Source organism: Rattus norvegicus, chromosome 1, assembly GCF_021556685.1.
Source record: "Rattus norvegicus strain SHRSP/BbbUtx chromosome 1, alternate assembly SHRSP_T2T, whole genome shotgun sequence".
NCBI classification, from domain to species: domain Eukaryota; kingdom Metazoa; phylum Chordata; class Mammalia; order Rodentia; family Muridae; genus Rattus; species Rattus norvegicus.
The window spans coordinates 56,554,169-56,626,257 of NC_141534.1; the positions used below are offsets into that span (position 1 = coordinate 56,554,169).

Here is a 72,089-nt window from a genome sequence, read left to right on the forward strand (position 1 = left end):
TCAAAAGTAATAAACAAATTTCTTTGATGAAAATTTGAAGAGAGCCCAGTATGGCCTCTGTCATACTGTGCTTATACTCTTCAATGAAAAATAGCAAATGGGGCAAAAAGAAATACAAAATGTACAGTTTACAGAGAAAAAGACACTGGGAAGACTAATATTATAGCCAATGCCTATACCAGAAGAGAGCCTGAAATTGCTTGGAGATTAGCATCTTAATAAGAGGCCATGTCTCCTCAGGTGAAGACATCACTCAACTAACTTAGTAATCTGTGGTAGAAAATGACTTACTTAGAGTTTTCCTGCTATTAACAGACACCATGACCAAAGCAACTCTTATAAGAAGAACATTTATTTGGGTTTGGCTTACAAGTTCAGAAGTTTGGCTCATTATCATCAAGGTAGGGGCATGGCAGCATCTAGGCAGACATGTTGCAGGAGGAGCTGGGAGTTCTACATCTTCAACTGAAGGCTGCTACTAGAAAACTGATTTTCATGCAGCTAGGACAAGGAACATAAGGGTCACATCTACAGTGACACACTTCCTCAATCAAGGCTACACCTATCCAATGAGGGCTCATCTGCAAATAGTCCCACTCCCTGGGCTCAGCATATTCAAATCAACACATGAACATTAGGTATTTTCAGTTCCTGATATAACTTTTGATCACAAACTGCTGCTGCTATGGTTCATGGGGTCCAGGTCTTCTAGAAATCAAGCATCTTCTCATGTACTCTAATCAGTCACTGGAAGTAAGGAAGCTCAAGAAAGGACTGCTGTGTGGTCTGAGACAGCTGAGAAAGTCTGCTTGAGAAGGTGTGTCAATTTTCTTCTCTACATGGAGATAGTATGGAGGTTACCTGACCTTATCTGGCCAGTTTTCATGTTTGGAACCCCTGGACCCTATTCATTGTCAGGTAGGAAAGTGTCATTTGGCACTCAATGACAACTTGTGCCTATCGTGTACCCAATGTTGATAGATGACTTAAGAATGTAGGTTTGAAAGGTGTCCAGTTCTATCTGGGAAGGAGAACAGCAGGCCTGAGAGGAACAGGCCTCATGTGCAGAGGGAGGTACCATCTGTACGTGGGTGGGAGAAGCTCAGAGACGGTTAGTCAAACCTGTGTATCCAGGAGAGCTCAGTCAACTGTGGAAACAATAAGAGTAAAGGAAACTTTGAACTTGGAGGAAGAGAAGATTTGTTGCAACTGTTTGTGGACTGTGCTTCAGAGATGATGAGACATAGAGAAGCTCTGTCTTGGGTTCATGGCACTAAGCATGCTAGCTGAGTACTTCACATCTTAAGTTGTGTATGATTTTAGGGGTCTTACACAGAGGTTATCACCTTATCTACCAAGAGCATCTTGCTTTACTTCTAGCAGTCACATGAATTTAAATTTCCTACTTGTTTGTGTTCTTAAAAACTCACTGATTAGTTTTAGCTGAGCCTCCTGGGAGACTTTGCTCTTAAGTGCTCTAAGTTTTACATATTTGGTGATTAACATAAATAACTATACATAGGTCAATACAGGGCCCACACTGACATCACCTTGCTATCTGGAGCTGTTAGCTCCTAGGCCAAGGTTCTCAAATGTCTCTGCCTCAGAAAGAAATGTGGTAGTTTGATTTCATAATCTACTCACATTCCTTTTGTCACCCAGGATATCTGCTAAAATGAGAGGATTCTGTCCCATGCAGGACAATCTAGATACTGCTCCCCCAGCAGGAATGAAAGGACCACTTCCTGTCTCTGAGGGGCAGTCCCAGGTGTTCACTGTAATGTCACCCAACAATCCCACCTTGAATCTGCTGTTCCACTTGAGCCTGGAGCCTCCCTTTTATTCTGGGAGATAAACAGGTATCTCCAGCTAGGAACAGTGGTCCAAACATGAGATTTCGTGAGGGCAGTGAGAGTGGTGTATACACATTGAGGGTTTCAGATTGAATGATACTGAACTTAATGTACTTCCTATTAGAGTCATCTGTGAGTGACATGTGAGCTTTGTATTAAAATTTACTTTTACGTCCAAGATTTCATGGTATGTCAATGCCCTACTTGCTTTTGAAGATGTCCAAGGAACTGGATATATAAGAGAAAATACAAATCAGAAAATGTTCCTAGGTGTACAGCACTTGTTTAGATGTGCAAGTCCCAGTGCTCAACTCCAAGAGCACACATTATGCCTTAGAAATAGATGATAAGTGCTCTCTCTCTCTCTCTCTCTCTCTCTCTCTCTCTCTCTCTCTCTTTCTCTCATGAGTGTGTGTGTGTGTGTGTGTGTGTGTGTGTGTGTGTGTGTGTGCTTGTATATGTATGTGAGAACCTGAAGGTGAGCCCAGGGTCTGCATGGTCCAGTTGGTACAAGGATCCCACATTGTTTGACTCTCATGTAGACAAGTATAATGTTGTTGGGGTGACCAGCATATAAACATTGGGACACGAGAGAACTATTTACAAAGCCAACAGTTTTGACTGATTTATGTGAATTAGGGCAGATTTGAGAGCACACTTAAGAGATTTAAACTGTGTTTGAGATATATATATATATATATATATATATATATATATATATATATATATATATACACACACACACACACACACACACATCACATCCCTGTACACCCCTTGGTTGGTGGTCTATTTACTGGAATCTCTGGGTCATCAGCCAGCATATGTTGTTCTTCCTCTATTGCAAGACCTCCTCTGTCACAGGACATCCATTGTTTAAGCACCACCACTACCTCAGGAAGTCCACTGTCTGTGTGTCAACTCCACTGTTACAGGACTTCAAGTGTCTCAGTATCTCAACTATCACAGGACTTCTACTGTGCCGGAGCTCAAGTGTCTTACAACGTCCAATGTCATAAGATCATCAATGTCACAAGAACTCCATTGTCTGAGGAACTGCACAGTCCAAACAACACTATGATTGCAGGACATCCACTGTGGAAACACCTCTACTATAGTAGGGCCTCCACTATCCATATATCAACTCGACTGTCACAGATCACCAATTGCTGCAGGACCTCCACTGTCACAGGACCTCCACTGTAGGAGCACTACAACTGTCGCAGGATCTCCAGTGTCTTATAACCTGCTCTATCCCAGGACTTCCACTGTTGTAGCACCACCATGGTCACAGCAACTACACTGTTTCAGGACATCAACTGAAGCAGGACCTCCAATGATGCTCCAACTTCTCTGTCACGTGATCTCTACAGTTACAGGAATACTCCTGTATCATCAATTCCAATAGCTGGACCTCAGTTGTCACAGGACCTCCACTGTAGCCGAACCTTCAATTTTGCAGCACCTCCACTGTAGGTAGAATGACCTCCCCTATCGCAGTGCCTCCACTTTCAAAGGACCTTCACTGTCACAGAACCTGCACAATTTCAGTGCCTCTGCTGTTGCAGGACCTACCTCTTCACAGGATCTGCACTGTTGCAGCAACTCTAATTGCACTTTTACAAAGGCATTACTGGTTATTAGATTTGAGGCTCAATGGAATGTGATGTTACTTTCGTAAACATAAGAATTTGTTCTGTGCCTCTTGTGATTAATGCCACATGTGCTAGGACCAGTAACTTATGGAAAGATTCCATGAGGTCATAGCACTCTCCACCTCACCTTGTGGAAACTGGTGTTTTCAGAGGATGATAAACTTCAGGTGAAGGGATGCAGTCAGCAAGACCACGCTCTAGAGTGGGGTACACAGCAGTCATATTGAGTCCCTGCTGGGAAGAAATCCAGAAGAGGGAGAAGGCTTGGGTTAGAGGAAGAATCGTAAAATATTTAGAGAATATAAGAAGGTAAGAATTATGGGGAACTGGAAAACAGAGCCAGAGGAAGAATGAGCACAGAGCAAACTGGGATGGACAAAGCACAAATGTACCTGGGTTGTGCCTTCTGCATGTTCTCTGGACGATCGCCTTGTGCCTCATTTCTGGGAGAACACTCTCTTCTCCCCATATAAAGTTTGTTTCTTGAAAGAAAGCAGCAACACAACTTCATCAGTGAATTCCCTATTGAAATTTGTTCGTTCCTTCAAAGCCTCTGGGAAGGCCCTAGCTGGGGAAAGTCCTCTCTGGTGAGAAACAGCAGGAAAGTAGGTTGTCCTCTGTGTTCTCATTGCTACTGCTCTTCTAAGTGTGGTTGATTGTTGATTGAAGACACAGGGCACTTCCAGCATGTATGTATGCTTTATTCAGTGTGGGTGGCATTGGCTGTATCCTGAAAAGAAGGGCAGACCCTTCTGCCTCCTCTTTGACTAGGCTTAAGATCATAGTCAGACACTTAACCATTGGAAGATGAGACCAATGTGTCTACAGTGTACTCACTTCTATTCCTCTTTAGTCCTAGAGGGAAATCAGTGCCATCAGCAAGGGTGGGGAATGGGGCCCTAACTGGACAAACTTGCTGAGCCTGGGTTATGCAGCCATGCCGGTGAATAGCTTCCCCTTACATTAAGTAATAAGATGCCATGCTCTGGTTGTACCTTCCCTGATACAGTGAATCTATAATCTCTTGGCCTCAAAACCCAATATATTACATTGCTTTCACAAGTGGAGTGTCTGGCATGAGAGGGATCATTTCCTCATAGGGATTTGGGAACCACTTACAGTCTTCATTGAGCATGGGTGTGTCATCACCTATGTGACTGTTAGCCCATATCTGTGATTCACTGTCATTAGGAGGCTAAGCTGCCTCTTCTGACACCCCACAGTGGGCCGGATACACACCACTCACAACCTGTCTCCTCAGCTCTTGTATGACAAAATGTAACCCTACTCCTAAGTCCATATGTTGGGTTTATTTTGTTTTTGGAACATCCTAACGTTTTCCTAGGAAGAGATCAGGTGCACCATTAGGATAAGCACCATGCTGCCAGTTCAGCATTTGCCCAAATTTGACTTGCCTTGAAGGCCAAAGTTGATGATTTTGACTTTTCCATTCTTCTCTAACAGAATATAATCTGGTTTCAGGTCACTGTGTACTTTTACAGTGCCCATAGCCGTAGATTAAGCCTGCTAATATTTACCCAAATATTTCCTTGACCCTGTACTCCTCTAAGGGGAAAGACTTTCAAATGTATTTGTAAAGCTGTAAAATTTCAACCAGTTTCATGATAAGTTATTAGACTTGTCTCAGACTCAATTGGAGAAGCAAGATGATGTTGGGGTGGATGAAAATCTTCATTATATTTGCCATGGTCATGTTTGGCTGGCACCATTGCTTCTTTGCATGCACTTTGATAACCCCTGTAGCAGAACTTCCACTGTCGCAACACCTGCACTATCCCAAGACCTCCACAGTCAAAGGACCAATATTGTGGTAGGGTGTCTGTGGTCAGGCAACTTCACTGTCTCAGACCCTCCAAATTGCAAGACCTTTACGGGCACTGGAAGTTACTGTCCCTAAACTTCCACTGTTGGAGTACCTCAACTGTAACAAGGACCTCTATCATTGCAGAACCCCCTTGTCATAGCACCTCTACAATTAAAAGAAGTCCACTGTCAAATGACCTCCAGTGTCTCAGCCCCTCCACTGTTGCAGGATCTCTACTGTCTCAGGATCACTACTGTTGCAGGACCTCCCCTCTCTCAGCAGCTCCAATTTGCAGGAGCTCTCCTATCAGAGGACATTTACATTTTCTGTACTTCCAGTGTCACAGCACCTCAACTGTTAAAAGAATTTCCATACTCACAGGACCGCCAATGTCTCAGTAACTCCACTGTCCTAGGACCTTTATGTTATAGGACCTCTGCTGACACAAGATGTCCACTGTTGCTAGACTTCCACTGTCATAACCACTCAACCATTACAAGGACCGCAATTTTGGCATGACCTCCACTGTCCCATCCCCTCCAGTGTCATAGGACCTCCACTCTCACAGGATAATGCACTGTCTCAGCAAGGCCAATTTGCACGACCTCTACTAGGACAGGATATCCATGGTAGCAGGACGTACACTGTTGAAGTTCCTCAACTGTTGCAGGACCCACAGCGTTGCAGGACATGGACCCTCTCAGCTTCTAGAATTTGCAGGACCTCTACTGGCACAGAAATCCCACTGTTGCTGGAGATCCACTGTCATTGAAAATGCATTGTCTCATGATATTCACTGTTGCTGGACCAGTAGTGTGGCAGCACCTCCATTTTATCCAAACCCCTCCACTGATGCAGGATCTCCACTTTTGTCGTACCTTCACTGTCCAAGCAAACCAACTATTTCAGGATCTCCAGTGTCTCAGGGCATTCACTAATGCCCGTCCTCCAACGTTGTAGGATATCCACTTTCTCAACAGCTACACTTTGGCAGGACCTCTATTGGCAGAGAAAGTCCACTGTTGCTGGACCTCCACTGTCAGTGCAAATGCACTCATTCAGGACCTCTACTTTTCTAAGGACCTCTAATATTGCAGGACCTCTAATGTCCCAGGACCTCAAGTGATGCAGCACCTCCTTTGTCCCATCACCTTTACTGTCCCAGAACCTCCACTTTCCCAAGACCTATTCTGTTGCAGGGCCTCCAAAGTTGGAAGAACTGCACTGTATCAAGACCTCAACTATTGCAGGACCTCCATCATTTTAGGAACACAAAAGTTACACTGTCCATCACCTTCATTCTCCTAGCACCTCCACTCTCACAGGACCTACACTGTTGGCAGGAACTCCAATGTCTATGCAACTGCACTGTCTCAGGACCTCAATGTTCCAGAACCTCCAATGGTGCAGGACCTCCACTGTCATGGACCTCCACTGTCTCAGGACATCCACTCTATCACCACCTAGACTTTTACAGGACCTCTACTGGCCCAGGATCTCCATTGTTGCTGGTCTTACATTGTCTAAAGACCTCTACTATCACAGAAATGCCACTGTTGTAGAACCTTCACTGTCACAGGGCCTCCACTGTCCAAGACCTCCACTGTTGCAGAACATCCACTCTTGCAGCATGTGCATTGTCTCCTGACCTCCACTACAGCAGTCAAATCTCCACTGTATCGTGACTTCCACTCGTGCAGGTCTTCCAATGTTGCATGACCTCCAATGTGAAAGTAACTCCACTATCTCAGTGCCTCCACTGTTACAGGACCTACACTGTCAGAGGATCTGCACTGCTGCACCAGCTCCACTGTCACATTTTTGAAAGCATTGCTTGTTGTTAGTGTTGAGGCTTCATGGAGTGTGATGCTACCTCTGAAAAGTTAAGAATTTCTTCTTCAGCTCTTGTGATTAATGTCCAGATGTGCTAGATCAGTAGCACCTAGAAAACTCAATGAGCCGATAGCCTTCGAAGCCTCACCTTGTGGGTTCTGTTGTCTTTTGGGAGTGCTAAAGTCCAGGTGAAGGCATGCGGTCAGAAGGATAACTCTAGTGTGGGGTACACATCAGTTGTGTTGAGTTCCTGCTGGGAAGGGTAGAAATCCAGAACTGAAAGAAGGCTTAGGGTGGAGTAAGAATCATACAATGCTAGAATAGGTGAAACAGAAACAATTTTGCAGAAATGGAAACCAGAGACACAGGAGGAACCAGCACAGAACAAACTGGGTAGGACAAAGCACAAAGGTACCTGCGCTGAGCCTGCCTGCTGCTTGTTCTTTGGATGTACTCTAGCCTTTATTTCTCAGGAGAGACACTGTGCTGTCCCAGGAGAGTTTTCTTGCTTGATTGAGCACAGGAATACTGCTTGATTTGGATATTCCTAATTTCTTGGTCCACCCTGTAAATCATCTGAGCATGCTCCTGCTTGGGACAGTCTTGCCCTCTCCTGAGCCCCAGAGGGATAATAGGATGTCTTCTGTGGTTTCATTGCTGCTTTCGTTCTCCCTGAGGCTGCTTGTGGACTGAAGGCAGAAGACACCCTGCCATGTATGTTTTGTCCAGTGTGCTGTCACCTGGAGTGGCCTGAAGAAAAGGCCAGTCCCAGTGGTTCTTCTGAATCTTCTATGACTAGAGTTATGGACATAGGCATAAACGAGGCCATGGGGAATGACAAGTTCAATGTGCCAATGGTGGGTTGGTTTCCACTCCTCTGAAGTCCTAGATGGAAAACAGCATAATCTTTAAGGGTAGGGAATGGAGCCCTAACTGGACTCAATGAGGGAGCCTGGTTGTGAAGCCAGCACCTGGATAGCCTGCCCTTTCAGTAAGCCATTGGACGCCATTATCCGTTAAAAATTTTTTTTTGATTTAAAGAATCTTTATTTCTTGGGCTTAGAACTGAATATATTACATCACTTCCACAATTCTAGGGTGTGGCCTGAGGTATCATTTCCTCATAGGGATTTGGGAAACCCTCCCATTATTTGAAGCAAGGTTGCATTATGAGGTTTGTGACTGTCAGCCTATATCTGGGGTTTACTGTGATTAAGAGATAATGATGATGGTTGACCATCATAAACGTTGACAAAGAGGAGTTCAGGGGCAACAGAAGTGTAAGCACCACAGTGGTGCTTCAGCATTTGCCCTGGTTCAACTCGGGTACTAAGGCGAAATTCGATTATTTTGTTTTTTTCCATTAATATCCAAGATAAATAATATTTGGCTTCAGGTCCCTGTGAAATATTGTGTGCCCAGGGCAGTAGTTCATCACTGCTAATATTTGCAATATATTTTACTGACTTCTCCTGCTTTAGGTAGCCATACTTTTGGATGTATTTGTAAAACTGTTGAGCTTCAACAAGCTCCAAGACAAGATATAATATTGTTTTGGTCTCAATTATTTGAAGAAGCCACGTGATGTTGGGGTTGTCACCCATCATCATCACTGCCATTGTCATTACTGGCTGGCATTATTATTTCTCCATTACAAGGACTTTGACAGCCACTGTCACAGGACCTAATCTGTGGTAGAACCTCCACTCTCAGGGCAACTCCACTTTCTCAGGACCTCCAAATTGCAGGACCTCCCCTGGCATAGAATGTACATTTTTGCAGGACTTTCACTCTTGTAGCAACTCAACTCTTAAAAGACATCCACTTTAGCAAGATTTCCAGTGTCTTAGCACCTCCCTTCTTGAAGGACCCCCACTATTGTAGGACCTCCACTGTTGCAGCACATCCATTCTCTCAGCATCTAGAATTTTGCAGAATGTCAACTGGCATAGAAAGTCCACAGTTGCTGGTTCTTCAATGTCATGATAAATCCACCGTATCAGGACCTTCACTGTTGCAGGACCTCCAGTGTTGAAGCACATACACTGTTTCAGGGCCACCACTATCACAGGACCTTCTCTGTCACAGGATCGCCACTCTCTCAGCACTTATGCAGTCACAGGACCTTCATTGCTTTGGACCTCCACTCTTGGAGAACCTCCACTGGTCAAGCACATCCACTATCTCAGAAACTCCAGTGTCTTGGGACATTCACTGTTGCAGGATCTCCCATGTCTTAGCACACTTATTTTTGCAGGACCTCCACTCTCGCAGACTCATCTCTACTGTCTCAGGACCTACACTATAACTGTTGGACCTCTAATGTCACAGGACCTCAAATGACACTGGATCTCCACTGTCCAATCACCTTAACTGTCCCAACTCCTTCACTGTCGCAGGACCTACACTGTTGCAGGACCTCCAATATCGGACCAATTTCCTGTCTCAGGGACCTCCAATGTTGCATGACCTCCACTGTTAAAAGATATCCACAGTTGCAGAATAGCTAGTAGAGTTTTGCAGGACCTGTAGTGGCCCAGGACCTCCATTGCTGATGGTCCTCCACTGTCTCAGTACCTTAACTAACACAGGACCTCCACTGTTGCAGCACCTCCACTGTCCTAGGATGTCCACTATTGCAGACAACCTCAGTCTTAAGTACCTCCATTTTTGAAGGACCTCCATGGTGCAGGACCCCCACTCTTAGAGTGCCTCCATTGTTGTAGCACCTCCACTGTCCCAGCCTCATCTCCACTGTCTCAGGACCCATATTATTGCAGGATCTCCAATGTTGCTGGACTTCTACTGTTGCAGTACCTCCACTGTTGCAGGACCTACACCGTAGCAGGATCTGCACTGTTGCACCAATTCTACTTTCACATTTTGTTGACATTGCTGGTTATTAGATTTGAGTCTTAATGGAATGGGATATTACTTTTGAAAACACAGGAATTTTTTCTGCATCACATGTGATTGATGACCACATATTCTAGGACTGATATCCCCTGGAAGATTCCATGAGCCCTTAGTCCACCAGTCTTCACCTGGTCAGAGGTGTTGTGTTTTGGGAGAAGTTGAATCCAGGTTAAGGGATGGGATCAGCAGGACACAGTTCTGTAGAGTGGGCTACATATCAGTCATAGTGAGTCCCCTCTGGGATGAGTAGAAATCCAGAACTGAGAAAATGCTATTACAGGACCTCCATTGTCTAAACACCTCCACTATTGCAGAACCTCCACTGTCCATACATCAATCAGCTCCACTGTCCCAGAGCCTGAGATGTTGAAGACTCTCCACTGTCACAGGACCTCCATTGCTGCATGACCTCCACTGTCACAGGACCTCCAATGACTCAGCAACTACACTTTTGTAGGACCAGCATTGGCACAGGATAAGCACTGTTGGCAGGCCCTCCACTAGCCTATAACCTCCACTGTCCAAGAACTTCCACTGTTGTAGCACTACCAGGGTCAAAGCAACTACAGTGTTTCAGGACATCAACTGAAGCAGGACCTCTAATGATGCTGCACCTTCACTGTCACAGGATCTCTACATTTACAGGAATACCACTGTGTCAGCATTTACAATTTTGCAGGACCTCAGTTGTCACAGGACCACCGCTGTAGCCAAATCTTCAATTGTGCAGCATCTCCACTGTAGGTAGAATGACCTCCCCTATCGCAGTGCCTCCACTTTCAAAGGACCTTCACTGTCCCAGAACCTGCACTATTTCAGTGCCTCCACTGTTACAGGACCTACCTCTTCACAGGATCTGCACTATTGCAGCAACTCTAATTACACTTTTTCAAAGGCATTACCAGTTATTAGATTTGAGGATGAATGGAATGTAATGTTACTTTTGAAAACATAAGAATTTGTCCTGTATCATTTGTGATTAATGGCCACATGTGCTAGGACCAGTAACCTATGGAAGATTCCCTGATCTGATAGCTCTGTAGCCCTCATCTTGTTGAAGCTGTTGTGCTTAGAGGGTCATACAGTTCAGGTGAAGGGATTGGATCAGCAAGACAACTCTGTGGAGTGGAGTACAATTAAGTCGTATTGAGTCCCAACTGGGAAAAGGAGAAATCCACAAGACGGAGAAAGCTTGTGGTGGAGGAAGAATCGTAAAGTACTTAGAGAGTATAAGAAGGTAAGAATTGTGGGGAAATGGAAAACAGAGCCAAAGGAAGAATGACCACAAAGCAAAGTGGGAGGGGTAAAGCACAAAGGTACCTCGGTTGTGCCTTCTGCTTGTTCTCGGGGTGCTCTCGCCATGCCTCATTTCTGAGAGAACACTGTTCTGCCTCATGTAAGGTTTCTTTCTTGATGTAAAGCAGAAACACAACTTGAGGGATTCTCTCATCTTCTTGGTCCATCCTTTAAGTCCTCTGGGAAGGCCCCAGCTGGGGAAAGGCCTGCTCTCAGCTGACAAACACCTGGAGAATAGGTTGTCCTTTATGTTCTAATTGGTGCTGCTCTTGTAAGTGTGTCTGCTTGCTGAGTAAATGCAGGGGAAACCTCTGTCATGTATATATGCTTTGTCCAGTGTGGCTGTCATCGGAAGTGTCCTGGAGAGAAGGGCAGTCCAGTGACTCTTCTGCTTCCTTTTGACTAGCCTCATTATTATAGGCAGACATTAGACCCTTGGAAGATGAGGAGACCAATGTGTCTATGGTGTTCTCACTTCTACTCCTCTTCAGTCCTAGAGGGAAATCAGTGCCATCACCAGGGGTAGGGAATGTTGCCATAACTGGACAAACTTGCTGACCTTGGGATCTGCAGCAATGCCCATAGAGAGCCTGCCCTTACAGTAAGCAATGGGATGCCACGGTCTGGTAAATTTTTCTTTGATGTATCTATAATATCTTAGGCTCAAAACCCAAAATATCCAATTGCTTCCACATTAGCAGTGTCTGGCATGAGGGGGATCAGTTCCTCCAAGGATTTGGGAACCAATTCCAGTCTTCATTGACCAGGGGTACATCACTACTTCTATGACTATCAACCCATATCTGGGGTTGACTGCCATTAAGATGCTACACAGATCTCCAGCTCTTCGGACATCCCACAGTGGGCAGGATACACACCGGCCACAACATGTCTTCTCACCTTTTTATAACAACTGAGTCAAATCCTACAACAGTGAAATATAAGCCTACTCCTTAACTCAAATATTGCTCTTTGTTCCATTACAATGTTTGCCTAGGATGTAATAACAGGCATCAAAATTGTAAACACCGTAGTGCCAGCTCATCGTTATCTCAGGTTCAACTTTGCTAGGAAAGGCCAAAGTTGATGATTTTGACTTTTCCGTTCTTGTGTAACAAAATATCACTCGATTTCAAGTCTCCGTGAACTACACCATGCCCATCACAGTATATCGAGTCTGCTAATATTTGCCTAAATATTTCCCTGACCTTGTCTTCCTCGAGGTGGCAAGACTTTCAGATGAATTTGTAAAGCTATAGAATTTCAACCAGCTCCATGAGAAGGTATAGATGTGTCTCAGACTCAATTACTTGGTGAAGCAATATGATATTGGTGTGGATGAATATCTTCATTATATTGGCCATGCTCTTGTCTGACTGGCACCCTTGCTGCTTCTTTGCATGCACTTTGATAACCACAGTAGCAGGACTTTCACTGTCCCAGACACTGCACTATCCTAAGACCTCCCTTGTCACAGGACCTCCACTGTGGTAGTACCGCAGCTGTCAGGAAACTCCACAGTCTCATTACCTCCAAACTGCAAGATCTCTACTGGCACAGGAATTGTACTGCCCCTGGACTTCCACTGTCACAGCACTTCAACTGTTACAAGGACCTCTACTGTTGTAAGACCTCCTATATCACAGCACCTCCACGGTGACAAGGACCTGCATTGTCAAAAGACCTCCAGTGTCTCAGCCCCTCCACTGACTCAGGACTTTCAAATTGCAGGAACTCTACTAGCACAGGTCATCCACAGTTGCAGTTCCTCAACTGTTATAAGGACCTCCATTTTTGCAGAACCTTCAGTGTCCCTGCACCTTCACAGTCTCAGCAACGCCAACTTGCAGGACCTCTACTAGCACAGGATGTCCACAGTAGGTATACTTACACTGTTGCATTACCTCAATTGTTGCAGGACCTCCAATGTGGTAGGACATCCACATTTTCCGCAGCTAGACTTTTGCAGGACCTCTACTGGCCCAAAAAAATTCCTCTGTTCTGGACCTCCACTGACAGTGCAAATGCACTGTCTAGGACCTCCACTGTTGCAAGACCTCCAATGTTGAAGGATGTCCATTGTTTTAGGACATTCCCTGTCAAAGAACCTCAACTGACACACAACCTCTGCTTTTGTAGGTTTTTCACTGTCCTAGAAAACCAAGTATTGCAGGAATTATAAACTTGGAGCAACTGCATTGTATTAGGACATTTACTCTTGCAGGACCTGCAGTGTGGTTGCACCTCCATTTTAGCCAGGTCTCAACTGTACCAGGCTCATCTCTGCTGAATCAGCACCTCCAACACTGCAGAACATCCAATATTTCAGGTTCTCAAACATCCCAGGACCCCAATTGATGGAGGACTTCCAATGTTGCAGGACCACAATAGTCACAGGTCCTCCACTGTCCCATCACTTTTATTTCTCCCAGCACCTCCACTCTCACATGGCCTACAATGTTGCCTAACCTCCAATACCTGAGCAACTACACTGTCTCAGGACCTCGATTGTTCCAGAACCTCCAATGGTGCAGGACCTCCACTGTCACCAGATCTCCACTGTCTCAGAGCATCCACTCTATCACCGACTAGACTTTTGTAGAACCTCTCCTGGCAAAGCATCTCCATTGTTGCCAGCCTACATTGTCTCAAACCCTCCACTATCACAGGAGTGCCACTGTTGTAGAAGCTCCACCGTAACAGACCTCCACTGTTGGAGGACCTCCCCTGTCTAAACACATCCACTATTGCAGGACCTCCACTGTCCAAGGAATTCCGCTGTTCCAGGACATCCACTCTTGCAGCACATGCATTGTCTCTGGACTTCCACTGTACCAGTCCCATCTCCAATGTCTCAGGACCTCCACTCTTACAGGACCTCCAATGTTCACAACCTCAAATACAAAACTGCACTATCCCAGTGCCTCCACAGTTGCAGGCCCCAAACTGTCACAGGATCTGCACTGTTTCATTAATTCCCCTGTCCCTTTTTTGAAAGCATTGCTGGTTATTAGTTTTGAGGCTTAATGGAATGTGATGGTATTTTTGAAAAAATAACAATTTTTCCTGCACATCTTGTGATTAATTACCAGATGTGCTAGGATCAGTTGCCCCTAGAGGGTTGCACGAGCCCACAGCCCAGTAGACCTCACCTTGTGGCAGCTGTTTTGTTTCGGGGGTGTTACAGTCCAGGTGAAGGCATGGGGTCAGCAGGACAACTCTGTAGTCCGGGGTACACATCAGTCACATTGAGTCCTTGCTGGGAAAAGGAGAAATCCAGAATAGGGAGAAGGCATGGGGAGGAGGAAGAAACAGACAGTACTTACAGAAGTTAAAACGGAAACTATTTGCAGAAATGGAAATCAGAGACACAGGAGGAATCAGCACAGAGCAAACTGGGCAGGACAAGGCACAAAGGTACCTGGGCTGTGCCTGCCTGCTGCTTGTTCTTTGGATGCTGTGTCTATCCCTCATTTCTCAGGACAGACACTGTCCTGTCCCAGGGGAGTTTTCTTGCATGATCGAACAAAAGAACACTGCTTCATTTGGATATTCCTAATTTCTTAGACCATCTCTTAAATCCTCTGGGCCAGGCCATGCTGGGGACAGACTTGCCTACTCCAGAGGCACAGAGAGATAAAAGCAAAGGGTAATCATCATAGTGTTGGTTCTGTATTTGCCCTATATCAACTTGGTTCATAAGGCCAAAGACCATGACTTTGACTTTTCCTTTCTTGTCCAAGAAAATATCATGTATTGTCTTCTGTGTTGTCATTACTGCTTCTGTTCTCCCTGAGACTGCTTGTTGACTGAAGGCAGCAGACACTCTAGCATGTATTCTTTGTCCTGCATGGGTGTCATCTGGAGTGCCTGGAGGAGAAGGCCAGTCTCAGTGGTTCTTAATCCTCTATGACTAGTGTTTTGGACATAGGCAGAAACGAGGCCAGGGGGGATGACAAGTCCAATGTGCCAATGGTGGGTTGGTTTCCACTCTAAAGTCCTAGTGGGAAAGCAGCATAATCATAAGGGTAGGGAATGGAGCCAGTCTGAGACTGGTTGTGAAGCCAGGCACTTGGATAGCCTGCCCTTCCAGTAAGCAATTGGAGGCCATGGTCTGGTTATACTATCTTTAATATAAAGATTCTTTATATCTCGGGCTTAGAACTGAATATATTTTATTACTTTCCTCCCATTCTTTGAAGCAGGATTGCGTTATTACATCTGTGATTGTCAGCTTATATCTGGGGTTTACTGTTAGTAATAGAAAATTATGATGGTTGACCATAAACATTGACAAAGAAGAGTTCAAGGGCACCAAAATTGTAAGCACCATAGTGCCGGTTTAGCATTTGCCCTGTTCAATTGGGGTACTATGGATAAAGTTGCTGATTGTGGCTTTTCCATTGAAATCCAACATTATATTATATGGCTTCAGGTAGCTGTGAAACATTGTGTGCCCATGGCAGTAGATCATCACTGCTGTTCTTTGCAAAATATTTTCCTGACCTTGTCCTGTTCTAGGTAGCCATACTTTTGGATGAATTTGGAAAGCTGTTGACCTTCAACAAGCTCCATGATGAGACATAATTTTGTTTTGCTCACAATGACTTGAAGAAGTGAGATCATGTTGAGGTGGTTACCCATTATCATTACTGCCATGGTCATTACTGGCTGGCTCATTGCTTCTACATTAGCAGGACTTTGATATCCACTATGCAGCAACTCCACTGTGATAGATACTCTGCTGTCTAGGCAACTCCACTTTCTAAGGACTACAAATTTGAGGACATCTACTAGCACAGGATGTACACATTTGCTGGACTTTCACTGTTGCAGCAACTCAACTCTTAAGGGATGCCCACAGTTGCAGGTTTTCCAGTGTATCAGGCTGCCACTCTTGAAGGACCTTCACTATTGTAGGACCTCCACTGTTGAAGCACATCGATTATCTCACCAACTAGAATTTATAGGATGTCAATTGGCACAGAAAGTCCACTGTTGCATGACCTCCATTCTCACTGTAAATCTACTGTCTCAGGACCTCTACCTTTGTAGGACCTCCAGTGTTGAAGGATTTCCACTGTTGCATGTCCACCACTGTCACAGGACCTCCTCTGTCACAGGACTTCCACTCTTCCAGGCTCATCTCCACTGTCTCAGGACGTCTACTATATCTCTAGGACCTCCAATGTCGCAGGACCTCAACTGACACTGGACCTTCACTCTCCAATCACCTTAACTATCAAAGAACCTCCACTGTCTCAGGACCTTCACTGTTTCAGGGCCTCCAATGTTGGAGCAACTGAACTGCCTCAGGGGCAGGACCTCCAATGTTCCAGGACCTCCATTGTCACAGGGCCTCCACTGTCACAGGATATCAACTCTTTTAGACTTTTGCAGGACTTCTGCTGGCACGTGACCTCCATAGTTGAGGGTTCTCCACAGTTTCATTACTTTTACATTGACAGGAATACCATTCTTGCAGAACCTCCAAAGTCCCAGGACCTCCAGTATTACGGACTTCCTCAGTCCAAGTAGCTCCATTATTGAAGGACATCTCTGGTTGCAGGACATCCACTTTTACAGTGCCTCCGTTGTTATAGGACACCCACTGTTCCAGCCTAATCTCCACTCTCTCATTATCTCCAATATTTTATGATTGCCAATAATGGTGGACTTCCATTGTTACAGTAATTCCACTATCTCTGTGCCTACATTGTTTCAGGACCTACACTGACTCATGATAGGCACAGCTGCATCAAGTTCACTTTCAATTTTTATTGACATTGCTAGTTATTATATTTCACCCTTACTGGAATGTGATGTTACGTTTGAAAGCCCAAGAATTTGTTTTTTTAGCACATGTGACTGATTTCCACATGTTCTAGGACTGTTATCCCCTGGAAGATCACAAGAGCTCATATCCCTCTATTCCTCACCTTGTGGGAGCTGTTGCCTTTCAGAGGGTAATGCAATTCAGGTGAAAGGATAGGATCAGCAAGTGATAACTTTGTAGAGTGGGGTATACATCAGTCACATTGAGTTCCTGATGGGAAGAGGAGAAATCCAGAACAGGAATAACCCTTGGCATAGAGGAAGAATCAAACAGTACTTACAGAAGGTAAGAAGGTACCAATTTTAAAGAAATGGAAATGATAGAGGAAGAACCAGCACAGAGCCAACTGAGTAAGATAAAGCACCAAGGTACCTGGGCTGTACCTGGTCCTTGTTCTCTGCATGCTATCCTTATTCGTTCTTTTTGGGGAGACTCTGTCCTGCCTCTTGTGAAGTTTCTTTCTTGATGTAAAGCCATAACAAAGGTTCATCAGGGAACTTCCCCCATTTCTTCCTCCATCTCTTAAAGCCTCTGCTCCGACACCAGCTGGTGAATATCTTGCACTCTTCTGAAGCACAGACAGAGAATATGTTGTTTTTTCTGTTCTCATTGATGCTGCTCTTCTCCCTGAAGCTGCTCATTCAGTAAATGTGGGAGACAGTGTCTTTTGTCCAGTGTTGGTGTCATCTGGAGTGGCCTGAAGAGAAGGCCAGTCCCACTGGGTCTTCTGCCTACTCTATAACAAGAATTTTGGATAAAAACAGAAGTTAGACCATTGGAAGATGACGAAACTAATGTGCTGATGGTGGGCTGGCTTCTGCTCTTCTTTATTCCTAGAGGGAAAGCAGCAGCAGCATCAATGTTAGGGAATGGTGCCATAACTGTTCTCACTAGGTGACACTGTGTTGTGCAGCCATGTCCCTTGATAGCCTGCCCTTGCAGTAAGCAATAGGATGCCATGGTCTTGATATACTTTTTTGGTACCTGTAGTATCTAGGGCTTGGAACCAAGTATATTGTATTGCTTCCACAATTGCAAGTTCTGTCCTGAGTGTGATCAGTTGCTCATAGGGATTTGGGAATGCTTTTCTGTCTCTCTTGAACTAGATTTGCATGATGGCATCCATGACTGTCAGCCTGTATCTGGGGTTTACTCTCATTAAGAACTTATGCAGGTCATCCAGCTCTTCTCATCTCCCACAGGGGGCAGGATTCACACAGGCTACAACCTGACTTCTCAGCCCTTTTATGACTAGTCAAATGAAACCTCTGACTACCATGAAATGTAAGACTACTCATGTCTTCCCTGTGTCATTCTTTGGACTATCATAAAATTTGCCTAGATAGAGCTCCACGGCAGCAAAAGGTAATCATCATAGTGTCGGTTCTCTATTTGCCCTATATCAACTTGGTTCATAAAGCCAAAGACCATGACTTTGACTTTTCCTTTCTTGTCCAAGAAAATATCATGTGTTTTGAGGTTTCTTTGAACTATTATGTGACTATGGCAGTAGTTCATGTCTGATAGTATTTACCTAAATGTTTCCCTGGTTTTGTTCTCCACCAACTGGCCAGCTGTTCAGACGTGTCTGTAAAACTGGTGACCTTCAAGTAGCGTCAAGGTATTGTCTTGTTTCAGACCAATTACTTGGAGTAGTGAAATGATGTTGGAATGGTCAAAAATCATCAGTACATGTGCCATCTTCATTACTGGCTGTCACCCTTGCTTCTTCTTTACCAGCACTTTGACAGCCACTGTAGCAGGACATCCACTGTTCCAGTATGGTAATGACCCAGCACCTCCACTATCACCGTTCTTCCACTCTTGCAGGACCTCCAGTCTTGCAGGACCTCCACTCTTGCAGCACCTGCATTTAGTCAGGACCTCCACTGTACCAGTCCCATCTCCATTTTCCCAGGACCTCTACTCATGCTGGTCCTCCAATGTTGCCTGACCTCCAATGTAAAAGTACCTGCACTATCTCATTGCCTCCAGTATTGCAGGACCTACATTGTCACAGGATCCACACTGTTTACTAACTCCACTGTCACTGTTTTGAAGGAATTGCTGGTTATTATTTTTGAGGCGTAATGGAATGTGATGTTACTTCTGAAAACTTAAGAATTTGTTCTTCAGCTCTTGTGATTAATTGCCAGATATGTTAGGAACAGTTGCCTCTGGAAGATTCCATTAGCCCATAGTAGGCCTCTAGGCCTGACCTTGTGGGAGCTGTTGTATTTTGGGGTGCTCTAAGTACAGATGAAGGCATGGGGTCAGCAGGACAAGTCTGTAGAGTGGGGTACACATCAGTCATATTTAATGCCTGCTGGGAACTAGAGAAATATAGAACAGCAAGAGGGCTTGGCATAGACCAAGAATCATATAGTACTTACAGAAGTTAAAAAGGAAACAATTTTGAACAAATGGAAATCAGAGACACAGGAGGACCCTCATAGAGTAAATTGGGTAGGACTAAGCACAAAGGTACCTGGGTTGTGCCTGCAACTTGTTCTCTGGATGCTCTAACTGTGCTTCATTTCTCAAAAGAGACAAGGTGTTCTGCCTCAGGTGAGATTTTTTTCTTGATAAAGAGCAGCAACACATTTCATCAGGACATTTTTTTTATTTCTTGTTCCATCCTTAAAGCCTTTTGGATGGCCACTACTGGGGACAGTGTTGCCCTCTCCTTAGGCACAGAGGAATAATAGGTTGTCTTCTGTGTTCTCATTGCTGCTTCTTTTCACCCTAAGGCTGCTTGTTGACTGAAGGCAGAAGACACCCTGGCATGTATGTTTTGTCCAGTGCAGGTGTCCTCTGGAGTGGCCTGAAGAGAAGGCCAGTCTCAGTGGTTCTTCTGAATCCTCTATGACTAGAATTATGGACATAGGCATAAACAAGGCTATGGGAGATGACAAGTCCAACGTGCCAATGGTGGGTTGGTTTCCACTTCTCTGCAGTCCAGGCCTAGTGCGGAAGTAGCATACTCATCAAGGGTAGGGAATGGAGCCATAACTGGAGTAACTGTCTGAGGCTGGTTGTGAAGCCAGGCACCTGGATAGCCTGTCCTTACAGTAATCAGTTGAATGCCATGATCTGCTTAGACTTTCTTTGATATAAAGGAACATTATGTCTTGTGTTTTAAATGGAACATATTGCATTACGTCCAAAATTCCAGGGTGTGGCTTGAGAGGTATCATTTCCTCATAGGGATTTGGGAAATGCTCCCATTCTTCTTTGAAGCAGGGGTGCATTATCATGTCTATGATGGATATATCTGGGTTTGACTGTCATTAAGTTGCTAAGCAGGTCATCTAGCTCTCTTGACACCCAACAGTGGTCAAGATACACACCTGCCACATGTCTTCTCAACTCGTGTATGAAAATAGAGGCAACATTTCCAACTACCTTAAAATGTAAGACTCTAGCATTCATATGTGGTTCTTTGAACCATCATAAATTTATCCTAGGAAGAGTTCATGGGCATCAAAAGTGTTAGCACCATTGTACAGGTTCAGCATTTGCTCTGATTGTCTTGGGTACTAAGGTCAAAGTCAATGATTTTGGCTTTTTGTTTCTTATCCAACATATTATTTGTTTGTCCTGTGATTATTCTGTGCCCCTGAGAGTAGATCCAGGCTGTTAATATTTGCATAAACTTTGCCAGGCCTTGTCCTTCACTATGTAGCTATACTTTGAGATACATTTGTAAAGATGTTGAACCTCACCCAGCTCCATGACAAGGTATCCACTTGTTTTGGTCTCAATTACTTGTAGATGATGTTGGGGTAGATAAACACAATTGTTGTCATTGCCATGGTCATTACTGGATGGCATAAGTGCTTCTTCCTCACAAGGACTTGGAGGCCACTGTATCAGAACATCCACTGTCTTAGCACCTGCTTTTTCCCAACACATCCACTGTACTGTCTGTCCAAGCCTATGTTTTGTTGCCTTGCCCCTGAACTTCCTGCCATTGCAGAAGGAAGTAGGATGACATGGTCTGGTTAATATATTGTCTGGTTGAAGTGTCCTTAGTTTCTAGGGCTTGGAATCCAATGTATTCCATTGCCTTTTCACATTAGCAGGGTCTGGCCTGAGGGGGATCAGTTGCTCATAGGGATTTGGGAACTGCTTCTAGTCTTAGTTGAACTAGGGTTGCATCATGACCACAATGACTGTTGGCCTATATTTATGGTTGACTATCTTTAAGAGGCTAAGTAGGTCCTCCAGCTCTTCTGACACCCCACCAGAGGCAGCATATACCTCTATTACAGCCTGTCTTCTCAGCTCCAAAATTAAGAGAGAATCAAATGGAAACTTTCTGACTGCCAAAAATTATAAAATTCCACCCAAGGTCCATATTTTGTTCTTTGGAACATAATAAAATTTTTCAAAGAAGAGTTCGGGGACACCAAAAGTATAAGTATCGCAGTGCTGGTTCAGCATTTCCCCTGGGTAGAATGAGGTACTAGGCCAAAGTTCATAATCTTGACTTTTCAATTGATATACAAACCAGCACTCTTTGGCTTCACGTCCCTGTGAAGTATTGTTTGCCCGTAGAAGTGGCTCATCACAGCTATTATTTGCACAATATTTCCCTAGCCTTGACTTGCTCTAGGTAGGCATATTTTGGCACACAGTAAGCAAGATGATCTCCTGGTTTGATTATGCATTGTAATATCTTAGACTCAGAATCCATTATGGTGCAGTTCTTCCACAAATGCAGGGTCTAGCCTGACAGAGCTCAGTCCTTCATAGAGATTTGGGAAAGACTTTCAGTCTTCCTTTAACCAGGGGTACATCATCCCATCTGTGACTGTCAACCTATATTTCATGTTGACTATCATTAGGAGGCTAAGAGGTCCTCCATCTCTTCTGACACCCCGCAGGGGTTAGGATACATACATGCCACAATGGTCTTCTCAATTGTAGTATGAATACAGAGTAAGATCTGACTTTTTTAACTACCATGAAATGTAAAACTCAGGTCCATTTGTCATTCTGTGGACTATCATAAAGTTGCTGAGGAAGAGTTCAGGAGCTCCAAAGAGAAAGCAACACAGTGCCACTTCAGCATTGCCCTGGTTCAACTAGGGTTCTAAGGCAAAAGTCTATGATTTTTGACTTCTCCATTTATGTCCAATGGTAAAATTATCAGGTTTCTGTTCCCTGTGCACTATACCCTGGTCATTTCATTAGCTCACAGTTATGATTATTTACCTAAATATTTCCCTGCCTTTGTCCTCCCCTAGGTGGCCACATTTTCAGGTGCTTTGGTAAAGCTGTTGTCCTTCAACAAGTTCTTACTTGCAGAAGTGAGATGCTGTTCAGGTGGTCGACCATCATTGTCTCTGCCTTGGTCATGAGTGTCAGGCACCATTGCTTCTTTAGAAGCTGTTCGATTGCTCTGGGGCTGCCACTGAGTCGAAGGCGTTGCTCCTGTGTCCCATGGTCCTTAAGACTTTGTATTGAGAGTGGAATTTTCCCTCATCAGAAATTCTGCTGAGGGCTAGGGTGTGGGGTCTGCTCTTTACTATGTGTAAGCATTGTAGCTAAAGATACTACAAATATAACCTACAAATAACTTAAAAGTATAGAATAAAAATAGTGGAAAAGATGTAGGGAAACTGAAGCTAAATTCACAGCATGTGTTTACTAAAATGACCAAAATGTCTTTGGGATTGCAATTTATTCTTTTATTTGTTTTTGTTTTACTTTTTGTTTTTGTTTTTTTCTTTGTTTTTTGGCTCTCTCAAGAGGGCAACCCTGTAGTGCAATAGATCACATATTCAGATGATGTCAGGTGAAATAGTCATTGGCCACATAAAGGCTAAAGCCTGTGTTTGGGCAATGGAAGGAAAGACACAGCAGAACTTTTTGGGGAATGGAGAGAAAGAAGAATAGAGGCGGAAGATTCGGGCAAGAAGAAGATGGGGGAGAAAGAGGTTGAAAATGGAGCAGGCACACGTGGCTTGCAGGAGCCACAAGTAGGTAGAGATTTTATAAATGGGCAATAGAGTAGTGTAGTGGTAGATTTGTCTAATCTAAGCACTCAGCTTATAATTATATAATTGAGTTTTCTGTTTTTGCATGGGCCTTTTGGCGTTGGAGATTTACCCCTATAAATCTGGCTAGTAGAAGCTTCTTGGGTTTTCATTACAAAAGACTAAGGCAAATCCTGTGAGAGGAGCATTGGCCAGCCTTCTGCAGGTCGGGGAGATGGGGTGGATGAGATAAGAAACGCAAGCAGCAGTCCAGGCATTTCAGATTAAAGTTGTTTGGTTAGAGTAGCAAACTAGGAGCAGGAACCAGGCAAGATGGATGCATAGACCTGGCCATGTGGGTTGAGCATTACCACTGATACCAGAGCATAGCAGGAATTTGCATTCCTGTGTTCTCATTGCTGTTGTGTTCTCTCTGAGGATGATTGTTGAATGAATTCAGGCGACACTGCTGCTGTGGATGTATGTTTGTCCAGTGTGGGTGTAATCTGGTGTGGCCTCAAGAAACAAAGGGCAGCCCCAGTGACTCTTCTGCCTACTTTTTGACCAGATTGTGGTCAAAGGAAGTCACTAGACCATTGGATGATGATGAGGCCTGTGCGTATAGGGCGAGGTAGCTACCACTCCTCTACAGCCCAACAGGAATGCATCATCATCATCAAGGAAAGGGAATAACTGGACTCAATGTGTGAGCCTCCATTGTTCAGCCTTGCACCTGGAGAACTTGCCTGTACAGTAAGCCACATGATCCCATGGTTTTATTTTATATTACAATATCTTAGGCTCTGAACCCAGTATGTTCTATTTCTTCCACAATTGCAGGGTCTAGCCTGACAGAGCTCAGTCCTTCATAGGGATTTGGGAAAGCCTTTCAGTCTTCCTTTAACCAGGGGTACATCATCACATCTGTGACTCTCAACCTATATTTCGTATTGACTATCATTAAGAGGCCAAGAGGTCCTATATCTCTTTTGACACCCCACAAAGGTTTGGATACATACTTGCCACAAACGGTCTTCAAAACTGTAGTATGAAGACAGAGTAAAATCTGACTTTTTTAATCTACCATTAAATGTAAAACTATGGTCCATATGTCATTCTGTGGACTATCATAAAGTTTGCTGAGGAAGAGTTCAGGAGCTCCAAAAGAGAAAGGACCACAGTGCCAGTTCAGCATTGCCCTGGTTCCACTTGAGTTCTAAGGTGAAAGTCGATGATTTTGACATTTCCATTTATGTCCATCATAAACTTATCAGGTTTAGATTCCCTGTGTACTATACCCTGGTCATGGCATTAGCTCACAGTTGCAATTATTTGCCTAAATATTTTTTGCCCTTGTCCTCCTCTAGGTGGCCCCATTTTCAGGTGTTTTGGTAAAGCTGTTGTCCTTCCACAAGCTCTTACTTGTAGAAGTGAGATGCTGTTCAGGTAGTCAACCATCATCATTGTCTCTGCCTTGGTCATGAGTGACAGGCACCATTGCTTCTTTAGAAGCAGTTCCATGGCCATGGGTCTGCCACTGAGGCAAAGGCGTTGCTCCTGCGTCCCCTGGGCTTTAAGACTTTGTTTTGAGAGTGGAAGTGTCCCTCATCAGAAATTTGCCTGGGGCTTGGGTGTGGGAACTCCTCCTTACTATGTGGAATCATTGTAGCTAAGAATACTACAAATATTCCCTAGAAATAACTTAAAATTATAGAATAAAAATGATGAAAAAGATGTAGAGAAACTGAAGCTACAATCACTGCATGTGTTAACTAAAACTGAGCAAAATGTCTTGTGGACTGCAGTTTTTTGTTTTGTTTTTCTTGCTCTCTCAAGAGGGCAACTCTGTAGTGCAATAGATCACATATTCAGGTGATGTCATGGGAAATAGTAATTGGCCAAATAAAGGCTACAGCCAGTGTTTGGGCTATGGAAGGAAAAGATAGAGCTGAATGTTTTGGGGTAGGGAGAGAAAGAAGAATAGAGACGGAATATTCGGGCAAGAAGAAGATGGGGGAGGAAGAGGTTGAAAATGGAGCAGCCCCATGTGTCTTGCACGAGCCACAAGAAGGTAGAGATGTCATAAATGGGCAATAGAGTAGTGTCGTGGTGTATTTGTCTGATCTAAGCACTCAGCTTGTAGATATATTACTGAGTTTTCTGGTCTTTGCATGGGCCTTTTGGGGTTGGAGATTTACCCCTATAAATCTGGCTAGTATAAGCCTCTAGGGTTTTCATTACAAAAGACTAACGCAAGTCCTGTGAGAGGAGCGTTATCCAACCTTCTGCAGGTCAGCCAGAGGTGGTGGATGGGATGAGAAATGCAAGCAGTAGTCCAAGCATTTCAGATTAAAGGTGTTTGGTTAGAGTAGCAAACTAGCAGCAGGGACCAGGACAAGATGGCTGCATAGAGCTAGCCAGGTGGGGTGAGAAACACCACTACTACCAGAGCATAGCAGGAATTTGCATTCCTGTGTTCTCATTGCTGCTGTTGTTCTCACTGAAGCTGATTATTCAGTGAATTCAGGCGACACTGCTGGCATGGATGTATGTTTGTCCAGTGTGGGTCTCATCTGAAGTGGCCGGAAGAAGAGAAGAACAGCCCTCTTCGCTCTTCTGCCTTCTCTTTGGCAAGATAATGGCCAAAGGTAAACACAAGGCCATTGGAGGATGTTGAGACCAGTGTGACTAGGGTGGGGTAGCTTCCACTCCTCTTCAGCTCAAAGGTAATGCATCGTATACATCAAGGGTAGGGAATAACTGGATTCGATGTGTGAGCCTCTGTTGTTCTGCCCTGCACCTGGAGAACTTGCCTGTACAGTAAGCCACATGATCCCATGGTTTGATTATATGTTGTGATATCTTAGGCTCTGTACCCAGTATGTTCTATTTCTTCCACAATTGCAGGGTCTAGCCTGACAGAGCTCAGTCCTTCATAGGGATTTGGGAAAGCCTTTCAATCTTCATTTAACCAGGGGTACATCATCACATCTGTGACTGTCAAACTATATTTCGTGTTGACTATCATTAAGAGGCCAAGAGGTCCTACATCTCTTCTGACACCCCACAGAGGTTAGGATACATACTTGCCACAACCGGTCTTCAAAACTGTAGTATGAAGACAGAGTAAAATCTGACTTTTTTTAATCTACCATTAAATGTAAAACTATGGTCCATATGTCATTCTGTGGACTATCATAAAGTTTGCTGAGGAAGAGTTCAGGAGCTCCAAAAGAGAAAGGACCACAGTGCCAGTTCAGCATTGCCCTGGTTCCACTTGATTTCTAAGGCAAAAGTCGATGATTTTGACTTTTCCAGTTATGTCCAACATAATCTTATCCAGTTTCAGTTCACTCGGTACTATACCGTGCTCATGGCATTAGCTCACAGTTGCTATTATTTGCCTAAATATTTTTTGCCCTTGTCCTCCTCTAGGTGGCCCCATTTTCAGGTGTTCTGGTAAAGCTGTTGTCCTTCAATAAGCTCTTAATTGTGGAAGTAAGATGCTGTTCAGGTTGTCGACCATCATCATTGTTTCTGCCTTGGCCATGTGTGGCCTACACCAATGCTTCTTTACAAGCAGTTCGATGGCCATGGGACTGCTAGGGAGGCGATGATGTGATATCGGGACCTTGGCATTGCTCCTTAAGTCCTTAAGACTTTGTACTGAGTGTGGAAGTTTCCCTCCTCAGAGATTCTGCTGGGGCCTAGGGTTTGGGAAATCCTCCTTACTATGTGTAAGCATTGTAGCTAAAAGTACTACAAATAATACCTAGAAGTAACTTTAAAAGTGTAGAATAAAAATAATGAAAAAGATGTTTGGAAACTGAAGCTATCGTCACTTCATGTGTTAACTAAAATGAGCAAAATGTCTTGTGGATTACTGTTTGAATTTTTTCCTCTCAAGAGGGCGGCCCTGTAGTGCAATAGATCACATATTCAGATGATGTCAATTGAAATAGTAATTAGCCATATAAAGGCTACAGCCTGTCATTGGGCAATGGAAGGAAAAGATAGAGCAGAATGTTTTGGGAAAGGGAGAGAAAGAATAGAGATGGATGATGCGGGCAAGAAGAAGAAGATGGGAGAGAAGAGGTGGAAAATGGAGCAGGCCCATGTGGCTTGCAGGAGCCACAAGTAGCTAGAGATTTCATAAATGGGCAATAGAGTAGTGTAGTGTTAGATTTGTCTAATCTAAGCACTCAGCTTGTACTTATATTATTGAGTTTTCTGTTTTTTGACTGGGACTTTTGGAGTTTGAGATTTACCACTATAAATCTGGCTAGTATAAGCTTCTGGGTTTTCATTTCAAAAGACTAAGGCAAGTCCTGTGAAAGGAGCATTATCCAACCTTCTGCAGGTCAGCCAGAGGTGGTGGATGGGATGAGAAATGCAAGCAGTAGTCCAGGCATTTCAGATTAAAGTTGTGTGGTTAGAGTAGCAAACTACCAGCAGGAACCAGGACAAGATGGCTGCATAGAGCTAGCCATGTGGGTTCAGGATAACCACTGATACCAGAGCATAGCAGGAATTTGCATGGGTTTAATTTAAAACTTCATGCAATAGAAGATGTTGCCTGTGGTAGTCAACAATCCACTAGGGAGTTAGGATTCTTGTCCTAGGGATGAGAGAATTAGATTCCTGAATGAGCAGAGATGAGTCAAGTGACTCCAGCACATGGGAATCTTAATCAAACACAGTGATAGACAGACCCAAATCAGGCTCTGAGTTCTCCTCTTGTAAAAAGAATCAGTATAATAAATGGATCCAGGCAGAGAGGGAGACTGAAGACTGCCTGCTTTTAATGAAGTTTGGTTTAGTTGTTGCTAATTTGGTGTAATTTTGTTTAAAGATAGAAGAGGACACAATTTTGGCCACAGTCACCTGGGGAATTCCTCCTGAGGTTCAGAGCTAACTCAGGGCAAATGGGCCCAGATTATCTGGGAGCTCCTGCTGTGCAGGGACAAACTGAGCTAACAGAAAAACTACAGCCTCCAAGGCAGACAGCAGAATTTGGATAAGGATGAAATCCTCTAGGAAAGTCTCAGTGTCTCACAGGATTCTCATATTCTCTCAAAAGAGGGTTAAATGTCCTGTCTTGGCAGATTAGAAAAGGCCTGAAAAAACTGTTTCTACTCTGCTTGTTTGGTTTAGTTCCCTCGTATGAGTATTTAATTTTCGAAATGTATGTGATTTTGAATTTTCTGGTTATTTTACTATTCCTCTGGGAAAGATGTCAACCTAAAAATCTTTCTGGTTACTGGCTAAAGCGCATGCTAATTTGGGAGAAAGACCTTATGTTTCTGCTTATAGGAAAAGTAATTAGGCACTGGACTCCTTCCAGGGTTCTCTGGGTCAGAAAGGGCAGAGGGAACCACCCTGAAGAACTAGAAAGTTCAAGAGAACCAAGCAAGAAAGGTAAAGATTCCTTATGCCATTGTTCACAATGCATGAACGAAGACTTATGATTAGTTATTATTAAATTTGGCTCATAAAAAGACTATCTTTTCACATGCTTAAACAAAGAGCAGTATTTCATCTTGAGTAGTCAAGGTATTTCATGTTAAACTGGTTCCCAATTGGCTTAGCAATCAAGCCTCAGGATGCAGGGTAACAAGTGCATAGAAGTAGCCATAGGGACTGGGTGAAACTCTGATGCCTGTGTTTAGCCAGACTTAGTGTGGGGTTATTTTAAAAATTACATGTAACAAAAAGTGATTGAAAGAAACTAAAGTCAAAGTTAGGAAAATAGAATAAAAATTATGGAAAAGATATCAGGGAAAAAGCTAAAGTCAAAAATCCCAAGTAAAATTCAAACAAATAACCCACCTTGTATTCTGTTCAGAAAAGTCACGAAGCTCTCTAGAAGGAGACAAGACAGGATGCAGCTGTTGGGCTATCTCAGGCAAACTCTGCACCGGAGCACCTGTTCAAAGAGATTAGAACATCATTATTGTATCATGGATGTTTACTGGGAGAATGGAATGATTTCACAGCTGAGTTGTGGAATTCTATAGATCTATAAAATAACCTCTGCAGTGGATAATATAAAGTTATGAAATATCTTCCAGCTTCATTAATCAGAACTATAAATTTTCAATCTAGCCCATGGATGCTGATGGTAACTGTCGCTTCTGTTTCCGACCCGCAGAAAAGAGCGACTACACAGCGTTCTTTTCAAAGCGGTTTATTCAGGAACCTTACAACATGCAAACAGGAATCTTTCTTTTCTTTTCTTCTGTCTCCCTCCCAGCCCAGCCCCCGAGCACACTCCCTTATATCCTCCTTCAACTCCGCCTCCTCAGTCCAGACTGCATAATCTCAGTTCATAGGTCCACGTCACATGGCCTGATCTTGCATCATGGTGCGCCTGCACAGCTCTCACAATGGACGTGGCTAGTTTCAGGTGTGTGAGGAAGTCAGATGCTAGTCACGAGACTTAGCTGCAGTCCCAGGCGCCATCTTGGGACTACCGCCACACCCGCTCCCCACAGGTAACTGTGATTTCAAGGTCATTTCCAATCATCTATGTTAAGTGTTTTGACTCAAGGAAACTGGCATTGCCATAGATGAAATCAGTAAAAGGCATATTTATTTCTTCTTTGCCACATAACTAGACAAATGTCAGTTCAAAAAGTTGCGATTATTTAGTGTACTTTTTTCATCTCAGTTACTTATGTATTTTTTCATTTATTTAAATTTCCATACATGTATACAGTAAAATATGGTCATATCCACCCTAACATCTGTCCTCCAACTTCTACAAGATTCCTCTCAGAATCACCCGATTGACTATATAGCCCTGGTTGGTCTGGGACTTGCTGTGTAAATCAAATTAGCCTAGAACTCACAGAGGTCCACCTGAATCTGATCCTGGGCTTAAAAGTCAGCACCACTAAACCATTCCTCTGTGTGTGTGTGTGTGTGTGTGTGTGTGTGTGTGTGTGTGTGTGTGTGTGTGTGTACAGAAATACACATACACACATTTTTTGTATCCCAGTAAGCCCTATTAGTGCTAGTCTTACATGCATACTGTGTGTACAGACATTCACTGGATTATCAGAGTCCTACCAGTGGCTTGTCCCCAAGGAAGAGTGAATTTCTATCAGCTGTTGTTAACTGCAGCTCCTCATTTGATGCAAGGGCTTATAAGTTCTTCTCCCACCCATGCACGATGTGCAAACAAATGACACAGCCACCTCCGTCACTTTACTCGGTTAACATATACTAATAAAATGTTATGGTATTTTCAAATTTATATGTACCTGTATTGTATATGTATAATGACACATTGTATATACTTGTAATGGCTATTCTTGGTTGTGAACTTGACTATATGTGGAATGAACTTCAATCCAGAATTGGAAAGCTCACCTTTGATCCTGATTTGAGGCTGGGAGACACAAATTTCTGAACTGAATCTTGGCATGGAGATCATGAGGCAAAGTGGCTGTGAATCTCAGGAGTTTAAGACAAGGAGATCTCTGAGTTCAAGGTCACCTAGGACAAAGCAAGTCCCAGTTCCAGCTGTAGTGGTACACACCTTTAATCTGGGACACACCTTCTGCTGGAGATTTATATAAGGACATTGGAAGAAGGAAGAGTCTCTCTTTCATCTGCCTGCCTGATTTGTAGGACTGAGCCACTGCTAGATCCTTGGACTCCTATCCATACCTGTTGCTGATCATTGTTGGGGAGTTGGACTATAGACTGCAAGTCATCAACCAATTGTCTTACTGTACAGAGATTTCCCATAAGTTCTGTGTCTCTAAAGAACCCTGTATAAGACAATTCTCTTTTATAATATATAATTTCTATTGATAGATAATGTAATTTATTTTTTTATTCATAATATTATTATATTCATCCCTATGTTTATATGTAAATAAAACACAGGTTGTATGCCTATGAAACAGTAACACACTGCATACTTGATGACTGCTGTCTTTTCCCTACTCCCTACTGCAGGGGAGAAAATGGACCATTCTCATCAATGAAAAAGGTAAAATAAAATGTTAACTATTGGCTGGAAACACAGATGGTTTACACATAAAATTACATCTTCTTGATTGCTACTTTAGAAATTTATCTTCATTTCCTGAAGTCACTTTTTATGATACATTACTATATCAAATACTATCTCATAGTTTTTAAGGTAAGTTAATTTTATTCTTGGTACAAAAGTATACACATAGTGTTGTGCAACTTCCAGTAATATCCGGGTAGGGCTTCATGCACATGACTGTATGGTTTAATACTTCCCTATGTGATCCAAAGCTCTTTTGTTGTCATATTATGATCTCTAAGCAGAATATTTTTGATCCTGAAATTATATACAATACCTAACTTTTTCTAAAACACTTCATTAGCTCTCCATAGAATGCTATTTAAGTGTGTTTGACTGTTCGGTCCCAGGATATGAATTCCAGTAGAGCACTTTCTGGATAATATTTCCTTACAAAGTGCTGTTAACTGCTTCCTCCAAGAAGTTAATTTCTTGTCTTGAAATTTAAACCTTATGTTTAAATAGAAGATAGAGAAGGCAGATGCTGGATTATTTAGTACCAAGCTGGTTTTCTGTCCTGATATGGGTAAGGGCTAGTCACTTGAGGTGTTTCTCATTCCTTTGGATTTGTAGCTGTTTCAGACTTTATAAATAATCATTTTGAGTATTACAAGTCTATGGGCATTTTCTCACCAAATTGTCCATTTTTACAGGAGTATTTTTCTTACAAGTTTGGAACCATAAAATAGAAACTTTCCTAACTAGTCAAGCTACTAGGGTGTATGTGGGCAGGGTTTTGCACATTTCCTGCTGTGTGATTTAATTGTGCTGTTCTGACCATTTTTTTTGCATAGGCTGCTGGCCAGTATAAGCTGGAAATCTATGTTAAATCGTTGTCCAAGGAGGTATTGCAGATGTGGTCAGTATTTGTTTTAAAGGAAACAGTGAAAGGCATTCTTCACTCGAGCTTTGTGAAATAATGTGCAGATGCTTATGGCTGTGGATACTGTGTGGTGTGAGGAATGCTGTTGTGCACTGACTGTGTGGTGTGAGGAATGCTGCTGTGCACTGACTGTGTGGTGTGAGGAATGCTGTTGTGCACTGACTGTGTGGTGTGACGAATGCTGCTGTGCACTGACTGTGTGGTGTGACGAATGCTGCTGTGCACTGACTGTGTGGTGTGAGGAATGCAGCTGTGCACTGACTGTGTGGTGTGAGGAATGCTGCTGTGCACTGACTGTGTGATGTGAGGAATGCTGCTGTGCACTGACTGTGTGGTGTGAGGAATGCTGTGGTGCATTGACTTGCTGCCTTTTTTCTTTTCTCCCTACCCCTGCATCCTTCTGGTGGTTCAGGTTGGACAACTAGGTGCCCATGACCAAGTCCTCATTGTGGATGGATTTAGTCTATTTGGACATTCTCAGGAAAGGTATGACTAATTGTTTCCTTTAAAGCCTCAACTGATTGGTTAGTTTTAATGTACTGAAGTGATATTTTGCATTTTGAAATTTGAATTCAAAAAGTAGTGATGTAAAAGATCTTTGTGTTTACTCACCTTCCTCAATAATCCTAGTTGTTAGAGCACATGAATCTCATTTGTGTTCACTCATAAGAATGTATATTAGTATAGAGTATTACCTTAAATAATTATATAAATATGTACACATATACTTAGAGCTTGTAAAATGTTTAAATATCTTAATGTTAATGTTATAGAATAGAATATACTTACCTGTTTTATAATTAATTATCATAAGTGATGTGGACAGGACATAATCTTCTGAAAGCCTGGTTTATTTCCCCAAACAGCAACCAGGCTGAGGAACCTAAGCACAAGTATTCTGAACATAGACTCTACTGTGACAGTGACCGCTGTTTCTTTATATTTTCTTCCTAGGGCAGCAGAACTCATGACTAGTACCAGTCCCATGGTTACCCTGGAAGTTGCAAATCAAGGCATCCTCTTTCACTGCCTGTCCACCTTTCTTACCCAGCCATTGTCCTCCATGGTGCAGAGAGGTAAGAGCTAGTGACTCAAGCCAGGTTAGCCAACATATAGTGATCCTGTATTGGGATATGGCTACTCCTAAAAGTTATCAAAATCTGGGGCTGGAAAGATGATTCAGTATTTTACAACACCAGTGTTATCCCAAAACTCTAATTTTATGGGATTTAAAGCACTTTTCTAAGTTCTCTGGACATGAGTCAAGCATTCGTGTGTACACATGCTGGGCAAACACTCATACACATAAATTATTTTTATAAAGAGAGGCCCTAAAATTCCCATGTAGTAGCTCCTACCACAGCTCTTGCTCAGCTCTTCAAGGAAGAAGTTAGTTGAGACTGAGTGCATGATGCTGAGAAATACTTCTGGATCATGATTCAGATCAGATCTAATGGTACAGTTTCCTAGATATAGTTACAGTCTGTTAAGTGCAGTATTGTGAACTCTCTTCTGACCCTGCCTCAGCTTTGGAACCTGCACACCTTAGCGCCTAACCTTTGTAGCTACAGTATCAACAACAATATCAGTGTCTGACAGCCTAGAATCCTGTATACTAAAGCGAGGAACAGGAAACAATCCTGGCTAGACCATGTGTTGGCATGTTAAAGCAGAACACCATTTAAAAACTCAAAGAGGGAAGTGGGTAACGAATGAGTCCCGGGTGAGCAGACAGGAAGACTAAACTGTGAACAGGCATTGATAATCACACCAGGGGACAGCACCATGTGATGCTGTCATACTGATTGATGGAAAATAATATGTGAGTTATCAGGTGAGAGAAGAGTAGTTGAGTACTTTTAAATATTACTTGAAAAATAGTTACTTTGTTATTTACAAATTATAAGTCAGATCTGAGAAAATAAATAAGGTCAATTTCTCCCATAGATACATACTAAGTGAATGAAAAGTTTTTCTAGACAATATATGTAAAAGCTTTTCAAAATGTTCGTATAAAGCTATTTGTGGTGGCATGTACCTTTAATGCCAGCTCTAAGGATGCAGAAAGAGGCAGATTTCTGTGACTTTGGGGCCCTCCTGCCTGTGTACTGAATTCCAGACCAGCCTCAAATATATAGTGAGACCCTGGGCTATGGTTTCTTCTGATTGCTTGCTCGTTTTTGCATTTTTAGGCTGGTCAAAGAATGTATATAAAAGATCACCCTATTATACCAAGAGCAGTTATTAAATATAAGAATTTTAGATGCATCCTTTGAAGCTCTTCATCTTAGAAAAAATGACGGAGAGAGAATGAGTGAATTGGCTTTGGTTTCAGTTTCAGATCGTTATGGCTCAGGTAAACCCAGAGCACAGAGTGAAGTTTTTATGAGTTTTATTTTTCTTGGATATTTTATGTATTTACATTTCAAATGTTACCCCCTTCCCATGCTCTCCCAAAGCCCTGCCCATGCTTCTATGAGTATGATCCCGCTCCCACCCACCCATTCCCATCTCAATGCCCTGTTCAGCTTGCAGCTGAATATTACACTGAATATGGGGACCCCAATGGAGGAGTTAGAGAAAGAACTGAAGGAGCTGAAGGGGTTTGCAATCCCATAGGAAGAACAACAATATCAACCAACCAGACCCCACAGCTACCAGGTAGGAAACCATGAACTCATGAGTACACAAGGAGGGATCCATGACTCCAGCCACTTATGTAGCAGAGGATGGCATTATCCAACATCGATAGGTGGAAGAGTAAAGGTTTTGAGCTCTATAATAATTCAGCTCAAAACGGCTCCCCAGAGAGTCCTCAAGAGCCTTGGACAGAGCACAGTCATCCAACGAAGCTGCCTGGTAAAGACAGGCTGATGAAAAACAGAGCAGATCACCCTTTCAGCTCCAATGTGACAAGTAAGAAGAGGCATTCTCTAAGTCACCTTGTCACCCAGATCATTGTTTATACTTTGATCATTGTTTTTTGTGTCCCTTGGCCAGCTAGAATACAGTTTTCATAGAGGTCTCATATTAGTCCAAAATTAGGATTTTATTTGGAAAACCCTTGACCTTATAGATCAAAATGCACTGTAAATGTGTCTTCAAAATGGATCGGGTTTCCAAGTTAGTGGAGATCATTTTTACACTTAAAAGAGTTGCTAACAAAGTAGTGAGGATGGAGTATACTGAATAGAGACCCCAACGTCCAAAAGGCTTCAACCTCCAAAAGGCTTCACGTATTTACTCTCATGTCTCTAGCCCAGATCTCATCTGGTCCTGGAGAAAGTCCTTCTCCTGGTCTGTGGCGTCAGGAGACTTGTAGGGGTGCGTGAAGCCGACTTCTGGTACATCTTTGTCTCTGGCTCAGTGCTAAACATCCTGCCCTCAGTGTATGATGGGTATGCCATGGCTCCTGCATTTAAAGGAATGTTGTTATGTTTATTTTACTTGTTATTTAATGTGACACTTGGGTTTTTAACACTATTTCTAATACATCAGCCTTCTATCCCTGGAGAGAAGTGTGCATATAGCACTAGAACAGCAGCTAACATCTGTCTTCACTGGAGAACTCTGTACTGAGGTCTAAGATGAGCTGGAACACTTTCTTACTTGAGAAATATCTGACTTCTTTGATACAGTTCTCAACAAATTACATTAACTATCATTCCTGAATTTTGGTCATTTAAGTTTATTTCTATTACACTAGTCAAATAAATTAATGAATCAGGGAACATGAGAATTAGTGTAAATGAGTAAATAAGAAAATTTAAGATTTTTTTTATTGGGGTTGGGGATTTAGCTCAGTGGTAGAGTGCTTGCCTTGGAAGCGCAAGGCCCTGGGTTCGGTACCCAGCTCAGAAAAAAAAAGATTTTTTTTTTTATTGAAAGCATAAGGTCAAAATTACATTTTTTATCATGGCTTTTAAAATATATTCTTTAAAAAACCATTTATTTATTTATTTATTTATTTATTTATTTATTTATTTATTTATTTTATAATCCAATATTAGCCCTTCCTGTCTTGCCAATAACCCCTCATACAAACCCGTCTATCACCTCTTCCTGAGATGGCAAAGCTCCTTTTGGGGTGTCAACCCCCATGATTGCTTTTTTAAAGATTGTAAAACAGATCCCCGAGGACAAAGTTCACCTTTTATGCAGTTTTATGAATCTCATTGTTTATTTCTTTACATTTCACAAGAACAGACCCCTCTACGTAGTCCTGAAGCTAGGAGCTAAATTGCAGGAGTGACAATGCCACAAACAGCATGCATCAGTGTATAGAAAAATCTTTTTATTCCTTTGTACACACAGGTACAGTTGGTTACTTGGAGAGTGAGCCATAAAGCAGTGTCAGGTCTGGTTATACACCCATTCCTCAGTTTTCTTACCTCCTCTGTGAGAAAGAAACATGCATGAAATTTTGTTAATATCTCTGGTGAGTCTCTGAAGTATTAGATCTTCGTCTTTTCTTTTCTCGGTGTGTTACCCCTTCGATGGAAGAACTTCAGGAAGAGTTTTACCAACTTGAGCTGCATTGAGTAGTGGCCAGCATGGATCTCTAGTGTGACAATGATATGTGGATCCAGAGCTCCTCAGTGGACTCTATGACATCCAGCCAGGAGCACCTGAAATATTCCTCCAAGTCAGTTACCCCTGCTTCCACTCTACCAAGAGTGGTCCTGGCCATTGGAAAACCCAGCAGAGGTGCTGCCCACCCCTGTGACTGTCTTCCAGCCCATATGAACAGACCTCCCTCCACCACCTCCTCCACCACATGTCCACCTACACCAGTGGTTTTGATGGCATTTCAGTGGCTTTGCCCCTCCCACCACCTTCTGCAAACAAGGCAGGATCCCAGTCTGCTCAGGTGGCTGCTGGCTAGCAAAAAAGGAGGAGCAGCAGTGGTGGTCTGAGATATAGAAGGCCTGCCTGGATAAGGAAGCAGAGAGGAAGCACGGGGAGCAGGAGAAGAATCTGGGGCAGATGCACTCTCATTCCCTGATCCCTGCTTCCTTATCTCTTTTGGCCACACCGGCCCAACCAGGAAAACCTTCCACACTGCAGAGGCCCCAAGAAACAGTTACTCTGGAGCTGTAGCCCCAGCAGCAGCCCCCCACTATTGAGCACAGGAATCTGCAGTAGAAAACTATCAGTAAAGAGGAGTTGTCCTGTGGGGATAGTCTGTCTCCAGACCCATGGAAACAAGATGCCAGGGAGAAGCTGGAGAAGCAACAGCAAATGCACCTTGTGGACATGCTAAGCAAGGAGATCCATGAGCTGCAAAACAAGGGGGACGGTAGTGCAGAGGAGAGTGACTGCCTGTGGAAGCTTATGCTGGAGTGGCTGTTTTGGAAGAGACTTCAGGCTATATTTCTTGTGTTTCTCCCAGGTTCATTTCTTGAACCTGTTCTTGAAAACTGTTCAAGCAGCCCAACATTTGACATTTTCAAAGTAGAAATTCATAACAACTATGTTTTTGACATTCTGGCCTTAGATAATTCTACAGTGATGTCTATGGTTAAGTGCCAGGCAGTGAGAACCCAGGAGTGACGATCAGAGGTACACAGGATGACCTGAAGGTGAGGTGCTCCTGGAGCCCAGTGTCCTGAGTGCAGGTCCTCAACCTTACAGCTGCCCACTCCAGCTGTGCCTGGGATGGAGCCAGTGCTACCGACCTAGGAAGCAGCTCAGGGACTGTGCTTACTATGTTCCCCATTGGTTCAGTTCATGACAAAGGTTAATCTGAAGTAACAGCAGGAATTTTAGCCCGCTGGAATTCTGTATCTGAGAAAGTACATGTCTTTAGGAACATCAAGATGCTCACGTCTTAACACGTTTCAGCTTTATATGTCACAGATATAATAAAGCTGTTTATAACCTTTTTCTGTTTGGGGTAGCTCAAGGGTAGAATGTCCTGACCCTGAGTATTATATCTAATTACCCAGAGAGAGAGAGAGACAGGAAGGAAGGGAGGGGGAGAGGGAGGGACAGAGACAGGGAGAGAGCGAGAGAGAGAGAGAGAGAGAGAGAGAGAGAGAGAGAGAGAGGAACAAAAAGTTTGTAAAAATAAGCAAAACTTAAAAATATATAAATAACTGTAAATTATTAAAAGTCTATATGAGAGTCAATGTTTATCACCCAAAATTGAGGAAAGGGCTTGGAGAAACGAATTATCCGCCTCCAACCTCCAAAAACATACACACACTCAATCAACAACACGTCTAATTATACCTGGAAATACCCATATTTTATAGAATGCCATAATGGAAAGTGAGAAGCATCATTTTCGATAAGGGTTGCCAATATGTTCTTTTTCCAAGGTGTGTGCAGCCGTGCCAGTCTTCCTCACCACGGGATGGAAGAGGTCCCTGACCTGTGAGCCTAGAGGTGACCAGGGGATCTTTGCTCCATTCTGAGACTGAGAGGCAGGATGCCCACTCAAGGGTCCATAGCAGGGAAGGTTTTCAAGCTACGTACAGTGCTGGAAAAGCCTACACAAGGCGTACAGTTAGCAGTGATGTGTTTGCAGGGAGTCCAAGGAACCAGCTTTTTACTGATGCAGGTGGGCAAGCATTTATCATCCACCTGCCACTCTGACAGCAATAAGAGTATTGCTTAAGTTTTGTTTCATAGATTTGATCACTGAAAAAATACCAAAAATTGGACCCTTAACGTTGTAGCAAATAGAATAGTGGATGCTAAGACAGGGACCTTTGACTCTTCTAACACCATTGTCTATTTCAGAGCAAGAAAGGAGAGTTATCAATGGACAGCAGTCTGCTTCCCCCATGAGTGCTCTACCACTGAGTTAGTAGCCTTAGCCCTCCTCACCTTTAGATAAAGGGTGTCACTAAGTTGTCCAAGCAGACCTGAAACTCATGCTGTAGACCAGGCTAGCTTTGAACTTCTGATCCCCCTCCCTACTGTGTGTCTTGAGTGTCTGGGATTACAGGCCCATTTCTCTACAGCTGAGCAGCTTGCTTGTTTGCTTCCTCCTTTCTTTACTCCTCCTCCTCCTCCTCCTCCCTCTCTCTCTCTCTCTGTCTCTTTCATTCTTTCTTTCCTTTCATTCATTCTTTCTTTCATTCTTTATCTTTCTTTTCTTCCTTCTTTCATTCCTTTGTTCCTTTCTTTTAAGATTCATTTACTTTAGTGCTCTATCTGCATGTACATCTGTGTGTCCAAAGAGGGCATCAGATCTAATAATACATAGTTAGTATCTATGATATGGTGACTGGAATCGAACTCAAGGCCTTTGAAAGAGCAGCCATGCTCTTAACCACTGAGCCTGCTCTCCAGCCCCAGCCTATTTTCTTAAACTTACCACACTTGGTTCACATGAGAATTGTCTGTCAGATGAGTAAGGTAAGGTTACCCTGAGCACAGAGTGCTTATCCCTTGTCAGATCATCCAGGGGGTTACCTCTGACTCATGCTGTCCTTTTCCAGGTCTGTCACCAGTGCCCTGGAGTTTGTGGGCCTCATCCACAGAGGTATGCAACTCAGAGAACATGGCCCCTAAGGCTACACCCACATTGTAAAAGCCAGCGATGTCAATCACAGCAGGTTAGATGTCAGCCACCTGAGTCATGCAGTTTGACCACATGAGACTCACCCTAGGACTTAAATGCAGTGCGTTCAAGGTCTCACATGCTATGCTGGACAGCTGCTCTGGGCCTCCACATCATAAGCCAGAGTGCAGAGCCCTGGGCACAGCAGGACACACCCAGGCTAGTTTTCACTCCTATGGAAAGCCAGTATAGATGGACATTCTCCATCTTGCTACAGTGACACTTCTGTAAGGGACGAGACTGCTTAGGGCAGCATTGTCTGTTTAGTAGGCACATCCACCTCCAGGACTTGCCCCCTATGGACAGTGCTTGAGCAAAGCCTGCCTCATGGTGCTTAGGGAGTCTCAGTTGTCTGCCAATGGATTCCCAGACATTCAGCTCTGTCTGATGATTGACAGACCTTTGTGACCCTTCTGTTTTCCACTCTCCGGACCACAGCCCCAAAGTCCAGCCAAGCTGACCTTCTCGAGAAAGCAAGGGCAGGTATTTGTGGATTACCACTGCACTGGGCTTCATCTCCAGTGGACCCACCCGACCATGCTGGGCAGCTCCTGGGGGCAGGTTTCAGCACATGGACTGGGCCAGCAGTGTGTATGCAGGTGAACGGGGGACGACATCTGCCCAGTCAAGAATGCCAGAGTCATCAAAGGGCAACACAGTAGAGAGAGCTTGTGAACTGTCAACAGAAGGCCATGTTATACTCCATGATGGGCCTTATGTTGTTCTGTGTCTAGAAAAAGGGTTACCTGCAGTTAAAAGGACTGTGGTATCCAACAAGGGACCTCAATGACTACCAGGCCATGGTGCCTGTCTGGGAAGTGGGTGGGTCCCATGGTCCCTCCAAGAACCACCTCTGTTTGCCTGTTCCTGTCTGGATAGCATGCTCACAAGCGACTGGACTGCTTACTTTACAGCTGTGTCTGTGGTGACTGGGTTTGCCCTGAAGGAGGCCTTCTTTATCAATTAGAGTCTGGCTGTCCTAACAGATGCCCTTATGGCCTTGTCAGAGCACTGTGACCACATCCCACATCTGAACAGCAAGCTAATCAACAGGATGCTCTAGGAGTCCATCAGTTTGTCTTCCTCAGAGACCCCAAAATACAGGGGGCAGAGAGCTGGGCTTTAGGGAGCTACCACAGGCATGATTGCTCTTTTTTGTAAGCCGCACCACCTTTGGCCGAGTTACAGTTCTGCCAGGCCCTCCCATGTTCTGTCTTCAGCATCTTTGTGTGTCAATGCAGCTTACACTGTGTATTAACTGTGCTGCACGTTGGCCTATAGGCTGGGCTTTCCTCTTGATTTTCCAGCAAGACCACAGAGTTCCCGGGGGAGACTCTCATCATGGCTCTCCATATTCTGACAGGCACAGTCTGTGGATGTCTCTAAGGTGTTGGAGTTCTGACCCCACTGAGGGGTGAGAGGCTTTCAGTGACTTATAGACCCAAGGCTTGGGCATGATGGCTTCTTTTTTTTGGTTCTTTTTTTCGGAGCTGGGGACCGAACCCAGGGCCTTGCGCTTCCTAGGTAAGCGCTCTACCACTGAGCTAAATCCCCAGCCCCACATGATGGCCTTTATTGTGTGTTTGGTAGCATGTATGCCCTGCTGCAAGTGTAGACAGACACTCCCCATGCCTGTAGTCTGTGCTTGGAGTGTGGGTACACTCTGTCCATGCAGACAGCTGTCTCCGCACACACAGATGCCATTTTCATGATTTACGCCTGTCATCTTTGATGTTTCTTTTAATAGGCAGTCATGTAAAGTCACTATGATTTTGTGGTGACTTTCTTTCCCCAGCCTTCAGATGAATATAGGAAAGAGACTCTGGAATCTGCCTGGGCTCCTCCTTATGCCCACACCTTGACCCCACTGAACTCTCTTTGGCAGAGACATGGCAGAGCCTGGCCTTTAATTGTCCTGTTCATTCCCTATGGATTGTGACCACAGTCTGCAGTTCTGCACAGCCTGCCATCCAAGGAAATTGGTATAGTTCCCCACAATGTCTCCACAGGCTCAGAGGAAGGACATAAATAGAATCTTTATGGGACCCAAGTGGCTTCTCAGGGTCAGCCAATGGTCTTGGCTCCTTCTTGTCTCTGAAGACACAGGGCACAAGTCCTGACCTCCATGCACCTTTAGCTGCTGCACACACTAAGGATGAGTCCATTGGCTTCTGCTGCTTCTGGGAGTCCTGAAAACCACAATCCCTCAACCAAGGGAACTAGTGGGGGACAAGTGAGCTCCCTGAGGACCAGAAGCCCCACCTGGGTTCACTGCTATGTTTCCCAAAATAATGAAGAGCTGCTGTCATAGCAGGCCATGCTCTGGTGGGTAGGGCAGACAGGCACATCCAGACCCACAGAAGGCTGTACTGTGGCTGTGCTGGGCATCCCAGGGGCGGGGTGGGGTTGGGGACGGGAGACAATTGGTCCATGGGTACCATGGATATACAGGGACACCTAGGCACATAAGGGGGTATGCATATACACGAAAAAACTCCCTCTCACACAGAAGTTGGCATGATGTATAGAAAAACAAGTCCATCCTGAGTGTGGGCTTCACTTTAGATATTAAGGTCCAACATTAAAACAGGAATGTGTGAAGACAAGGAGCTCTGTGTTCCCTGGGACCAGAAGGAACAGAGTGGCTGTGCTGACTCACATGAAATAAACTCTCAATCACAGTCTGTGACAGCCAGGTCACAGGACCCAGGCTGCTGTGTTATGTGTGAGCACCCAGTGCAGCCAGAAGCTAAGTACTGAGCACTGACTGGCCCAAGCCCAGAAAGGGTCTCTGTTTTTCAGAGTGCTGGGGGACAGTGCAGTGTGTAGCAGTTTCCTCTTGAAGACTCTTCTGGGGTTTTGAGTTCCCTGTAGAGGACCCTCATGGCTACAGACACTAAGCCTGGGAGGAAAGATCCTCATCTGTAGAGTTCATTGAAAGGCCTGAGAGCAGAAAAGCAAAGAAGCAGCAAAATGTGCCCCTTCTGCTCACTGTGGTTCAGCTTCTGCCTTTGCAGTTGAGCTCAGGTGCCCTGGAGTCCTCCCTAGCCTGAGTGAGTGATTTCAAGGCCAAGTCACATCCTCCTGGTTTTTAGTATCAAACGCAGCCCAGTTTCAGCCCAGGTAAGCTGTGAATACCAGGTATGCCTTGCTGTCTGCATTGTAGGGGAACTGTTGAGCCCCAAAGGACGCAAGGGCTACAAGGTAAGGAATCATAGGACTGGGCTAGGCCTGGAATCCAAGTTCCCTTCACCCCTGCCTGGTAACTGGTTCTTGCTGTGTATAGGGGACAGAAAGATAGGGTCCTATGGGAGCCCTGGCACAGGCCTGCCCAAGCATGGCTTAGGGATCCTCACAACATCCTAGCATTTGATGTGTCCCCAGGTTTGTCTACCACCCTCAGCCGTGTGCCATTTTCTGTGCCACCTGCAAGGGACTCTAAATATCTTCCTACAAAAGGTGATCAAGGAGGGGTTGTACAAGGACACATGGTGGCTCTGTGGTGAAGTTAACATGGACCAATAGATTAGAGGGCCAGAGCCCCAGGACCAATGCTGGGTGGACACACTCCTCTGACATCCAACACAGAGATCTTTGTACAGAGATCAAGAGAATTCTTATCTGAATAGCAGTGCAGAGCACCTCAGGCTCAGGGACTCAGGACTGACACCCATAGAATGCTGTAGAGGAGCCGTTTGTGATTCAAGGGCTCATCTGCCTGGGTCCTTGAGCCTATAGAGATGAGCAGAGGACTGGGCTGTGGCTGGTTATGGGCTCAGACAGGGAGGTGCTAGGGAGCTTGTTTTTGGCTCCTGGGAGTAGAGCAGTTTTTCTTTCCCTGTCCCTGCTTTTTGAGTTTTTCTTTCCTTGGGAAAATGGAAGGACTGGAAGAAGTCTGGCTATGGAGAGTGAGGCTGGCTGGGAAACTGCTCGCTGTTCTCCATTGTCATCCTGCTGGGGGTTTGGGGTTGTTGGCAGGTTAGCCTCTCCACCATTCCAGTCTGCTTCTCTCCATTTAATCCATGCATCTCTGTCTCTTCTCTTCGTTACATGGATGCACAAGTCCTACCAGTAGCTGCCACTCCAGGGCATAAGTCCCTCAGTGAGTGAATTCCAGATGGTTCTATCTAGAGAGAAATTGGACAGGGTCGTTCATCAGTATGTAGGAACATGGAAGATGATACTGCACTGCACCCAAACACATTTCATATAAAATCAATCCTACTGGTCAGGTACTAATCCACTCTATTTACACCTTTCCCCATTATTGCTATTCACTGTACTGTGAATTTTTATTATATTTTACTTCTGCAAAAGAAGAGACAGAGTTTAGCACTGGAGATTCCCTAGGGACTGGCTGGAAAGGACGCCTTGACACACGTGTGCTTCTGGGAAAAAGCTCTTTCATAGGATGCCTCCATGAGTTCCAGGATGTGTGGAGGGCTCTGTGCCCTATCCAGGGTTGACCTCAATATATTAATGGGAGCTGATGCTTCTCTCTAATAGAACAGTGCCACCCTCCTTGGAGATGTCTGTGATTGTATATGCTTAGCTTTAGAGTATCATTATTAGGAGACTTTGCCTTGTTAAAGTAGGTGTGTCACATTGGCCTGGGCTTTAAGACCCTTTTCCTATCCACATGCAAGCCAATCTTCCCCAAGCAGCCTTCAGATGAAGATGTAGAACTCTCAGTCTCTCTGGCACCATGCCTGCCTGGATGCTGCCATGCTCCCCAGCTTGAAGATAATGGACTGAGTTTCTGAACCTGCAATCCTGTGTTCATTAATGTTGTCCTTATAAGAGCTGCATTTGTTGTGGTGTGTCTCTTCTCAGCAGTAAACCCCTAACTCAAACAATGTCCATGTTCCCTTCTTCTGCCTCCAGACATTAGAAGCTTCCTACATGAGCGGCATACTCTTGGGATATGGCCCTAATAGGCGCTAGGCTGTCTGCTTGATCTGAGAGTGCTAGGACATCCTGCTCCTAAGGGCATTGTTACCGCTCCCTTGCAATACTGTTTATAGCATCAGCAGGCTCCTGCTCTGTTACCCGCTGAACACAATGCTGTCTTCTACAGGAGTGGATCCAACAGCTCTCAGAACCTCCTCAGGAACTATGTGTTTCCCAAGGATTACCTGCACTTGCTTACACACCCCTATCCTGTGTTCTGAAAACTTTTCAAAGCCCATTCATCTGTGACTGGTGAGTTCAGGACAGTAGTCCCAAGTGTCTTTTCCTACCCTGACAGTTCACTCTCATGAGGCATCACCTGCCCTTGACAGAGGATTTTCCGAAGGGGCATTGGATGTGCAGGAGAATTGTGTGTCCTGAGTCTTTTCAGAGCAGCACAGGAGGACATCAAGGTCCCATTTGCTTTTGGTTTTTGAACTCATGGGCCTGGCACGGTCTTGTTGGTATTTAGGTCCCTGTCAGTCCTGAATTGAATTTTAGCATGGGAACCCAGGGCAGTTGTCTTCAAACTTATTCCTAGCATGGACCACATCTTCACCTCAACAGACATAAAGCAGGACAAACACCAGGCAGGCAGAAAACCCTCAGAGGCTGGAACTGGCATGTTCAAACAGTCTGGCTTGACCTTGGCCAACACAGGTTCAGAGAACAGCCTCTATGTAGGAAGATCTCCTTCCTCCTCTCAGAGTTTACGACATGTAGACTTAAGCTAAGCTGCTGGCACACATGTGAGCAGAGGCACCAGCCTAGGCTTGTTCAATATCAAAGCCTACCTGCCACCCCTGTATCATAGTCATAGCAGCACATCTCATGAGAATTCTAGGGGTGGTGATATTCTGGGTGAATATTCTGTATTCTGCTGCCAGTTTGTTTGCTTCCACATGTCCAACTGTGAGAAGGGATTGAGAAAGGGAAGGTGATGAAGTCCTGCTAATATCTACTTGGTGCCACCAAAGACAATGTGGTTTTGCTGGCAAGATATTTGCATTAGATTTTATAAAAAGTGACCTCAGGACAGTAGGTACTCTCAGGAAGGTGCAGCATGGTGGGTACAATGGAACAGGATCCCTGAGGTTGGTTCAGTGGGCCAGGGTCCCTGGGGGAGGAGCAATGGGGCAAGAGCCCTTGGGATGGGATCTTGTAGTAGTGACCCTGTGGAATGGGCAACTGACAGGGACCCTGGGGCAGGTGCACTGTGATGTGCACCCAAGCTGGAATGTTCAGACAGGTGTGTGTTTGCTTCATGCAGCTGCTGTCTGAAGTAGAGAACACTGTCAACTGCCCCAGAGGGGATTTTGGGAGCTCCTACCAAGAATGCCTCAGCTCCTTACTGAGAAGATATACATTCCACAGATGGGGCTTTATTGAGATGAGCAGATTCTAAGGGGGCTGCCTTGAATGAACAGCCAAAAAAGGAGAAATGAAGAACAAGCAATTGCACCAGCCATGTCGAAGGTGACTTTGCTCTGAAGAATAGGACTGGAAGAAACTGATTAAGTCAAATCACTTCTCTATCTCTGTATCTCTATCTCTATCTCTATCTCTCTATCCACCCATCCATCCATCAACCATCCATCTATCTATCTATCTATCTATCTATCTATCTATCTATCTATCTATCTATCTATCTATCTATCTATCTATCTATCTCCCTGAGGGAAGTCAGCTTTCATTTGTAGGAAGAAGGTCACATCCGCGCCCCATTATGGTGAAAACCAGGATTGCAGGGAGTGAGATAGATGGGTTATTTCTTTCTTCCTTCCTTGTATCTTCTTATATCTTTGTATCTTTGTTTCTTTGTATCTTTCTTTCTTCCTTCCTTCCTTCCTTCCCCCCTCTCTCTCTCTCTCTCTCTCTCTCTCTCTCTCTCTCTCTCTCTCTCTCTCTCTCTCCTTCTTTCTTTCTTACTTCTTTTTTGCTTTTGGTAGGATAGAATGCCAGTTGTGGCCAGTCCCCATCAGCATCCACTGTGCTACAGACCCAGTCTCAGTGTGACACAGAAGAGGCCTAATTGGAAAGTTTGTCCTCTCTCTAAGGGATACTGTATATACAGTGCTCTGGACTGCAGGTCAGACAAGGCCTGCGTTTAGGAGACTTGTGGACAGAAGAATGTCTGTGAGTCTGGACTTAGACTCCGTGGAGGGCTCAGGTCACCTGACTGTCCTGAAGCTTCCCACTGTGAATTATTTCCCTCCTACAGAGTCAGCCACCTGAGCAACTTCATTTCCTGGTTATCCCTTAATCCTCTTACACTGTGTAGAGTGTTCAATCTCAGGGAGGGCCTGGGAATCTGAGAGACACCACTGAGCCCCCTGGGCCTGGCTGATTCAACCTGAGGCTACTCTGTGTGTCTTCATTTTGCTCACCCACCAGAGACCTCAAAAGTCAGCAGTGAGCTTGCTGTGAGGTCAGGAACCTCCATATTGGCCCAAGAGCAACTGTCCTCTTTTACAGGTTCATCCACAGAGCACGTAATTCTGATTGGTGCAACAGTCTGGAAGAGTGAAAGACGTCATCTCCCAAGGGCAAGTGCTGTGCTAGTGGACACTGAGGAGCTGCACGGATCAGACCCTTCCCCATCCTTCTCCAGCCTCTCTTGTTCTTCCTTGAGATGTTTCCTACAGATCTGAAAGATCCAGGCAGTCCATGACATGCATTTGAATTTAATCTCAGGACATTTTACTCCTTGCTCTAAAATTAAGACCAGGTAATTCATTTGTTTGTTTGTTTGTTTATTTATTTGTTATATGTAAGTACAATGTAGCTGTCTTTAGAAACACCAGATACAGCATCAGGTCTCATTTGAGATATTTGTGAGCCACCATATAGTTGCTGGGATTTGAACTCTGGACCTCTGATAGAGCATTCAGTGCTCCTAACCACTGAGCAATTTTTCCAACTTCCAGACTAACTTTTTAAATTCCCATAATGTATTCTTTATTCAGGTTACATCCTGATCCCAGCCACTCTCCCTCTGCCTGTCTTCAGGGTAGGAGATTACAGGAAGGCCCCAATTTTCAGCAGGGGAGTGGGTTTGCTTCCAGAGCAGGCAGTGGGGTCGTAAACATCTCACTCTCAGGGAATTGGGAGCTTTCCCATATAAGAATTTTCTGTGGTGGAAGCTCAGTTTGCTGTCTGGCTTCTTTTTAGTTTTCTCTTGCTTCTTCTGGAATGAGAATTTCTTTATTAAGAGCTTAGAGGGTGTTTCTGGCCAGACTATGTTCATGTGCAGGCCCATCCCTGGACGGCTGGATGCTTAGACTCTCCTGGGGAGACCTGTTTCCTTTCTGCAGCAGGCCAGCTACTATGAGAACAAAAGGACCCCATCAGATGTTCACAGTGCACAACACACATACACAAACTCACGCATGCACACACACACACACTATACAAATATATATATATATATATATATATATATATATATATCTTCCATATTCCTAAACCCACACAACATACACATCACGTGTCAGATGTGCATGCACATTACATATATCACAGACATATATACACTGTGCACATCACACGTGCCATTTGTACTTATATGCACACATGCATGCACACCTCACTCTACACACATGCCTGCCATGCACACATGTATATAGGAACACCAAAATGAGTGAAGAGATTTTAAAGGAGGCTTGTGCAGTCAGGGTATGATAGGCTTGGGCATGACTACCCTCTGTGTTACAGTCAACTGCGGTCTGGTCTTTTAGCTACTTTCACAACAGGGCCAGTGCCTGTGTAGAAGGAACACCAAGGCCACATCTCAGGGAAGTGAACTGAGGACTCAGAAGAGGCACAGGCCCTGGAGTATGGAAAGGCAGAGCATGGTATGCAGATGTAAATGCTGTAAGGCACTCTGGCTTGTCCACTCCAATAGGCACAATAGTAAGCACGAGGCCAGTAGATGTCGTATCCGTGGGAAGAACCCTCTGGATGCCATGTTAGCAACTTAGGGTGTTTCTTGTTTTCAGTCCATGCTGTGGACAAGGAATCAGGAGGTGTGGGGTAGAGTGGAGACTTGAGCACCTACCCTCTATGTTGTGAACCTAGTGGATGTTTTTCTGCCCTTCTAGAACTGTGAGTGGCCTGTGCCAGCACAGCAGAATGGGGACATTCCCAGTTCCATAGGATACTGCAGGCTTGGGGACTGGGTACTTAGGCTTTTGGCTGTGCACCACACCACCTTCCTGACCAATGGTACATTAAGTCAACCAGTGCTTGCAGAATGCTTGAGACAACACAAATGTCTCCTTTCTAACTGGAAACAACATATAAAGGTCTAATACAAGTCAGTAATGTGTCTCTGATTGTCCTGTGGCACTGGGTGAATTAAGGACATGATGGAGAGCATGCCAAAGAGTCTAACTCATTCTGTCCCATCTTCCTTCTGAATGCAGGTCTCCAGGATCCAGTGCTCACACGGACTCAGGGCTGCTGCTCAGGGAACCAGCAAACCCTGTTGCTCTGACCATGCCACCGTGAAGGGCGGTCTCGTTCTGTTCCAGTCTCTGCGGTGCCACTGTGTATTAGAAAGGACATCTTTCAAAGGAGGGGTTGGTGAAGGGCAATTTACCTTCTCTTTCAGAGATACAACTGTCTGAGGAGAGGCTAGGAGGTGTTGCAGAACCAAAATATAGAGCTAGAGGGATCATAAAATCGAGGTTGGAAGGTTAGCTCAAGGCTGCATGTCCCTGAACACCTTGGTGGGGGTGAAGGGTGACTTAATAGTCACTAGTAGCCCAGTGCCTGTCAGTACTCTACATGACCTTGTTGCCCTTGCTTCTTCTGGTGCTCAACAGCACCACTCAGATGCAAACAGCAAGGCCTAGATAGTGTCCACATCTCCCATGGCTTGACACTGTGCTGGGTTTGATACTACAAACTGGGAGGCTGGGACTTGAACTTGAGATCACTGACTCAGGCTAGGGAGGACTCCAGGGCACCTGAGCTCAGCTGCAAAGGCAGAAACTGAACCACAGTGAGCAGAAGGGGCACATTTTGCTGTTTCTTTCCTTTTCTGCTCTCAGGCCTTTCAATGAACACTACAGATGAGGATCTTTCCTCCCAGGCTTAGTGTCTGCAGCCATGAGGGTCCTCTACAGGGGATTGAAAACCCCAGAAGAGTCTTCAGAAGGAAAGTGCTACACACTGCACTTCCCCCAGCACTCTGAAAAACAGAGACCCTTTTGGGATTTGGGCCAGTCAGTGCTCAATAGTTAACTTCTGGCTGCACTGGGTGCTCACAAATAACACAGCAGCCTGGGTCCTGTGACCTGGCTGTCACAGACTGTGATTGAGAGTTTATTTTAACTGTGTCAGCACAGGAACTCTGTTCCTTCTGGTCTGAGGGAGCACAGAGCTCCTTGTCCTCACACACACCTGTTCCACTATTGGACCTTAGTGTCTTAAAGTAAGCCCTACACTCAGGATGGACTTGGTTTTCTATAAAATCCTGCCAACCTCTGTGTGTAAAGAGGGGGAGGGGAGGGATGGAAGGATGGCGAGAGAGAGAGAGAGAGAGAGAGGGATGGATGGAGGGAAAGACAGAACAAGAGAGAGAGCAAGAGTGAGAGCAAGAGCAAGCGAGAGAGAGAGAGAGAGAGAGAGAGAGAGAGAGAGAGAGAGAGAGAGAGAGAACATGCACTAGCCACCAAAGAAGCATTCCTGTATTCTTCATTAGCCTTACAGCTTTGTCTCTCTTCCCTGATTATTGCCTTTTCTGCTGTGTTGGGTTTTTTTGTAAAGAAATGCTTGACTTTCTCTTCCTTTCTGTTGATCTGGGGTTTGGTTCTTTTTTTCTTTGTTACCATGGAGATCATACTGAAAATGCTAAAATACTACCAGTCCTATGTGAACTGTATTACTGCTATTTTGACAGCCCTGAACAACTTCTTCAGTTTCTGATGTCAATGAAGGAGATGTCTGTGTACATGAGCCTCGGTGGCACTGCTGTTTGTGGTCATATAACATGGCATCTCTCACATCTTGGAGGAAGCAGAAGTTCACCTTGCCTTTGGGGATTGTCCGGGGATCACCTGTTCTTTATTTCTTCTTGAGATTCTGAAATCCTTTAAATCGGTCTTCATCTGTGGGAGTTTCTTAGTTTTCTTCCTCAATTTTGAAGGAAAATTTTACTAGAAAATCATAGTTCCTAAAGAGTGTTTGTGTTGTTGTTTTTGTATAGTGTTGTGTATACTCACCCATTCTGTGAGTCTGTGTGAGTGTAAGTCTGTGTGTTTGTAATAAAGGGTGGGAATGTGTGTGGTGTGGTATGTGTGTGCTTGTGTGTGTGTATGTGTGTGTGTGTGTGTGTGTGTGTGTGTGTGTGTGTGAGAGAGAGAGAGAGAGAGAGAGAGAGAGAGAGAGAGAGAAAAGAATGAAGCAGTCTTGTATGTACACTGTTATGGATGTGTCCCACCATGTGTGTGGAGGTTAGAGGACATTTTTGTCAGACCTTATCTTACCTTGTTTGGAACTAGGTGTGTGGTTTGATGTTGCACATGGCAGGTTGCCTGAATGACAAGCTCCCAGGCAAATTTCTGTCTCTCCTGCTTTTCCTGCTTCCTAAAAGCTCTGGTATTACAGGTGTGTGCTCAACTTTCGCATGGGTTCAAAATCAGGTCTTCACCCTTTGCAGGGCAGATGAGAATCAAAAGCCTTGGAAGCTGTGAGGAAGGCATCTTCCTGTCACCCTACAGGTGGTAATAAGCTTCTTTATTATGTCTCATGAGCAGTGTTGGGGTGCAGGAATCACCCCACAAACCAGACAGCCATTTCAGTCAAGCAGGGACAGTTTATGGAACATATATCCTGGGACTGATTGGTCAGGGACACATGTCACACAGGGGAGTAGAGACTGCAACCCTATTTCCAAGGACTGCAGTATGAAAGGCAAAACCACAGAAGCTCTTAGCAACTAAGAGCTCATACACAGGTGCCGAAAGTCTTCCCAGGGAGTTGGGTAGTTGGTTCGGGTCCAAGGTTATTGTTACTAGCATACAAAGCAATTCTAACTAAACTTAACTATGATTGGCCCTAAAGGAGGGCACAGGTTAGGGTAATTTCCAGGAACAACAGACCACACAACTTAGTGCGATATGTAGTTAATGATTAGCTGGGCATGAGAAAGGTCCTCTGTAATAATGTAAGATGGCTGGTGACTGGTATTAAAACAAAGTGGCTACAGTAATGTCAGAAAGGCAGCAGCCACCCAGGTCTTAAAGAGAAGATTACACACACACACACACACACACACACACACACACACACACACACACACACACACACACACACACACACACACATATATATATATATATATATATATATATATATATATATATATATATATATATATATCTGTAGCATCTTCTTAAACCCTTCAGTTGGAATGCAAAAGGGACCCATGGAAGGTAGACATAAGGAATTTAAAGGAGGAGGCACAGCAAAAGTTCAGAGAACTAAGGACAGCAAACCACCCTGCAGGCTTTGATTTATAAAAGCCTAAAGGCTCCCCATAGCCAACCTAAGCCAGAGCCTTGGAGTCCTTCCCAACCATGCAAGGACAGGTCCTATTGTGACCTCATGAGGAGTGATTGTGAGGCGGTCCAGCCAACAGATGTTAAGCTGTAGCCAGGCCTGGATTTCCTTGAGTGTGTTTAGAGGAGTGGTGGAGTGGAGACTTTGGTGATTTTGGTGGATCTAGTGAGCAGTGTGTGGATTTTGCATTTGATTGATTTGTGAGTAGCTTGTGTATGTGTGTCTAGGTCAGTGTTTGTGTGGACAGTTGCTTTTGTGTGTGTGTGTGTGTGTGTGTGTGTGTGTGTGTTTGCGTGTTTGCGTGTGCATGTATGTTGTGTTTTAAGTTTACTTGAGTGTGTGAGTACCTTTGTGTGTGTGTGTGTGTGTGTGTGTGTGTGTGTGTGTGTGTGTGTGTGTGTTGGTATACTTGGGGGTGACTGTGAGTGCATCTGTGTGTGTGGGTGTGTGTGTGCCCAACTTGTGTGTGAGTGTCTGTTGTGACGTACGTGCACTAGTTGTAAGTGTGAGAACACCTGTGTGAGGAAAAGTATTGAGGCTGGCAGTCAGCTTGGCCATTGTTCCTAAGGTAAGCATCTACCATATTTTGGTTTAAGTTTATTTGTTTATTCACTTTACATCCCAATCACAGCCCCTCCCTCTCTCCTCTCCTCCTAGTGCCACCTCACTGCCCCTCTTCCTATAATTCCCTTCCCTTCTTAGAGAAGAAGTAGCCAACCCCTTGGGTATCACTCTGCCCTGAAATAGCAGGACTAAGTTTATCCTCACCCACTAAGGCTAGAAAAACCAGCCCATGTAGGGGAAAGGGATCCAAAGTCAGGCAACAGAGTAAGAGATAGCCTCTGCTCCAATTGTCAGAAGAAGACACTTACATTAAGTCATGTCTGCAAGTCATAGAATATAATTAACAATGCTCTGTCCCATGTGCTGGGTCTCAAGTTCAGCCGGTCATTAGTTGGACTTTCCTTCAATCTCTGCTCTACCTTTATCCCTGAACATCTTGTAAGTAAGACAAATGTTGGGTTGAAGGTTTTGTGGGTTGGTTAGTGTCCCCCTTCCCCTAGTGAAAATCCTTTCTACCTACAGGACATGGGTATGTCAGTCTCTCCAACCCCAGCTGCTACTAGGCTCAGCTAGCATCACTCTGACTCCCTGGAGCCTCCCACCCCCAGTCTCCTTCATGCCAGAGATGCATTGCCCAAACCCAGCTTTCTCCTTTCCCCTCCCTCTGTGCCCTGCCCTGTTCTTGTCCCCAATCCTCTCCCCATCAGTTGCCTCCCTCCACTCAACTTTTTGAATTTCCCTTTTGAATGAGATTCAAGCATCCTGCCTTGAGTCATCCTTATTCAGCTTTTTTGGGGTCTGTTGATTATAGCATGGTTATCCTGCACTTTGTAGCTAATATCCATTTATAAGTGTATACATACTAGGTTTGTCCTTCTGGGTCTGGGTTACGTCACTCCGGATGACATGTTCAGTTTCTAATCATTGGCGTTCAAGTTTCACGGTGTCCTCCTTTTAATAACTGAGTAATATTCCATTGTGTAAATGAACCACATTTTCTTATCCATTCTTCACTGAGGGACATCTGGGTGGTTTCACGTTTCTGGCTGTTATGAATAAGGCTGTTATTAATACAGTTGAGGAAGTTGCCTGTGGTATGGTGAAACATCTTTTGGATATATGCCTGGGAGTGGTATAGGTGGGTCTTGAGTTAGAACTATTCCCGATTTTCTAAGAAACGGCCAATTTGATTTCCAGAGTGGTTGTGCAAGTTGGTACTCCCAGCAACAATGGAAGAGTGTTCTTCTTGCTCCATATCCTCAACAGCATGTGATGTCACTTGAGTTTTAGATCTTACACATTCTGATGGGTGTAAAATGGAATTTCAGAGTCATTTTGATTTGTATTTCGTTGATGACTAAGTACGTTGAACTTTTCTTTAAGTGCTTCTCAGCCTTTAGAGATTCCTCACTTGAGAATTCTCTGGCTCTGTGCCCCTTTTCAATTGGGTTGTTTGCATTCACAATGTCTAACTTCTTGGCTTCTTTATGTATTTTGGATATTAGCCCTCTGTCAGATGTAGGATCATGCAGATCTTTCCACACTCTTTAGGCTGTTGTTTTGTCCTAAAGACAGTGTCCTCTGCAACTTCAGAAGATTTCAGTTTCATGAGGTCCCATTGTTGATCTTAGTATCTGAGCTATTGGTGTTGTGTTCAGGAAGTTGTCTCCTGAACCAATGAGTTCAACACTGTTTGTATTACATTTAGTGTGTCTGATTTTATGTTGAGATCTTTGATCTACTTCATAATCCAAAATTAAAATTATACAGTTGACAGTTTTTATATTAGTTTTAAAGATCAGAACATTTTCCCTTGAGTTTTGCTAGTTAACTACTGAACTACCTCCCTAGCCTGGGGATATTGGAGGGTTTGGGTTTGTGCTTGGGTTTGGGTTTTTTCGTTGTTTATTTTCCTAAGGATAGGTTTTTCTGCTTAGCCCTGAGTACCCTGGAACTTTCTCTATAGACCAGGCTGGCCTCAAACTCAGAGATCTTCCTGCCTCTGCCTCCTGAGTGCTGGGAGGAAAGGTATGGACCATCACGACCCAGGGATTATCTGAGTTTTAACCTTTTATGCTTCTGATTTTATTTTTTGGTTTTCTTTGCTTGGATTGTTTTTGGCTTTCAGAGTTGTTGAGGTTGTTATTTTTTAATTCTCTTTTGTTTTTCTTATGTTTACAATTTGGAGAATTTTGTGCTAATGTTGGTTTCAATCTTGTATCTGTTGAGACCTGTTTTGTGACTAATTATATGGTCAGTTTGGGGGAAGGTATCTTGAGGTACTGAGAAGAAGGTATATTCTTTTGTTTTACGATGAAATATTCTATAAATATGTTAAATCCATTTGGTTCCTAAACTTCTGTCAGACTAGCTATGTCTCTGTTTAGTTTCTGTTTCCATGATCTGTCCATTGATGAGAGTGGGGTGTTGAAGTCTCCAATGATTATTGTGTGAGGTGCAATGTGTGCTTTGAGCTTGACTAAGTATACTTTTATGAATATAGGTGCCCTTGCATTTGAAGCAGAGATATTCAGGATTGAGAGTTCATCTTGGTGGATTTTTCCATTGATGAATATGAAAGTTTTTTGATAACTTTTGGTTGAAAGTCAATTTTGTTAGACGTTAGAATGGCGACTCCAGCTTGTTCCTTGGGACCATCTGCTTGGAAAATTGTTTTCCAGACTTTTACTCTGAGGTAGAGGCTGTCTTTGACACTGAGGTATGTTTCCTCAATGCAGCAAAATTCTGGGTCCTCTTTTACATGTCCAGCCTGTTGGACTATGTCTTTTTATTGGGGAATTGAGTCCATTGCTGGTACGAGATATTAAGGAATAGGATCTAAGGATTGCTGTCTCCTGTTGTTTTCATTGCTAGAGGTGGAATTATGTTTGTGTGGCTCTCTTTTGTGTGTGTTACAAGGGGATTACGTTCTTCCTTTTTCTAAGGGGTAGTTTCGCTCCTTGTGTTGGAGTTTTCCATCTGTTATCCTTTTTAGGGATGGATTTGTGGAAAGATATTGTGTAAATTTGGTTTTGCCATGTAATATCTTCTTTTCTCCAGCTATGCTGGTTGAGAATTTTGCTGGATACAGTAACCTGGTCTGGCATTTTTGTTCTCTTAGGGTCTGTTTGACATCTGCCCAGGATCTTCTGGCTTTCAAGGTCTCTGGTGAGGAGTCTGCGGCAATTCTGATAGGTCTGCCTTTATATGTTACGTGACCTTTTACCCTTACTGCTTTTAATATTCTGTCTTTGTTTTGTGCATTTGGTGTTTCTTTTGTGGTCCAATCTATTTGGAGTTCTCTAGGCTTCCTGGATGTTTATGGGCATCTTTTATTTTAGGTTAGGGATGTTACCTTCAATAATTTTTTGAAGATATTTACTGGCCCTTTAAGTTGGGAATCTTTCTCTCTTCCATCCCTATTATCCTTAGGTTGCTGCAATTTTCAATTGCCATCTGGTTGTCTCTGGTGTTATCTGGTCTTGCTGACGATAACAGTGGCTTGACCCTCCTGTAAGCCTGTGTATCAGCAATCCTGGAGACCGGCTTTCACACAGTCATTTCTGGGTACAGAGAGCTTTGGGACTGGCTCAGCTCTGGTTGGAGGCAGGAACTGAAAGGGTTCTATCCCAGACTGCTCCTGGGTTGGTGTGTCCTGAGGGCTTCAGGCAGGACCCTTGGAGCAGAACTGATGGTCTTAGAACTGCTCTCTAGTATGTCTTCGCCCCTTGTGAATGGCTTTCAATTCTTGCACAGGGAGAGACTGCCTGACTGCTCCTAGGATCCTGGGTGCACGGGGCTCTAGGCAGGTTCCTCTTCTGCCAGGAACGTGAGGAGAATTGGTGGCCTCCCCCATGCTCCCAGAATTCTCCTCACTTCTGAGAGTCCAGCTGTCTCCCCCATGGGATTTGGGTACCTCTCATAGGACTCTTTATGCATGGGAGTTTTGGTTATTGCTGTTTTTACTCTAACTGGGGATTTGAGTTTGTGATTATTTGTGGTTTTTAAATGTTATATAAATTCTTGGAGAATTTCATCTTCCATTGAATGTATTTGGATCCTCTTCACTCCCTGCATCCTTCACCAACTCCTCCCACATCCATCTTCACAGTCACCTGCCACAACCCACAAATTCATGGTTTTTTAATAACCTGGTGTCCTGTGTTCCTGAGTGTGGGGAATGACTCTCTTCCCTATGTGTCATCAACTGTCAATGTTCCCACTCTGGGTTAGTCATGCAGGACTGCTTGATTTTGTGGAGATCTGATGCAGGCAGTCACAGCTGTTGGGAGTTTATGAATGAGGTGGTCATGTGTTGAGAAGATATTTTGATACGTCTCTTCCCAACCCCAGAATCTTACAATGTCTCTGCCCTTGTTTTCCATTATAGTCCCTGAGCCATGGAGGGAGGGAGGGAGGGAATGTGGACACACCACCACACCTGTTTTGCCTGAGCACTTTGTCAACAGGTATTCTCCAGTCTTTTAGCAGCTATGAGTTTCTGTGCAATTGCACCAAGAAATTTCTCTGAGATATGAGAGTTGTACTATTAAATCTGAAGACTTCTTGCAAGGATGTGCATATGAGTAAGAACATGCTGTGTTTGTTATCTTGAGTCTGGGTGAGCTCACTTAGTGTAACCTTGTCTAGCTCCAAGCATTTAGTTGGAAACTTGATAATTTCAGTTTCTTTTACATCTGAATGACATTCCACTGTGTGTAGGTACCACACTCGCATTAGTCATTCATCAGCTGGACGGATACCTAGGCTGTCTACATTCCCTGCACCGTGAACAAATGAAACAGTAGTGAACATGGATGAACAAGTGTCTTTGCAGCAGGAAATATTGTTCCTTGAGTATATCCCAGGAATGGCGTAGCTGTATCAGGTGGCACACCTATTTCTAGTTTTCTGAGGAACCCCCACACTCTACAGTGGCCACCTCAGTTTATATCCTTCCACGGACACTGTGCATGAGGGTCTCCATCCCCCACATGCACCCCAGCATTGTTGCCTTTGCCATTCTGATTAGAATAAGATGAAGTCTCAAACTAGTTTTAGTTTTCATCTCCCTAATGGCCCAAGATGGTGAACATATACATATATATTTCTTAGCCATACATTCCTTAGCCATGCATGACTTGTGAGAAAAACCCTTTGAAGACCCCTATCTCAATTAATCCCAATTGTTCACTGGGACGTTTCCTTAGAGTTGTCTCTTTAATACTTTCTATATTCTAGGAGTTTTGATGAGTGCGTTCTATTTTGTTTTAATCTCTAGGTTTTTAGCTTTTATGTAGTTTTGCTTGTTTGGAAGTTGATTTTGTTTCATTTCATTTTCTGTAGCTTGGGTTTTCTAACTGTTAATAGTTTTAATTTCTTTGATCGTTCATTTCATTGTACATTCTTTTTCTTACACAATCAGTGATGTTGATCTTAGTGTGGCTGAGCTGTGCTCCTCCCTCCTAGTGACTAGTATGTAGTTTTTTACTTAGGATTTCCTTGGCTTTGTGCTTTGTTTTACTTTTGAGGGTTTCTGTTGTTGTTTTGGTTGGTTTTAGTTTTCTGTTTTTCTTATTTTTCACTATTTTACTTTCCATCTTAGCTTTCTTTCTTCCCTTTATTTCTTTTTCCTTCCTCTTAGGTAGCATTTATACTCTGTTACCTCCAATGAGCTTCAGGAGCAAACGGGAGTCAGAAAGGCTCCGATCTCAGGGCAGCTCTTGCACAGAGAGTTTCTGCTCTCAATATTTGGTTTTGAATACCATCGGCCATGGTTTCCACGCGGCCGTGAAGTTGGCCGTGCACCGCCTCACAGGTACCCCCGTGGCTGTCAAAATGATCCTCAAGAGACAACAGTGGTGCCAGCAGGTCACATCTGAGGTAGAAATCATGATGAGGATCAACCACCCAAATATTGTATCTCTCATACAAGTCATTGACACTGAAAAGATAACATACCTCATCATGGAGTTGGCCAAGGGGAACCAGCTTTATTCTCACATCAAAGAGGCTGGCCATCTGCAGGAGGATGAAGCACGGGGCATATTCAGACAATTATTAAGTGCTGTGGGATACTGCCATGAAGAAGGCATTATACACCGGGACCTTAAACCCGATAATCTGTTAGTCGATACCAAGGGAAGAATTAAAATCATTGATTTTGGTTCTGCCACTCAAGTGCGGCCTGGGCAAAAGTTGAGAAAGCCCTATGGGACTTATGCATTTTCTGCTCCTGAGCTGTTACTCGGGAAATTTTATGAGGGCCCCAAGGTCGACGTGTGGGCCCTAGGAGTAATTCTTTATTATATGACAGTTGGAAAGGTCCCATTTGAGGCTGCCAGCATACCGCTACTCCGAAGGCAAATTGTGTTAGGGACGTACGTTGTCCCACCTGGCCTGTCAGAAGAGCTACAAGACCTGCTGAGTCTTTTATTGAAAGTGAACTCCCAGCAGAGGCCCACAATTCCTGATCTTTTGACTCATCCCTGGCTTAAGATAGACTCAGAGGGGTTCCCACAACCTTGTAAGGAACTCATCCCCCTCAGGCCAGACCCAGCCATTCTTAGAGCAATGCAGGACATTGGATTTGAAGCCCAAGAGGTTAAAGACTCCCTCGATCAGAAGAAATTCAACCAAAGTATGGCTTGTTATTACCTATTGGAAAAGCAGGCTCTTCAGGAGTGTGACAACCCAACCCGGCCTCATCCATGCATGACCCCATTCCCGACCCTTGATTACCCTGCTACTTCAGTGCGAGGGCTCAGAAGTCGAGGAAGCGAGCCTAGATGGCTCGGGTCATCCTCCGATAGTCAAGGTTCTGACCTCGGCCAGACTCCTAGTCATCGATTAGTCAAGAGGGCCAGTTGGCCTGGCGGTCTTCTCTGCAGGCCACGTCAGATAGCACCCACAGTGGAGCTAACCCACAGAATTTCTATTAGTGACCCCTGCTTTTCTTCAGTGCACAGCAGAGGCAAGAAGACCATCAACACTGAAAGCACAGAAGACAAATCCAGTGACTCAGCAGAGGTTAAGCCTGTCGCAAGCAGGCCCTGGCCCAAAAGATTTAGGGGGTGGGTCAAGAACATCCGAAATGGCCTGATGAACCTGTGTTGCTGCATTCCGTCCAGAAAAAAACCTCCCCTGGGGCACAACAGAGTTGTTCCCCAGAAATGAAGAACATGGAAGGAATCCAGAGAGCAAGCATCCAACACTGCCCAGGTACATTGCTGAATTTGTATCTATTTTGCTCGTGTCTGAGTCAACTGGCAGGTTATCATAGTGTGTATGTCTATGGGACGATGCACGGGGAAGCTAGGTCTAAAACACCGTGGGACGATGGTTAAGTCTAAGCTACCAGCACATCTATCATTGCCGACTGTAACTCCCATGTTCATCCTGCTCATGGGAATACTAAAATACATTCAACTAGAAAGAGACAGCAGGATACTAACCAATGTAGGAGGATGAAGTTGGAGAAGGAAGAGAAGGAGATGCTGAGGGAGGAGAGGGTGGTATGGGGTGGGGGCTAGGAGATGAGGGGAAGAGGTTCCGAGAAGCTTGGAGAGCAGTTTGGAACAGGGTGACCACAGCTGGAGAGATGCCCTGTCCAGCAGAGGTCCCAGAGTCCCTCTCACATGTGTCATTGCCTTTTAGAAGATCACTAGAGGATGCCGGATGCTGCATCTCTGCAGTCCCAGTATTGAAGTGGACCCACGTGTGGACACGGTCCTGCAGAAGGGAGCGCTGTGAGAGCTGTCACCTTCCAGGTCAGCTGTGGAAGGATGAAAGCAAATGAAGAGATGCCAGGTGGCAAGAGAGCACCTCAAAGGCATCACTCTTCCTGGTGGAGGTTGAAAACCAGTCCAAAGCTGGTAAAGACCAGAGCCCTTTTGCCGACCAGGGTCACATCACACACCTCCTCTTGGCACAAGTTCTCGCCTCACTCTTAGTGGAGAATATATGTCTTCTCAATGTGTTTATCCGACTCTGAGAATAAAATAGCTGTTTGTGAAAGATGACCTCGTAGATGTTTCTGCATCTTCTTCACATAGGGAAATTGGCCCTGTGGCATTCCAAGGCCCCAGGAAGCACTGGGTAATAGGGCCCACCTCAGGGCCAAAAAGGTCATGTGTCCTAATGGGGTCCTTACATGCTGGACCACTGTGTGCTGGTCATAGTCTGCCTCTAAGTGGCCTCCATAGGATTGGGCGCTGGGAGTTCCTGTCCCTTCTGTCAAATTTGTTACTCCTTCAGGTGCCTCACCGGCATGCTTCACTGTCACCAGTGACAAGGCAGAGCCCCCTCTTCCGGTATCGCCTCTATGGATGCCCAAAGGCCTCAAAGTGGCTCTGCATCCTCAATCGCCTCATCTGTCAGCCCAGTCTCTGCTCTCTCAGCACAGCTAGCAATGGTGAGACAACCATTGCACAGACCTAGGAGTCTAAAATGACTGAGGCCACGAGCATGGACAGACAGGGCCGTGGACGCAGGAACCCAGCACTGAGCCATGACAACGAACATTCTAAGAGCTCGGTAAGGACACTGTGCTCCTAAGGCCTTCAGTTTTTATAACAGGGCCTCTCCCTTTCTCACTCACAGCCCTCTGAGATCCAGCCTAAACTGGACAGACCCTGGAATTCTCTGAGAGACTGTTGGACTGGGTGTGGTGGGTTCCTCTGTGCAGAGCACTAGGTCCTCAACCCTGGACCCTTAGGTGGCTTCCTCCCAGGAAACCCCTCAGAGCCCCTCCTGACAGGCCCAGCTCTCATTCTTCTACATCAGCAGCTCTCAACCTGTAGGTCGTTCCCCTTTGGGGTTCAAGTCACAGGGGTCACCTAAGACCATCAGAAAACACAGATATTTAGATTAGGATTCATAACAGCAGGAAAATTACAGTTATGAAGTAGCACCAGAAATAGTTTTATGATTAGGGGGTCACCACAATTCAAGGAAAGATATTAAAGGGTCGCAGCAATAGGATAGTTGAGAACCACATTATTCACCATCTGAGTCACAGCCTACCTAGGCCAAGTATTCATCTGGGTGAGACAGCACTCTCAGAGATGACCTAGCAGACAGTGGTGGTCGTGTTTAGAGACTGTACTCTGGCAAGGAGGAGGACGCTTGGATTTCTGGGCAATTCTCGAGTTGTAATTGTCCAGTTGAACAACCTTTGTAATAAAAATCTCAGGCAGGTAGAAACTGTCTTTGCTTGCATCAAGTGGCACAAGTTCCTCCGTTCTTTGGAAGTTTCAGGTCCCTTCCTCAGGGTCCCACCTGGGGACCTGCCTTGACAGGAAGACGGGGCAGACGATTCCCATCCTTTGAAAGGGACCTCAGCTGGAGAGTGCTATGTGCACAGGAGGCAAGGACGATGGCAGTCTGGGGAGAGCTGGTTGCCTCTTGTCCCGGCTGGACATTTTTCATTAAGGTACAATGTAATGCCCCATCAAGTCGCTCTCTCCTATGTTTTCACAAAACGAATCAAGAGTTGGGAGCTTTTTATTGTTGATGTTGTTTGGCGAGGAACAGAAAGGATTCTCCTTTGCTCCTCTCAGAACTTAGGATTTTTAAATAAAAATTATTCTTTAAACATGTGTCCATTTTAATAATTCTTGACAGTTAAGACAACTATAAGATTTGGAAGTGTTTGCACATGTGTTGAATGGTGCCTACCACCATGTTTAAAACAGTTTTTCAAAATCTTCCCTATCAGAGTCTGGAGAGATGACTCAGTAACAAAGAACCATTGCTGCTCTTGCAGAGGACCAAGGTTACCCAGCATGCATGGTGACTTACAGTCATCAGTAACTCTAGCCCCAGGATCCAGTGGCCTTTTCTGGCTTCCGTGGGTACTACATATACACATGTGCGCGCGCACGCACACACACACACACACACACACACACACACACACACACACAAACACTCATACACAAATTTTTTAAAATTATTTACAAATATTTACAGAGTCCTTCGTCAGTTACCAATTCTTCTGCCATCTCTTCCTTTCCTTAGTCCCAATTATTTTGTTTCGCGCCCTGAGACACACCCAGTCCCTCCCAGGCTGTAGCTCTTGGGAGAGTGGACCCAGAGCCTTGACTGAGCAGCACTTGGGAGCTGGCTCTGGACTCTAGAGTAGAGGTGAGCCTGCCCTGAGGGCAGGAGAGCAAGAGAGCTGACCCTGTGCTCTGCCAAGGGCAGCATTGGGTGGCCTATGGAGCAGCCTGGAGAGCTCTCCCTGGGACTGTGGATAAGGGAGAGCCTGTGACTGACCGGTTCATCCATCACAGCCACTTGGGATTGAGTTCCTTGGGTCAGCAGGAGGTTGGAAACACTGACTCCTGTCTTCACAGTCCCTGAGTTAGGTCACAACCTGAGCCAGGGTGTGGTTAATGGTAAGGACCCGAGACAAGACTGTCTTCCATTGCTAATGAATGACTAGAACTCATGAATTGCACTGGTAATGAATGACTCACCCTCAGTTCCACCCTCCTCACCATCTCATCCCCATATTCCCTATTAGGAAGCTCCAGCAAACCTCATTTCTAATGAAGTGTGTGGCTACACCATTCCTGGTCTTCCTTTTCCCTCCCCACATACCCTCCCTTTCTCCTTTTTTGTTTTTTGTTTTTTTGACATGAGGTCCTTCAATGACATCCCTGGCTGTCCTGAAATTCATTACATAGGTCAGATTGGCCTTAAACTGGAAGAGCTCCTCCTGCCTCTATCTCCAATGTGCTGGGATTAAAAGTGTGCACCACTACCTCCCAGACCCATTTCAGTTTTCTTCATGAAGCAAAAGCAGCTTGTACAAAGCAAGCACAGACACCCACTGAGACTAATCGTACCTAGAAATACATTGTTTCAAGTAACTTTTCCTTTTCCTGTGTATTGTGTGATACTTGAGAAAACTTCCTTCTCATAAACTTCAACACAAAAGGTTTTTTTTTAAATAGCTTGTAAACTTCAAGTCATAAAAGATGCAATTAATTAGTTAATTTGGACACATAGATTTTCTGAAACATTTTATACAAAAGAAAAAATAGCATGTGTCAAAGTAAAGACGAAAAAAATATCATGAGGGGTCGGGGTGGTTGACTGTTCCCAGATAAAAAAGTAGTCTTCCCAGTATCTATGACCAAAAGTGGCCAAGAGGGAAAAAAGTGCTTCAATTACTCAATAGAAAATTAAAGGGGGTAAGAATGCATGGTTTACAGAAACAGCACCAGTCCATAAACATCCAGAAATGCCTGGGTGCACGCACAGTGCTGAGATGCCAATTAAAACACACAGATGGTTTTAATCAGCCGGATGGGTGAAGTCCAGGGCTGTACCACATGATGAGCCCTGTGCACCAGTTTGCACTCTGCTGGAGAACTCTTCGTGGGTACACACCCGGGAAAGCAATCAACACCGCTTACATATTACACATATGTGCCCTCTTTGTCATTCCATGAGCTGGCCAATCTCTTAGAAGCAGCAGCACATGGGAGAGAGGACCCTGAACCTTGATTGTGTGCAGGTGAGCGGGGCCTGAGGACATGAGTATAGAAATGCTGCCCCTGACTCCTGCCAATGGCAACACCAGTTGGCCTGGTCAGAGCATTAGACTGGCCATTTAGCCCCAGGGATTTGCCTGGCTCCATCTTGCCAGTGCCAGGATTGGAAGTGTGCACTACCATGCTTGGATCTTCTCTTCTCTTCTCTTCTCTTCTCTTCTCTTCTCTTCTCTTCTCTTCTCTTCTCTTCTCTTCTCTTCTCTTCTCTTCTCTTCTCTCTTCCTCCGCCTCCCCCTCCCTCTCCCCCTCCCCCTCCCCCTCTCCCTCTCCCTCTCCCTCTCAATCTTCATGGTGTATTTTGTAGCCACTGCTGTCCTGGAATACTCTCTGTAGACCAGGCTGGCCTCAGGCACACAGAGATCTGCCCGCATCTGCCCATCGAGTGTTGGGATTAAAGGCAGCTCTAGCCCCACCCAGCTGTTTTGCTTTATTAATATGTGTATTAGAGAGTGAACTCAGGTCTTCAGACTTACAAGGCGAGCACTTTACTGAGTACTCTATTCATTTCCCCAGCTTGCTAAAATGAGAAATTGAAAAGATATTTACTATATCATAAAATAAAAATAACTCCATCGCACGGCAATTACACTGTTAGAAATCGGTGGGAAGAGGGCACTGTTTTACATATGACAGTATGTTCATTGTTTGGCCTACTGAGACAGCTGGGTCCCAGTTTTGCTCCTGTCCACAGATAGCGATGTATTGTTTTAGTTGTCTGTAAAGAGAAAATATGGCCTTGCTTAGGATTGGAGCTGGAAAAGCAAACCCCATGAGGACGTCGAGGGATATGCTGGAATCGGATTTGAGAAGCTGTGTCTGGGCAGTTGACCATTTGTGAAATCATGGTATCCCTTGCACAATGGGGTTTAAAAGCAAAGGATTGGCAGCCATCCAAACATTCCTTAAAGGGGTCTGGCTGAATAAATTATAGCTCATTTGTAGAAGGGGATTCTATGCAATCGTTAAGACAGCAGAGCAGCAGTGTGTGCACTGATGTGCACTTCTCTCCAAAGGATGTGGCTCTGCTGTGTGGGGATGAAGGGAGCCTCATCCAGTACAAGCAGAGCACCAGCGGGGCCTGCCGCCCTTTATGTCAGCACCGAGTTCCCTGTGGGACTCCCTGGTGTTGGCAGTTTGTACACACACTGTGCCTTATGAGTCCTTTGTTTCTGCTAATTGTTTAATGTGTGGTATGTGTGTGTGTGTGTGTGTGTGTGTGTATGTGTATGTATGTGTGTGTGTGATGTGTGTGTGGGTGTGTGTACTCAAAGAATTACCTAATTAAGTGATATAAATTAAAAACTTAATCTACATTGTAGCTTCTTCTAAAAATGAAGCTCATAAGTACGTGGGAAAGCACCCAGCCCATTGAATGCACTCCACAATGGAGAACTCCTATAGTAACAAAGGCAATCACTAAGTCTAAATAGCAGAACAGCTCTAACTCTGTTCTTTAACTTTCCCTCCTCAAGTTACATATTGGAATGGGCCCCTACTTGTCTCTCTTGAGGTGATCCTAGGGTGGTCTGAAAAGCACTGTGTGGTCACATCCCCAAAGTAGCTGGTAAGCTGCTATTATCAAGTGCTAACCAGTCTGTGTGTACTGTTTGCTATTCATAGTCAGAGCACTGCCTTTTCTTTTGCCCAGGGGTTTTGTCATCAACCTCCATTGGAGAAAGCCCTCTGCAGTCCCAGGACCTTCCCACCCACTTCCATCACTGCTGGGTCTCCTCCCCTCCCCTCCCCTGGGATGTCCAATTCTCACTGAGGATTCGCCTCTCTCTTGAGGTTTTCATACTTGTGAATGTCCCGTGGACACTCTCTTGTCCCAAGAGCACACTAGTGCTCAAGTCCTCATTCTGTGCTTCAGCTGCTCTTAGTTACTGAAGCTCTCAGATAACACAGATGCTTCCCACCACACACAACACCCACATTTACATTTAAGATTCCGTCTGTGAAGAAAAATGTCACACAGAGAGAAACTGAAGTTTACCTTATTCCACAGTTAAAACAAATGAAGCAGGATTTAGTCTTCGCCAGCACACAGCTTAATATGCCAGGCTACTGTGTCCAGACTCCTGTGGGTCCTGCTCAGCTGTGGGAATTCCACCGCATCCCCACCCCCACCCATCCTACTGATGCACCTTCTGTCTTCGAGTGTGTTCACCCTCTGAAAGCCTGACATGGGTTAAATTCATAAGGTCTTGGAATCTGACTGGCTGGTCCCTTAGTTTGTCTTGCCTGGTCCTATGTGTCGTTTGCTGAGATTTCTGGACTGTGCTAGCTGCATGCCTTGCTCTCTGCTGCTTGACTCTTACCTTTTTAAGGTAGAATACAGAGATGGAAGACAGAAAGACACAGGAGTCCGACCTTCACCAGATGGGACTGTGTTTATTAGTGCACACAGAAAGGGGCAGCCTCTCTCCTGAGGAAGACTGAGGGGCCTGCCAGGGGGGAAACACTGACTATGAATCCTTACACGAGTCAGGTATGGGGCTTGGTACTAAGGAAATGCTGAAGCCATAACCCATGTCTCTCCCTCCTGAAACTGTTTGCCCACGGGTGACAGAAAGCCTCTACAGAGCTTCTTTTCTGTGCTGACCCATGAGGTTGAAAAAGTTGTCTGTAGTCCAGGAATCCGGCTGCTCTATTGTTGACTGTGGTTGCAATGTGACCAGATGAGCCTGCTCCTGCATCTGTGATTGTCCTGTAATAAGGAACGGTTACCTAGAACTGTGAGCAGGAATAAACCCACCCCATTCTGCTAAGTAGCTTCTGTCAGAGTGTTTTGTCACAGAAAAGAAACAGAGACATGAAAGGAAGATGGAGACACATCGACGAGGGGGAGATCTGACCCAACGCAAACCCAGTAACTACTCCAACATCTGATTCCTTTCTTTTTCTTTCTTTCTTTTTTCTTTTTTCTTTTCTTTAATTTTTTTGAGTTAAAGACAAATCTTTATTTTTAAACTCTCATCTACCAAATTAGTATTTCCTACCAACTCGGGGAGCAGAGACCTTCACAGGCTTCACGATCTATTGTTTAGTGGTTGTCTTTGTGGGGGCCTTGGCAGCAGCCATTGCTGTCTTCTTTGATGCCTGCTTAGCCTTTTTTGCTTCCTTGGCAGCTCTGATAGCCTGTTCTCGCTGAGCTTTCCTAACTTCTGGTTTCTGATTCCTCTTGGCCATTATATCAGCCAGAGAAGCACCCGTGATGGCCTGCTGGAATTTGACTGCAAGCGGGTTCCTTTCTTTTGAATTTCTTCCAACTGTCCTTCCTTGTGTTTTCTTCTGGACAGGACAGTCCAGTTAATTTGCCGAGGGTTCCTTTGGAAAGGAATGCAGACTCACATTTGGCATTAAGAAACTTGAAATCCTTCCCATCGGTCCTGGCATAGCGAGGCCCGTGTCCAGAGTAGATCTTGTACCTGCTAAAACTGCACAGCTCTACCTTCATGGTGACAGATGTCTCTGATTCCTTTCAAACACACCCTCTCTGTGTGCTTTTTCTGATAATGATTTTAAAAAATGCATTCCTTTCTTGGTGTGATTTTAAGTTTAAAATAAACACTGTTGCAAAAAGCCACATAAATTTAGATATTTCTAGCAGAAAATTATCTTGATTTTGAAAGATGTGTTTGATTTACTTTCAATATGAAACCAGCATGAGACTTGATCCCACTGATTCCACAGCTGAGGACAGCATAGACTACATAGTGAGATGTGGTCTCAAAAATAAATAAATAAATAAATAAATAAATAAATAAATAAATAAATAAATATTAATTCACAGCTGCATGCTTTATTAATTGTTACCATTATGTTGCTTGAGACTTATTTTTTAAATACAGAGAACTGTGTTTTGACTCTTCCCTCTCTCTTTTTATTTCTTTTCAACTTAATGGAAGATTTCCAATAAAGATCAACTTGACTTCACATTGCTTTCATTTTCTTTTTACCGTTTCTCTGTTGTCTATTTTGTTCGGTTTCAACTTCTTTCTCTACTCATTAGGTATCAAGAAACTCACAATAATTGGCCCTGTATTGGAACAAGGCAGAGAATGGATGGGTGGATAGACCGTGTGAAGAAGGGAGGGACTGAGTAATAAATGCTTGGATAGAGGATGAATGGATCACTGGATTGATGGATGGACTGGTGCGTGAGTTGGTGTATGAATGAATGGTGGATAATGATACATTGATGGATGGATGGATGGATGGATGGATGGATGGATGGATGGATGGATGGCAGATGGATGGATGGCAGATGGATGGAAGGATGATGGATGGATGATAAATCATGGATGTGTGATGGAGAGATGGATGATGGATGGATTGATGATGAATGGAAGGGTAGTGGATGGAGAGGTGGATAGATGAATGGTCAGGGAGTGTAATGGTTACTACTGTTTGCTAACTGCATGGGATATAGAATCACTTAGGAAAGAACATTCTGGAAATATCTGTAAGGAGTTTCGAAACTGAGTTAACAGATATAGGAAGACCATGTAATAATGTCCTGAGATTCCTAAGATGAATTAAAAGGGAGAAAGCTAGCTGAGTGCTCACATTCATTAACTCTGATTCCTGAATGTGGACACAATGTGAGCAGCTCCCTAACCTGGATGATGGAAGATGGATGGGTGGATGCTTCCCTTTCTGTGATGGACTGTAGTCCAAAACTGTGAGCCAAAACAAATCTGTCCTTAAGTGGCTTTTGTCAGAACACAGAGGAAAGTAAACTAACAGACACAGGCCCAGAAATAAATGCAGTTTCCTATTTTATGCTTCTTAGTGTGTGTGGTCAGGTTGCTGATAGTGCCAGCATGCCACAGTAGCATGTCTTTCTGAGGGACTTGGGTTTACTACCATTGACAGTGTTCAGCAAAGACCCCAGCAGGCTCATTTTAACCAAGAATCTGAGCAAGTAAGGTCTTTAGCCTTCCAGGCCTCTAGCTCCTGAGGCCTAAAGTCTGCTCAGCAATTTCTTTGACGAAGGAAAGAATATCTTCTAAGAAAAACCCTGACTTTTCCAGTCTGGGCATTTATTTGACTTGTGGCAGTGCAGGTTGTTTTCAGGCTGTACACGTATATTTCAAGACAGTGAATCCCATGAGATTCCTCTCTGACAGAGGAAAGAGCTTTATCAGAACTGAAACAGAAGCTGTGCACAGGACTCCCCTGCCTGCTTAGCCTTGCTTCAGGGTGCAGGACCGTCAGGAAAACACAGGCCAGCTGAGGCAGCTCCACTGGGGTGGCCATCATCCCGGGCACTGTCTGCTGGCTTGTCTCAGGCCAGGCCTTGGGTGTTCTACCTGCCTGGGAGTGCTGCAGGTCACAGTGATGCCCACGGCTTCAAACCCAGAGGAAAGGAGCTCGAATGAGTGGCCTCCTGCAGAACACAGATGCTGCCTCTGCCCTGGAGAGCAGGCTCCCTTCTGAGCCTTCTGTCTGGCTTGTGCTGAGCTCTGGGAGGGGAAACTGTCAGAAGGCTTTTTTTTTTCCTGAAGCCTCAAACAACTGATTCAGCTTTTTTTCTGATGTTTTTGTTACTAAAAGATCAAAGTCTCCATTTCAGCCAAAGCCCTTCCTGGGCTGGGTAAAATCCTGTGAGGAGAACATTCCTCTGAGAAACAGTGAGTTGCCTGTGGGAAAGGCAGTTTCTTGGGCCAGGTGACAAAGGACCACTCCCTGGGCCCTCTTGAAGCCCACAAGTTGATTACATTTGCTCTGGTTCCTCAGTGATGCATCAGTTGCCAGCTGTGTCTCCTGCAGTCTAGGAACTGGAGCTCCCTGTGTTTGAAGTTAAGGAGTCTGAGGCCCTTTGAGCACTTTCTCCACCTTGGTCTCCAGATGTCAGAAGAGAAAACCCTGGCCAGCATGGTTTCTCTGCAAGTTAATGAAGTCATTGATGTCTCCAACCGAGAGAGCAGCAGTGTTTCCCTCTAGGAATGCTGCAGTGGCTGGCATTCACCCAACTTTGCATTGCCATCAAAACCACAGCTAGAACTAACAATGAAGAAAACCCATGAGCATCTAGCATAGAGCAAGCCCCAGGCCCAGTAAAGAATAACAGTCATTGTTCAGGAACATTTAGGGACTGTGTGCATATCTTATAAAACCAGGCACTCCAAATAGACATCAGCATGTGGACCACAGAACTAAGTGAGACACAAAAATGGAATTCCATTAAGTGGGATGTCATAACAGTGGTTCAACCCTCTTGAACCCTGCAGGTCAGTGTTGAAAGTACCTTGGTCCATTATGGCACGGGAATATGTACCACCAGAGAGAGCCAAGCCAACTTTTTCTCCTTATCTGCTCCCACATAGTAAAGAGCCAGTTTGAACATGTTTCTTAAAACCATCACCTGTGTGTGGAGATAGACAAGTCATTAGCAGGAGCCTGCTAGGCCTCAGCTCTTCTTGACCTGCTGAGGAAGTGAGTGCTCCATATCCTGACTCACATGCTCCCCAGCAGCTCAACACCTTCCCTCACACTGAAGACTTCAATTTGGCTATTCAAAGGTCCTTGAAGATTGAGAAGTCAGTCTCCAATGGAGGCTATAGCATTCTCCACAGCAGACTTTCATGTCAGTATTACTACTTTGTATGAAGAATTGTTTCCATCTTCCAAATGAGGAAGCAGTGATGGTCAAAAGGTAGAGAAGTCGAGTCATCCCCAAAGCCTGCTTAGATTGGGCTCTACATACACACAAATGTGTGCATGAACACACACGCACGCACACACACACACACACACACACACACACACACACACACACACACACACGAACGCACGCTCACCAACTACCCAGGGCATTTCTGCAGTCACCTGACCAGTGAGAGGAGACAGTTTTACACACACCCCACCCCAACACCCGCACACCACCTTCACCTGGACCCTGGCCCCACTTTTTGTACTAGTTACCACTCAAGGTGCTGTGCTGACAGACACCGAGGGCTCCTTAGGGTCTTTCTGACACTGAGGAAATCATTTACGTGCTCACTTCAGTTGACCACAATGTCAGTTGTTGATTCTCTAATATTTTGCTTACTGCATCAGTTTTTTATTCCTGCTATAAGAATGTCCTGTGAGACCCAGTTGCTGCTCAGATCACAATATCTGCAGATGCCACCACTGCCTTTTTGAAGATACTGACAAGCATCCCACTGAGACCCTGTTTCTGGGGCCCTAAGCTGACAGAGTTCCCAGTATCAGGATCTCTCACCTGGGACATCAGGTTAAATCACAGGGCGCATTAGAAGCCAGACATTCTATTCCCACCATTTTCCCTGACACCTGCCTAGGAATTAGAACGTATGGCAGCAGACTTGTACTGTGAGACATCCCCTATCTCCAGAAATCAGAAAAAGATATCCCTACTTCTGCAGTGAGGCCATAGTTTCCTCTCTTCCAAGACACCACCACACAGTCTGTCTCTGCTGCTGGGTCCTGAATGATCCTTGAAGCCACAGTGATGCATTTGCCTCTCTGTCTGTCCACAGCTATAATAACTTCTATGAAAAGTTCTTCACTCCCCAGAGATCCATTTCAGTGTCCCTCCCGACGACTCCCCATTCAAAACCTTTCACCTATTCCTTTAAAATCTCCATAAATGTAGAGGTTTAAAAACAAGAATAGTTTATACTTTACAGTCCTGGTAGAATGAATGATGAAATCAAGTCAATAGTGACTGTATTCCTAGATCTCTCTCCCACCTCAC

General features: G+C 44.5%; 1 protein-coding gene, 1 long non-coding RNA gene and 2 pseudogenes across 3 annotated transcripts; 2 read left to right on the forward strand and 2 right to left on the reverse strand.

The window, feature by feature from the left end:
• Positions 1 to 334: 334 nt before the first annotated feature.
• Positions 335 to 29,449, reverse strand: LOC148007002 (uncharacterized). Its single transcript, XR_015645948.1, has 6 exons — positions 29,403 to 29,449; positions 29,028 to 29,124; positions 17,587 to 17,950; positions 3,901 to 3,990; positions 3,636 to 3,739; positions 335 to 1,148 (listed from the first exon to the last, which is right to left on the reverse strand). It is a non-coding gene; the product is annotated as an uncharacterized LOC148007002 (long non-coding RNA).
• Positions 29,450 to 34,875: 5,426 nt separating this feature from the next.
• On the forward strand, positions 34,876 to 38,031 carry LOC148007003 (afadin pseudogene; annotated as a pseudogene). Its single transcript, XR_015648464.1, has 2 exons — positions 34,876 to 35,062; positions 36,590 to 38,031. The product of XR_015648464.1 is annotated as an afadin pseudogene (transcript).
• Positions 38,032 to 52,330: 14,299 nt separating this feature from the next.
• On the forward strand, positions 52,331 to 60,820 carry LOC134482773 (sperm motility kinase 3A-like). The gene is made up of 3 exons (XM_087598711.1): positions 52,331 to 52,803; positions 58,444 to 60,020; positions 60,456 to 60,820. Exon 2 carries the CDS (start codon positions 58,470 to 58,472, stop codon positions 59,973 to 59,975), a length of 1,506 nt encoding a protein of 501 aa, XP_087454837.1. The 5' UTR covers positions 52,331 to 52,803; positions 58,444 to 58,469; the 3' UTR covers positions 59,976 to 60,020; positions 60,456 to 60,820.
• A 6,528-nt stretch (positions 60,821 to 67,348) lies between these two features.
• Positions 67,349 to 67,826, reverse strand: LOC134484866 (large ribosomal subunit protein eL24-like; annotated as a pseudogene).
• Between the last annotated feature and the right edge of the window lie 4,263 nt (positions 67,827 to 72,089).

Excerpts from the sequence above, each read along its gene's own strand:
- LOC134482773 (XM_087598711.1), top strand. The coding sequence starts at position 58,470 with ATGAGCTTCAGGAGCAAACGGGAGTCAGAAAGGCTCCGATCTCAGGGC.